At 41.5% G+C, this 62,948-nt stretch overlaps 2 protein-coding genes across 5 annotated transcripts; both read right to left on the bottom strand.

The window, feature by feature from the left end:
- Positions 1 to 6,131: 6,131 nt before the first annotated feature.
- On the bottom strand, positions 6,132 to 34,755 carry cnot3b (CCR4-NOT transcription complex, subunit 3b). 3 transcript variants are annotated; one of them, XM_017718556.2, is made up of 19 exons: positions 34,593 to 34,755; positions 28,171 to 28,231; positions 24,458 to 24,525; positions 24,138 to 24,212; positions 22,996 to 23,085; positions 19,849 to 19,977; positions 19,619 to 19,714; positions 17,849 to 18,068; positions 16,525 to 16,652; positions 16,272 to 16,325; positions 14,770 to 15,694; positions 14,242 to 14,347; positions 14,074 to 14,106; positions 13,824 to 13,965; positions 12,602 to 12,698; positions 11,965 to 12,163; positions 10,836 to 10,968; positions 10,602 to 10,727; positions 6,132 to 6,959 (listed from the first exon to the last, which is right to left on the bottom strand). In XM_017718556.2, the coding sequence occupies exons 2-19, from the start codon at positions 28,193 to 28,195 to the stop codon at positions 6,861 to 6,863; spliced, it is 2,745 nt and encodes a 914-aa protein (XP_017574045.1). In that variant the 5' UTR covers positions 28,196 to 28,231; positions 34,593 to 34,755; the 3' UTR covers positions 6,132 to 6,860. The 3 variants fall into 3 exon arrangements, with proteins under 3 accessions (XP_017574045.1, XP_017574046.1, XP_017574048.1); XM_017718557.2 differs by lacking the exon at positions 34,593 to 34,755 and adding an exon at positions 28,765 to 31,650 and having other exon boundaries at positions 6,823 to 6,959; XM_017718559.2 differs by lacking the exon at positions 14,074 to 14,106 and having other exon boundaries at positions 6,823 to 6,959.
- A 7,958-nt stretch (positions 34,756 to 42,713) lies between these two features.
- On the bottom strand, positions 42,714 to 58,230 carry u2af2b (U2 small nuclear RNA auxiliary factor 2b). 2 transcript variants are annotated; one of them, XM_017718560.2, is made up of 12 exons: positions 57,645 to 58,229; positions 55,189 to 55,209; positions 54,312 to 54,444; positions 52,358 to 52,461; positions 51,784 to 51,935; positions 49,010 to 49,126; positions 48,517 to 48,655; positions 47,091 to 47,170; positions 46,694 to 46,816; positions 46,490 to 46,576; positions 46,018 to 46,269; positions 42,714 to 43,617 (listed from the first exon to the last, which is right to left on the bottom strand). In XM_017718560.2, exons 1-12 carry the CDS (start codon positions 57,691 to 57,693, stop codon positions 43,483 to 43,485), a joined length of 1,392 nt encoding a protein of 463 aa, XP_017574049.1. In that variant the 5' UTR covers positions 57,694 to 58,229; the 3' UTR covers positions 42,714 to 43,482. The 2 variants fall into 2 exon arrangements, with proteins under 2 accessions (XP_017574049.1, XP_017574050.1); XM_017718561.2 differs by lacking the exon at positions 55,189 to 55,209 and having other exon boundaries at positions 43,483 to 43,617; positions 57,645 to 58,230.
- Positions 58,231 to 62,948: the final 4,718 nt, after the last annotated feature.

The raw sequence follows: 62,948 nt of genomic DNA, 5'->3' as shown, positions 1-62,948 counted from the left end.
TCTTCCGAGCTTGTGTGTCTGTGTTTATTTATATGAAATATTTTCTCACTGGGCATACTACGTTTAAGTACTTCTTGCTTAAAAATTCTTACAATCAAATAGCAGAAGTTAAAATGTTCGTGGGTAGTGATGAAACTACTACTTATGCTGGTGCTGAGAAATTAGGTTGATTTTTGTGTGTATGCCCTCTTAAAAGTGCTGTTTGCTTGTCTTCTCTCCTCATGCACTGACTCTCAGCTCTCTCTAACTGCCAACAACATGCTCAGTTTGAGTCTGCTAAAACAGCGCTGACAAGAGCCAGCAGTGAGGGACGCACCGCACAAACTACAGCTGACAGTTGGCCAACGACAATCATAGACACATATGATAACAGTCCGGTGGTTTGGTGAACAAATGTAGTACCTTTCCTGCCTAGACAGGGAATCAAACCCAGGCCGAGTGTGAGGTGCTGTGTTACAAAAAAGGGAAAATAGCCAGTGCTCATGACTAACATGAGCACTTTTATAGTGTGTGCAAGCTAAAAACAGGGCTATAAATTATTGCTTACTATTATTACCTGGAATTCCAATATCGAGCCGACAGTAATAAAAGTTAACAGAGAATTACAGATGCCTTAAAGTGCCATGGACATTTTTTAACACCATTTTTTGTGATAACGGTTATTTACATTTGTTTTCTTTAGATCTTGTCATGTTTATGGCATTGTCAAGGCAAAACAATCACTAAATAAAGAACATTGGGCCTCATTCACCAAATGTTCTTAAGAATTTATTTTCTTATAACCCACTTATGCAGCTTTTAAGATTTAAAAAAAAAATAATTTTATTTGTTCTTGGGTAAGAACAGAATCTACACACACTCAAGAGGTGCAAACAATTCTGCGGTTTAAGAACCCGTCAAGAGTCTGTTGTAGACTTTATTAGGACCACTGTCAAAAACAATTCACAAGATAGCATTTGTTACGTCATGATAACACTTGTGTCGTGATGAGGTAAATAACAAATGAAAATAACTTGTTATTATAGAAAACGGTTAAAAAAAAGAGAATCCATGGCCTTTTAGGGATTCCGCAGAGAACAATTTGTCATCTGCCAAGACTACTCACCACTTATTCAGCCTGTTGTTGATCATGGACCCTGCCAGATCTTTCAGATTCTAGCACAAGTCTGTATTCTGAGCTAAGGTGTCCAAGAATGAGAAATGGGTCAGGCAATGTTTTTTTCTATTTGTTTTCGTATGCACGATACTGGCCCTAGTGAAAAGTCTGGATGTGTCACAGCTCAGAGCGAAAGGATGTCTCCATGACAGAGCTGTAGAGTTGGGGGCAGTGTGGATCTGTCTGTCACTTCTGGGGGAATGAGGAGAAAGGGGGGTAGGAGACAGCATTCTACTCTAATGTCACACTGCTGTTTGAAGACACAGGGCATGAGCAGTACAGTTTGCAGGGATATGTTAGGGAGTGACTGTCAGGGAGATATGGTGGGCTTGTGTGTGTGTGTGTGTGTGTGTGTGAGAGTGTGTGAGAGAGAGAAAGAGAGAGAGAGAGAAATTCTTCAGCATTTCTGGCGGCATTGGTGAGGTCAGTCCTGTCGCTGTGGGAGCTTCTCGATGGTGAACCTGCCAGAAGTCCTCTGAGCTAGCACACATGCTCACATACACACACCAAGCAGATGAGTCAAACAGTCCTGCAGCTGTTGGCCTGGACAAAATGCGTCACAAACACACAGACATGAACACATGGAATTATGGGTATGACACACAAATTAACAGAAAAATGCAAAACAAAGATTCAGGCAAAAAATCGTAGACCCTAATTGTCTCATTTATGAATTTTCCAGTTTTTTTTCTTACAAAAAATAAAAAAGTAGATGTGCTTCATATTGATGATGCTTCTATGTGCATTAGTTTTTCAGTGCATTCTCATCCTAAAGATATCACCTTCTAATCGATGACCTTATTGCCGGTAACTCATGACGTGCTCCTCTCTCATCTCTCCTGTTGGCATTATTAGCCAGGTTGAACTTTTATTATTTTAATTAATATTTTATTATTATTACTAAGCCCGCTACCCTGACGGAGAAGCGGCTTAGAAAATGGATGGATGGATGGATATTATTACTAAGATCAGCTGTTGGTGCTGTTTGCAAGGTGTTCCCCAGGGTTCAATGCTTGGCCCTCTACTTTTTATCATTAACATGTTGCCCCATGGTCAATCACCCACCCATATGGTGCTAATTTTCACTGTTAAACTGATGATACTTATGGAAGACAAACCTATCAACCTTTCCCTACCCTTTAATACACTATATTTCCAAAAGTATTCACTCACCCATCCAAATCATTGAATTCAGGTGTTCCAATCACTTCCATGGCAACAGGTGTATAAAACCTGCAGACTTCTTCTACAAACATTAGTGAAAGAATGGGTCGCTCTCTGGAGCTCAATGAAGTCCAGTGTGGTACCGTGATCGGACGCCACCTGTGCAACAAGTCCAGTCGTGAATTTCCTCACAACTAAATATTCCACAGTCGACTGTCAGTGGTATTGTAACAAAGTGGAAGCGATTGGGAACGACAACAATTCAGCCATGAAGTGGTAGGCCACACACAGGGTTTAGTGGATGCTGAGGCGCATAGTGCAAAGAGGTCGCCAACTTTCTGCAGAGTCTATCGATACAGACCTCCAAACTTCATGTTACCTTCAGATTAGCTCAAGAACAGCGTAGAGAGCTTCATGGAATGGGTTTCCATGGCCAAGCAGCTGCATCCAAGCCTTACATCCCCAAACACAATGCAAAGAGTCAAATGCAGTGGTGTAAAGCGCCACCACTGGACTCTAGAGCAGTGGAGGCATGTTCTCTGGAGTGACAAATCACACTGCTCCATCTGGCAATCCGATGAACGAATCTGTGTTTGGCGGTTACCAGGAGAACGGTACTTGTCTGACTGCATTATGCCAAATGTAAAATTTGGTAGATGGGGGATTATGGTGTGGGGTTGTTTTTCAGGTGTAAGGCTCGGACTCTTAGTTCCAGTGAAAGGAACTCTTAATGCTTCAGCACCAAGAGGTTTTGGACAATTTCATGCTCCCAACTTTGTTGGAACAGTGTGAAGAAAGGAATACTTTTGGCAATATAGCGTATGCAACATTGACATGTTCTGAGGAGCATCCTTTCCTGTTATAATTATGTACTCAAGATTTTGTTCCCTTGTGTCCTATTACCCTAATATGTTTGACTCTAATTCTTCATGTTACCACATAAACACACCCCCTGGCCAAATGGCATATTTTTAATGCTCAATTACTTCACATTTTATTTTTATTTTTTTTAAGAAATAAAACTAATAACATAATAATCATGGCCAAACATGTAGACACCCTACTACTGTAGCCAGCTAGAAATATTTCTGTTCTTGTTTTAATAATTTGCACCAACTCTAATTGGCAGAATACCTTTAGTTGAACGATATTCTTGGGCCGTATTGCATTTTCAATTATGTTCAAGTCAGGGGACTGTGAGAGCCATTCCAAAAGCTTCAGGTTCCTTTCTTGAAGTACTACATGGTGAATGGTCCTGTTGTAGAAGCCAGGATCTTTTCAGCTTCAGCAACAGGACTACAACCTTTTTTAACTGTCACATTTGCTTCTAGAATTTGTTCATATTTAGATGACTTCCTCCATCTATCCATGTAATGTCTCCTGTGTCACTGATATCTATACCATTCCAAAGCTTAATAGACACACCCCATGCTCCATGCTTAAAGAGGAGTTACACCAATCTATCAAAGTTTGCATGAGAAACAAACAAGGTCATTCAGAGTGGTTTGATGTGAAATGCTTCATTGGTGCAGAATCTTACAGACTCAGATTTCGTTACAGTGGTGGCGATAGGAACCAGGGGTTGCCATGTCTAAAACACAAATATAGTTGGTTTATTTACTACGTATTTTCAAAAGCACTGGCATACCTACACGTGTCTGATGAATTTTCTACATGCAATGATGATGATGGTAAAGTAGTAGTCATCCTGAAAAATAAGATCTATCTGAGGACCCTTCAGGTATTCCTTCAGCATGAATTAATTAAAATAAACTGATTAAAATTTGTTTTAATCAAGCTTACGTAGCATACTTCTTATATATTTCAAACATTGAACTTTGTGATGAGCTTCTTTTTTAGGACTCTCATATAGTTATTAGACAGCGGAAATTTCAAGCTGAAAAAGCTTTTATATCTTTCCCTAATCTTCCTGTACACTGCAGACAATAAGCCTCATTTTCAGATCCTCAGCCAGCTGCTTAGAGGAGCCCATGGTTGTTTCGTTTCAGCAAACGGTTTTGAAGAGTTAGTGTTATTACACTCTGGAATTAATTATCATCCGCTGATTATTAAGAAATTATTAAATTTAAATTTTTAACCTTCCTTGGTTTCTGTTATCTACTAGATTTTGTGTCCTTGTATATTTTATGTATTATTGATACTGTCCATCCCTGTAATGACTCACTTCCCCAACCTCTCTCCATTTGATTGTTAGCAAAAGTAACATCACCTGAATGTGAAAGTGCTATAAAAATCCGTTACTACTGAAAATTGAAAGGTAGTGTAAGGAATAAGAAGCAGTAGCATAATAGACACACACACACACACACACACACACAAACACACAAACTGTTAAGCCCAAACTCCAGATTTTACCAAGTGGCCTGGGAACATGAAGGAGGCTTTTGTGTTCTTAAATAGGATGAGGCTCTGTGCTCGTATTCATAAAGCTTCTCAGAATAAATGTACTGATCTAGGATCAGATTCCTCTCCTATTTACAAAGACCTTACTGTTAGGTGCAGATCGTAGTTTAGCACTCCTACACTCAGAGGTTTCAGGAACATGGGCTCAGGTCTCACACTTAAGGGCTGTAATTATATTAATAATTTCATGTTTTTCTGTACTCTAAACAGTCCTAAACATTAAAGTGATTGTACAGCAAAGAATATGCTATCATGGTTATACAGACTCATAGGACACTGTACAACAGTCCTCAAAGCTACCATTACTTGTTAGCTGTATTTGCCTTGCTCTAACACTGCAAAACTAAAGAAACAAACACAGGACAGTTGGCTGACCAACTATATCTGGCCTAAGGGAATAATACTTTTTTTTTTTTTGAAGTATCATTCATGCTTGGAATTTAACCTATAAAAAGAGAATTCAAAACACAGCCATAGTTTGTCCACTTTCTTTATAAAATACCAAAGAAAATAGATTTTTTTTGAAAAGTAATTTCTTTATTAATATTTTACAATCCTTTATTTTCATTGTAACTTTGTGTGTAATGTTTTTTTTTTTTTTTTTTTTTACTCCAGTCCACTTTGCAAGTGTCATTTTCCATGCTGTTGAGTTCAAAATGGGGGGGAGGGAGGTGGAAGAATGTTCTGTACATCACTTTTTCCAGTTAGGAAAAAAAAATATCATTCACATTCAGGTCTCTTCCATACAGTACGCTCGCCAGAAAAGGTAAACGTTAAAAAAAAAAAAAAAAAAAAAAAAAAAAAAAAAAAACACCACACAGGTGCATGGCCACTTGTCATCTCGGTATGAAGACACCACATCTCAGCGGATTTAAATGAAATTCATAATTTCCAGATATCTACGCTGTCCTGATAGTCTGCATGAATAAAAAGATAAAACATTTGAGATGGCACTCCAAACACTGGGAAATGTCATAGTTGATGATGCTTTGTGAAATAAAGTGAACGGCTAACAGATAAGGTGAAAGCAATGGGGCCTTGAAGGAATAGATTCAGTAGCCTGTCTATTTGCTTAATGTCCTGGTGAGAGCACCAATTGTACCCATACTGACCAGAGGATGCCCACTGATGCTCAAAATATGTATTCCCTTTGTAAGCCTAAATAAAGGCTTTACACGGTCCTTACACACTATCATAGAAGTGTAATTCAGAATAATTACAGCTGTACCACCTTTTTCTCTGCCATTCTGATTAATTACATGTCCAATTTGAGTGAGCTGCTCTTTACTGCTTCTGACAAATGTAAACAAACCTATGAGAAAGTTTTTAGTGCTGGTGTGGTTCCTTTCTGTTCCATCTCACTCGTTCTACACTAAGGAGCACAGTACCATCATCTGTCAGGCAGATATTAACAATTACACTGGGACTGTGACTACTCTCAAACATAAGCCTGCGATATGAGATTCTAGTCGACATTTTTTTTTTTAAATCTCATTGTTAGAAATGCTCAAGAGAATGTTACAGTATGGGAGAAAATGGCATTTTTGGCACTGTTGATGGTAATAATTAAATACAGGCCAATCCAGTTCACCCAGCTTCAAAACAGTAGCAGGTACAAGTAAATGGGTTGGATTTGGTCTCCCACAACTCATTATTTTGTTGTGCTAAAACTGATATTTTTCACCGACTTGTACACATCTTATCCCGAATAATGCTATCAGAAATACCGTCTTACTGTTTTGTCTGGTGTTTGCTTCGTTGGACTACATTTTGTAGGCTTATTTCTCTTTGGCTCAAGAATGTACGGTGATATCTTTTTTAATCTATGGGTGCCAAAACGAGGTGACGAGCAGTGAGTGTTCAAATTAAAGGTGAGAGACTGGACATTTCAAAAACAGAAGAGAAGGACTGGGTTTGTATTGGGCAAGTGGAGTTTGTAGGTAGTGGGAAAAGCTCCAAAGGCAATATGCACCAACGAGACAGAAAACAGCCTCGCAAAAGCATCTGAGTCACCCCACCAGCGTGTGTGTGTGTGGGTGTGTGTGTGTGTGCGTGTGTGTGTGCGGATTCAGTCCAGGAATGTCGACAGTAGTCTGCAGTTCGTATTGTCCGTCTGTCACTGGAGGTCCCGGTCCTCGAGGTACCTGTACTCAAACGTGAATCCTTCCTTTTTCCTCTGGCCCCATTTCTCATAGTCAAAGTAAATGTAGGTCCCCTAAGGCACAAGAAAGAAAAAGTATTAATACAGAATTTGCCAACAACTGACTGTTGTAAAGTTATTCTGCACAGTTCTAGATTCATTGCATTTCAAGTTACGTGAAAAAAAAACGTGGCGATACTACCCACCACAGATGAAAACGAAACAAAAACAATAGTGTTGCACCAATAACAATACTGTATTGGTATTGGTACCGATACCGGCACTTAAATGCAGTATTGGCATAGGTCACCATACCACTAAATTTCTGAGGCATCCATGTGCACCAGCAAACAAAACGTAACAACAGGTCAGTAATGTGGGGCTGATATGCAGCAGTAAAACTGCTCATGGCAGTATCTGTAACAAAATCATCTGGTGAGAAAAACACAATCTGAATGGCTGAGCTGCTTCTTTTAGTAATCACTTGTCTGCCACTGTGTGTTCACTTTCAGACTGAGGTAATGTTACTGAGAGAGCCAAAGGAACCGCTAACGATAGCAATTAGCCTCGATTTAACCTTCATCACAGCAGCCCGCTAGCTGGACCTGTGCATGCAGTGAGTCTCCATCGGTCAGCTGTATCATTCATCAGTGGGGTCTTGCAGCCCTGAATTAAGCCAGAAAAAACACTGCAAGTCGCTGATTCTGACATGAATGTCCGTGATGTTTACTGAAGTGACGCTCAGAGATGCATGTATGAGGCCAATGACTTGAGATATTTGGATGTGAAAACATTCAGTTGAGCCAGAGAAGCTGCTGTGTGCTGATGTGGACATGTGGAAGGTTTATCTGTATACAGTTCAGTTCTGTTTTTAACTGTTCACAATAACACTTTACAGAAGTTGTTAAACATGGTTCTTATTCCTAATTATATAATAGTAAATAGATAGTTAATAAACACATTTTCTTGAGCATCTAATAAATATAATCCAACAAGTAAATGCCATCTAGACAAGCTTAGTGTGATGTATTTGTAATGCATAAGAGATTTGACCAAAATAAAATATTTAAAAAATGTAACTGCATAAATATCTGGACTTGCATGCGAGTTTGGTTAGATAGTATCGTATCGATACTCTGTATCGGCCGATACTAAGGGATCAGGCATCAGAAGGGAAAAAGTAGTATCGGTGCACCTCTAGAATTCACTGTACAAGACAAACCTCTACAGACACAATACACAGTTTATACGGAAATCTGAGATGGCTACCTAGTCCTTTGTAAAACCAGTTAGTTTCACTTTACACTATAGGCTCTTGCTATTTGAAGCAGAGATGGTATAATAGATTTTACACAAATTTTACTAAAATTCATAAAGTTTACATGAAGAATTTTGTTATTGTAATAAAATACTTTTCTGAGCATTGTTATTGTGGGCATCATCAGCCCTTAAAGAACAAAAATTACAGGTTTCCTTAGCGAACATATTTATTCCTGTTTAAAGAGATTTAGTGCAAACCTGTATGTGAAATGTTCAATAGAAATCACTGTGCTCCGGGTTTTGATGGCATATTTTTAAATGTGCATTGTCTCTGTCAAACTACTGTGATGTGTAACAGGCATCATAAGTATCCATTAAGTATCTGGTGACATTTTTGCCATATTCCTCATACCTCTAGTTAATTAATCAATAAAAAACATAGAACATCTTAGAGAACAAAAAAAACATCACTAACACAAACCAGGTGCTGCAGTGGAAGGTTTGCATATACTTGGGAATATTAGGCCTGTGTATCATTTCAGGAAAAGGGAAAGTGCATCACATGCTGTTTAGTTAAAAGGTTAAAATTATGGGCTTCAGGGCTTTATTTTCAGGCTTCAGTGGTTGCCCTTGATTTCTATGTCATCGCTCTAGAGCTTTGGCCATGAAACTGTTTTAAGGTAAAGGACATCTCTGAATACAAGACCAACTCCTCTTTGCATTTAACAAATATAAAAATGAATCAGTCACTGACATCACATAACGATGCAACTCCAAGATCAGTGACAGATGGTGTTTTGCTCCAGTGAGTTTGCACCAGATGACCCTCATAGAAATCCCCCCCCCCCATCTTTGGACTTGAACTTTTGAACCTTGATTTGTGCTTGGCCTCAGACAGCTGTAAGCCTTTCACCAATCTGTCTTCTAAAACTCAAACTTTGCTAAAAAGTCCAAAGTTTTGCCAGAAGTGTCCAAAGCCAATGGCCACTTCCTTCAGCAAGAAATATCTCTGTGTACATAGCATAAGTACTTAGCTGTCTGAGAAGGCAGGATCTGTATGCTACATGATTGATAAATGATAGGAAATATACTCCGAGGTGCCTATACATTTGTTCTTTTACAAATACCAGCCATCATATTATTCAGTTTTCAACCACATGATTAATGTAGCTGCTGCAGACAAATTGTCTTCTATGTGTCGTTTTCATTGACAAAACATTGGTTCATTTAATTCTACTCATTTTAGCATCAAAGTGACATTAAATTCATATGAAATTATGCAGTGGCTAGGGATGAGGGCACAATGGGCAACTGGTTCCGAAAACTCTCTCTCTCTCTCTCTCTCTCTCTCTCTCCCTCTCTCTCTCTCTCACACACATATAAATAAATAAAAGCCAATAAATAAATAAGAAATCACTTCTGAAGTGCTACTACAATTTATCACACTGAAAGCTAATGTTCACAAGTGATGAGATCAAGTGTGAGAAAGTGTGAAGCATGCTAGTGTGAAGGAAGCAATCAGAGAAGGATGTGGTGGTTACTGACAGCTTTTGAAAGCTACTAAATTACATTGAGCCAAAGCTGGAGTCCCAGCCATGGTGTTTATGCACGTTTTAATTTTGGCTGGTAATGAGGGTAAACGTAACTTCAGAACTTGGGAATACACAATGAGAAGCTGCTGAACAACTTAAAAAAAACAACAAAAAAAAAACAAAAAAAAAAAACACATCTTTGCAATTTGCTGTGGTGTATTTGTAAATGTCATGCTCTACCAACTGCACAACCCTATCTGGACTAAGTGGTTAAGGACAATGATGATGTATTTGTAAATCTAAAAACATGCCCCATTTCCCAAGAGTTTGGGGAAAGAGTGAAGTGTTAGTCATTTCTCATACCGTAGACACAAGAGGAGATGTGTAAAAATAAACTTTGACTTGTAAGATCTCATTTAAAGTATGGAAGACCACATTACCAAACTAGAATAGAGCATTTCCAAAAGAAGAACTACCATCAGCACAGCTATGGCAAGTGAGTTAGCAGCCAGTTACAGTAGCCAGTCAACGTGTGACGCCTGAATACCAGGGGGTGATTCACACACTGATCGAGACATCAAGTGATTAGAAGAGAAAAGCTGATTAAATGGCAAAAATAGTAAGGGTTTGAATGAACCCTCGAGTGAAATTTACCGTCTAAATGAATTGGCAATGCTTAGTTTTGACACAATGCATTTTGACTTTTACATATATTGTTGGGTCACATTCATTTGTTTCTCCTCACTAGATTAGTTCATTAATTATAAAAACAAATCCATTACTTGATTGATGACCTAATTGATAAATGACAGCCCCACTTCTAGTATATACATGACTATTCTAAATGCCAATGATACATTTTGAGTAACGTCAAAATTTACAGACATTTTATGTACAGTAACCTTTACGGAGCACTGGGTCTCACCTGCTCAAACTCATCAGTGATGGTCTTAGGCTCCTCGTGCCTCTGGAACCACATCATGTACTTTGTATGGAACCTCCATGACTGTTTTTTCAAGGCTTTGGCTGCCAGATACTGGGCCTTTGTGCCCTATGGTCAGGAATGGAGACATAGTAGTTTCCAAACAATGCATAACTTCATCCAATATCTCTACAGAGGTCTGAAGAAGCAACTTCAAAAGGACATGGGCACACATACCTCTAGGTAATAGAAGATGAAAAAGAGGGTCTCTGTGGACAGCCTCTGGTAGAACTCCACAGAGTCTGAGTGCGGTGGCGGCACCTGGTGGTGGAAAGGTAATGTGGGACAGGGGTTCCTCATCAAGTATTGCCTGTGAATGGGAAAGACAAAGGACGTGCGGTAAAAGCATTGTCTCTGAATACAACTTGTCAACTACACATGCTCACACTGGAGCCAAAGGAAACAGGTGTTCATCACAAAGAGTGATGAGGAAACACTAAAGAGCAAATGAAACAAGCAAACAAGCAAGCAAAGTTTATTTATATAATGCTTTTTACAACAGGTGGTGTCACAAAGCAGCTTTACAGAACAATCAGCATTACAGAAAGAAAAGGAAAAAAATCCAGGTCCAAGCCTCCATAAGCAAGCCAGTGGTGACAGTGGCAAGAAAAACTCCCTAAAAGCAGGAGGAAAAAACCTTGAGGGGAACCAAGACTCAGAAGGGGAACCCATCCTCCTCTGGTCAACAGCGGATAGCAAACACTGTTAGTATAAAGTATTACAGTACAAAGTGGAAAAAACAGGTGGGGCAGCGGTTAATTTGATTAGTCTATGATTATGCAGTGGTAGCAACAGCATCTGAGGGTGAGGTTTGCACAGCGTTGCACAGCAAGAAGTTCAATGGCGAGCAGTGGCAACCAATCAAGGCAGAAGAGGCAACAGCATCAGATGCACAAGATAGGCAGCTATTCAACTCAGCAGATAAAGATCATGTCAAAAGGCTGTACCAGTCTTCAAAATACCTTCTGAAGTCTATGTTCACTACATGGCCTAAACTATGTGGACACTTGATGAACATCTCATTCCAAGGCAGATCTAGCGGGGCAAAAAAGTTCACAAAATAATTGCCTAAAGTGGCATCATATGTTTACCAAGAGTCACAAATTTCTTCAGTTTGACCCATTCTACTGCCAGTGCTAGTCTATTTTGATTGTATGGCTGTGTGCTCGATTTAATATACCTGTTAGTAATAAACTCAATAATCAGGAGGAGTGTCATCATACTTTTGGCCATATAGTGTATGTGTGTATGTGAGAAGACCGATACTCTCCTTTTTCTTAAGCAGAGAGGTGATTTGATTGGGTACCTGATCCTCTCTGAGTCGGACGGGTGGGGCATATGCGTCCAGGCTGACTCCTGCATGGCTTGCTGGTAGAGCTGTTCTTTGGAGAGGGGGACAGGACCCAGGGGACAGACCCCCAATGATGGAGGGATGTTCACCTCCGACAGAGAAGGCTGAGGTGCAGCTGGGGGGGCAGAAGGGGCTGTAGAGCTGGGAAAGATATCTAGAGAGAGAGAGAGAGAGAGAGAGAGAGAGAGAGAGAGAGAGAGAGAGAGAGAGAGAGAGAGAGAGAGAGAGAGAGAGAGAGAGAGAGAGAGAGAGAGAGAGAGAGAGAGAGAGAGGAGAGAGAGGAGAGAGAGAGAGGAGAGAGAGAGGAGAGAGAGAGCGAGAGAGGAGAGAGAGAGAGAGAGGAGAGAGAGAGAGAGAGAGAGAGAGGGGGTAGAGAGAAGAGAGAGAGGAGAGATAGAGAGAGAGAGGAGAGAGAGAGAGAGGAGAGAGAAAGCGAGAGAGGAGAGAGAGAGAGAGAGAGAGAGAGAGAGAGAGAGAGAGAGAGAGAGAGAGAGAGAGAGAGAGAGAGAGGAGAAAAAGAGAGAGAATTTTTATTAATTTCTATTAATAACTAGTACAAGGGATCACGCATGTGTTTGCTTTTAATATTCACCTCCAGTGAGATGTAGTGCAGAGAGTTCTCCCTCTAAACTTGAGCCCTGAGCTGCCCTCTCTGCCATTGATTTCAGAGAACTCAGTGACTCCTGGGGCTGATGAAGGAGGAAAGACCCTTAAAACCATTTCAAATATAAATGCTCAGCAGTAACAATTCTTGAGGACTGACAGGATGATAACAAAACAAATGTAAACTATTTAAAGGGGAGCAGTGACACAGTCAAGGTCTTCAACTGCTAGTAGCAATTTAGCAAAACTTGCTATGATATTTATTTAGGATGCGCTGCAACGCACACTGAACAGCGTACAGCCTTGCATTACGGCCTCGGTCATTGGTCTGGGATGGCCCTGACTGTAAACCTATGCTTGTAAGTCTGATGTGGACACAAGGGTCAGGCCTGCTCTGTTCTTTTTACATTCACTTTCGGATATTCAATAAACCTTTATATGAAAAACAAAAGTCTATCTACTAATATAACTACTATAACTAATTGATCACGATTTCTATAACATGCTACAAACACATTAACTTGACTAGACTAGATTGCCAAAGAGTCATATTGAATCAGACATGGCTGTGTGCTACGTAAGAATGGCATTAGAGCAAAATCAATACAAGCAACATCGCACCAAAATTGATTGTGATAGATGCACCTGTTAAACCCGAAACTAAAGGTTTCGTTAACTGTGGCATGTTTTGAGCAAACTTTTTCCCAGATGGAAATTTCACAAGTCTTTTTTGTAGTCCCCAAGTCACAAGTCTATCAAAGGCTGGTCCAAGTCAAGTTGCAAGACAGTGCAAGGCTGGTCCGAGTCGAGTTGTGAGTCTGTCAAAAGTTGGTCCGAGTCACGAGTCAGTCAACATGCGACTCAAGCCTGAGTTAATGACTGCAGTCCCCTCGGTCTTGTGATCAACTGGCCATTTCACTAAACAAACTTTCAGAAAATAATGACATTTTAGGATACAGCTCTTAAGTCTTAAGCTCTTAAAACTATTTCACCTCAGTGCAGCAGCATTTAACTAAAATATCAGCCTCTGATTAATTTTTGACTATAAAATTATTATGATTGATATTAGATTTTTTAAAAATCACTACTGGTAACAAAAGTTTCATAATCAGTCAAACATTACCAGCATGATGTTCAAACCTTGAAACTTAAATCGGTAATTCAAGTGATGCCATCTTTCACTCGTCTTCAGATAATCAGTAACTTCTTACCTTAATGGCATCAGCAGCCTGCGTGTAGGAGTGAGGCCCATTAAGCAGGCTGCCACCACTGGGTTTACTCTCACTGTAGGAGGGCGAGGGTGAACTGGGAGGGAGAGTCATTGCCCCCAGAAGACTGGACCCACCGTCCTTACTGTGAGTGAAAAAATACGCACTGGTTACTGTAGTTGAACACAAGCTGTTCTGTTAAGATATCTAAAAATTCACTGCATATTTTACAATGAAACTGAAAACATCATACCAGTGTGTTGCATGATCTAACCACATTCCCCCTCTAAATCATAAAATCAGAGACAGAAAATGGAGATCTTGCAGTTGCTGTAGCACACAACCTACACCCCGCACCCCACACAGCAGGCAGTGCTGGGCTCTAACAGTGTGCAAAAGACGACAAAGAGGTGATACTTACGGCAGACTGGCTGTGGAATTTAAAGATGAGGCTTGGCTGTTTTGTGATTGGCTGGCACTGTTGAGGGCGGAGTCTGATGTGCTATCTGCTACTACGGCACTGTAAGCTGGATGATGAACACGAGTTGCCTTTAGTAAACATTTAACAGTGATGTTTCAAAATGTTCTATTGTTCTATAGTGCAAGTTCTATTGGTGAGGCCACAGGCTGAATGGGGCTTAAATGAGGTATAATACAGGGCAACCAACCATAACAGAAATCATTTACAGTCTTAAATGCACCGTGTTAATTCTAAGGAACAAAAAAAGTTGGGACGATGGTCACATAAAAATGAGGATGAATAACTTTTATGGCCATAAAATCACACAAACATGGAAAATGGAAAAACATGAGGACCAGTTTGACAACCACTCCCCCCTATATGTAACTCCGTAAATACTTGAGATATGTTTATTGTTTAATTAGCACTTAAGTAGAGATTTTCAGGACTATTTCCACATAACTGTGTAATAACGACATGACGACTCACTTGTGCTGCCATTCTGTTTTTGCCCACTAGGTGGTCGGGGGAGCCCAGCAGTTCCCATACTTGCTGTGCTTCCCGACCCGGAGTTTCCGCCATTGCTCCCGATAATGCCCACGCTGCTCCCCTGCGTCATGCCCCCTCCCACAGGGCTGGGTACCACCAGGGGCGAAGGCTGCACAGCAGTCTGCGTGGACCCAAGACCTAATACCCCACTGCTGACCCCCGTAACACCAGGTGCTGGGCCTAACAGTCCCATGGAAGGGACACTTCCATTGGCTCCCAGAGAGGGTGCCATTCCACTAGAGTTTGTGCTACTGGCATTCGCCCCAACAGACCCTGGTAAGCCGCTGGCCACCGTCCCTGAGGCGGCGGCCTGAGCGTAAGGTGCTGGGGTGGAGCCTCGCAAGAGCCCTGCCATGCTGTTCATGGATGCTGGCATCCCTGAAAGGCCGAGGCTTGGGATTTGACTAGCACCACTTGTTGCCGTGACGGCACTCTTCCCCAAGCCCAAGCCCAGGTTGTGGCCCAGATTGGAGACTGAATTAGGCCCCAGCGGAGGCTGCACCTGGCAGCTTGGTGTGCTGGTGTTGGGTGGGGAGGAAGCAGAAATGGGGGTGGGTAGGAGGACACTGTTAGAGTTGGTGGGGGCAGCACTAGACTGGGAGTTGATGGCGTTTTTAGGCTGGTGCTGCTGCTGGCTCTGCTGACTTTGCTGCTGGATGGCAGAACTGTAGCTGCAAGAGTTCTGAAGGAGGCCACCCATGCTGCCCAAGAGGCTGTTGCCCCCGATTGCTGATCCACCACTGCTAGCAATGGCTGCCATAGACACCACTGAGGTTGAGGAGGCTCCCGAGGATGAAGAGGATGATGAGGATGACGATGAGGACGAGGAGGAGAGAGATGATGGGTTGCCATTCTTCACAGGAGACTGAAGGTGGAAAAAAGAAAAAACACTTATTATGAAACCTCTACTCAAGAATGATTTCACTAGAATATATAATAAAAGGTGTAAAAATAAAAATTATAAATAAATATTAAAATTATAAATTATTTAGAATTCATGCAAATATATTGTAACACTGACATGTTACATAATTATCTTATTTTAAAAGTAGGCATGTCAAAGTGGGGACCTTCTGGGCTAAAGTGTGCTGGAGATTAGCGTTAACCCTCATCTAACACTCATGTTGATGGCTCATGAAGGCCTTGCTAATTAGCTGATGAGCTACAATGATTTAGTGTGTATGAATAATGATTTAGTGTGCTGAAGTCTGCAGTGTTTTGGCCTGCGAGGACCGGATCCTGACATATGTGCTTTAAAGGAATTATTGGTGTGAAGAAAAAAAAAAATCCTCCTCTCTTGGTAGCTACATGTATTTCATGATTGCTCCTTCATCACCTATTATTTTCTTCAGCTTTCTAATCTGTGTGCTTTATCTGAGTAAATCCATCATGTCCCATCTAACATATCCTCATTGAATAGGAGATTTTTTCCATTTAATTACCTGGCTGAATTCACTGTCAGTTGAACGTCCTCTCTTCTTGTCATCCTCCGAATTCTCCAGGATAGAGGAAAATATAAATTAATATATTTAAATAAATAAAGAGGGAAAAAATATTCAAATAACACATGGCAATAAAAAAGAAGGATACTCATACAGCATAATAGCACAGTGTCTGAAAATGCCCCCAAAAAGTTCACTTTTCTGATGGATAAAAGTGCACAGGGCACTGAAGCTGGTATATCAAAGTGCTCACCGTAGTGCAAGTAGCTGGGCATGGGGGGATGGGAGATGATGAGGTTGTGGAGGTCGGTGTGGAACTGGAGTGCTGGAAGGTTTCATCCTCCGTGTGAGCTGGCGGAGACGTGGCAACCAACGATTGGGCTAAAACGTTTTAGGAGGAAATACAGGAAAACATGAGATATACAGCAGAGGAGAACTAGTGATGGGTATTCCAAATTTGTTGTTTCAAAAAATTTATATATAAGGACAGGAGCATGTTAAAACAATGAATCACATGGGAACTAAAGACACCATTTGTTTATTATAGAAGGAGACAGGTATGGATGCAGCCAGGCCAGCCTTGCACCCGCACCCTCTGAGTGTAAAACGTACAGAATGTAGCTCGGTGCGGTCATGTTGAAATGAGTATGGACATACGTATGTGGTGACACTCATCACAGAACCATGCTGGTTTTAAATGCAGTTTCTGTCTGAGAGAGCAAAGTTTCACAGGCATTCATTTGTGGTTTTCTGCCTTGTCTGTTGCACAGAGCCTTCCCCAGATTTCCCCATTTCGGCAATGTCTCACAGGCATCAATTTTGGAATAAGCATATATTTACAAAAACAATTAAGCTGATGGTACAACATTAAATCTTTCCTTTATATTGTGTTTTTTTGTTTTGTTTTGTTTAAATACAAATAAAAGTGGGAGAGATAAAATCACTAATTTCTGTTTTCACTTCATGTATTGTCCTATCTTTGTTGGAATTGAGGTTTGCATGTAAAACACTGTAAACTGGTTGTAACCAGATACAAACAAAACCAAAAATAAAACCTTACAGAGGTATACATTTGAAAACAAGGCATATAGCTTAAAAATGTCCAAGGGAAATCCTTTGGTCACTGTGCTTAACAAACATGCCTTGAACAGGCTAACGCAAGAAGAACTACTAGTGTAGCAGTAGATGGTAACAAAAGAAAGGTTTTTCAGTGTAGGATTATGCCAAAATGGTCAAGGTAACACTGAACAAATACATATCCTGTCATTGTTTTTGGTGCCAGCTAGAGTTTTAGTGTAGTTACAACTATACATACTCAGCCTTCTTATTAATCATGTCCTTAACAATACATCCCTGGAAACATGCTCAAGTTAAGGCACTAAGCCAAGTAGAAATACTTAACTATACTTACTTACAAATACTTACTATACTTAATTTTAAATACGAGCAAATCCTAATAGCTTTTCACTGAACTGTTCACTTACATATCGCCTCCTTTCATATCAGTGAGACTTGTTCACTTGAGAGGTGAAAAAGGTGAGCCCCAGCTCCAGAAGTCAAGTTAGTGCACTACTTACGTATATCCTCCAGATCCAGGTCATCATAGAGGAACTCGTTTTCCTCAAAGTCAGGGTCCTGAGAGGAATCTAGATAGTACTCCACATCGTCTTTGATCTTGCGGACTGCATCCACTTGTACCGAGTCGTTGTCCAGCATTCTCAGAATGGTCTCCAGCATACGGATATGGTAGCGATGCCGCTCTATCAACCTCTTCAGCTCCTCTAGCCGGTCCTGCTTCTAAAGAGTAGCAGTAGAGATCACAATCTGATACCCATCATCAGCATTCAGGGTCAAATATTAGAAGGAAAAATGAATACAAATCTGGCTTGAAATGGCACCGAATTACAGAATGTAAAGTGAAGTAATGAGATGACAGCAGTAACCACATAACATGTCATACACCACTGCAAACTATACAGGTCTATGCACTTTTTTCCTTTGAGAAATATCTTGTTAAAAAATAATCTTCAGTCCGAGAACCACCGTGGTAGCACTGTTACACAAGACGTTTAAAGGGCCCATATCATGGAAAACTGAATTTTCCTCTTTTTTGAAGCAGAACAGTTTGACAGAGTATATAAACATTAAATTTGCAAAAGATATGTTCACTCTCCAGTCCATAGAGGCCATATATATAAACCAAGCTGCAAAAGGAGTCCAGCTTGAGATCAGTGTTTTTTGTGATGTGACGAAAGCCAACAAATGTACATGTATGCTGAACAGACATCTACACCTGTCTGCATAAATTTGTGCCCATTCAGTCAAAAGAACATTTATGAGATCAGGCCTGGCCAACACCTGACAGTTCAATCCATCCCAAAGGTTTCAATGGGGTTTAGGTCATGGCTCTGTGCAGGCCACTGGAGTTCCTTTACACAACCTTGCTGAAACAAGGAAAGGGCTTTCCCCAAATTTCTGCCACAAAGTGAAAAGAACTTAATTGTCAGAAATGTCTTTGCATGCTGCAGCACTAACATTACCCTTGACTGGAATTAAGGGATCTAGCCCAAATCCTCAAAAACGGGCCAGACCATCGCTCCTTATCCTCAATGCTATGCATATACGCATTTGAGTGCAGTTGCTTGGCCACAGAAATTCATTTCATGAATCTTCTGATACATAGCTTATTTTGCCTCCAAAGGCAATTCATTGCTTTGTGGCACAGCACTTACAGTTGAACGGGGCAGATTCAGCCAAACACAAATTTTAATCGTGGCAAAGATGGCATCATATGACAGTGCCACATTAAAAGTCATCCTGAGGTCTTCAGGATGGCCCATTCTACTGCCAGAGTTTGTCTATGGAGACTGCAGTTAGCAATGAATGTGGCTGAAACACCTGACCTTGATGCCTGGGAGAGGTGTCCAAAGAGTTTTGGAGATATAGTGTACATCAATCTTAGAGGCACATTAACAAAAATAAAGAGAGGTTAGAAATTGATCGTTTTAAAACAAATTACATCTGTCTGCTACACAAACCCAAACTAACATCATAAAAACTGTAGGATATTGGCCCTTGAACATATTCAGCCAGCAGAGGAATTTAGATTAAAAAACTCTTTGCTTCTGTGTGTTTTGCGAGACTGCCAGTGTGTCTAGAGATAATGCAGCATATCCTTTTCAGGCACTTGCAGGAAATTATATTCAAAACTATGACCTTCCAGCCACTCAGCCTTTTAAAAGAAACAACAGGAGAGGTACAGTCCTTAACAAGCCAACCCCACCTCCTCCATCTGTGTTGGACTGTTGCCTGCATTAATAAAGTGACGCAAAAAGATGGGAACTGACCTCTTTATCTCCTTTCTTTTTCCTTGCCTGAGCTGACAGTGATTCTACTTCGCTCTCAAACTGGTCCACCTGCATGTTTAACGTGTCTATCGTTGTCTGTATGATAAAGAAACGAACAGAATTAACATGTCAAACAGTGCCCATGCTGTGTCACACCTAGTTAAGATACATAAACGAGTAGCATGTTTTAAGAATAGTCAAGAATAGCTCACACTGATTGATGTTCTTACCGTGAGCCACTGTCCAACCTCCTCTTTTTCTTTTTGTGCAGGGTCTACTTTCTGAGCAAGGCCGAGTCCCTCTTTGGAGTACGCTTTCGTTTTCGTCTCCCGCTCCACGATTTTAAAGCGCTCCATTTGCTACGGACACAAGGATGGAAGCAGTTCAGTTCCGGTATACATGAAGCAAAAGTGGACCTTGTCTTTAAAAGCAGTCCCTGAGTGCCAGTCAATAACTCTCCAAAGATGATCAAGACTTCTAAGATACTGGATTTCACAGCATAGAAGTATGAAATAGTACATCCAGGAGTCGGATATTTGATAATTAGGCAAGTGCCGTATTCGTTAATTCATTACAACACTGTATTAACGTTACACTGTACCCTTGTAAATTCCATCAATGCAATTTATTCACTGACTAAAGTTTCACCTGAGATTTCTTAGACACACAGAGCAGCTCTGCTTTCAGAAACTCCCCTGTGGACTCTATTCACTCTATACTCTATTCACGTGGATGGAGTCTATCCTCTGCGCAGAGCTTATAAACAATCACAATAGCCACAGCAGAAGGAGGAGCAGACACATGCTTTTTATCCTTTTATCTATCATGAAGGTAGAAACCTTTGTGCCAACCAGTTTAAAAAAAAAAAAAAAAAAAAAAAAAAAAAAAAAAATCACAATCTCACAAATAAACTTGTGTTTGCAGGGATAAACTGTGTGCATATGAAGTAAATGGCACCAAATCCTCTCAAACTTCACCTAGGCAGATCGGTGGACTGATACCGAGCTAACAGGTGAATCCAGTAATTCAGCATTCATTTGAAATATTAACTGAACAAGTCATAGTATATGTAGACAACACACAGTAAAAAGGGCTGCCTGGATATCTGTTACAGGCTTTGTTTGTTCATAGTCAATGTGTAGACTCAAATCATGTTAGTAGTGAGCCCAGTGTGGGAAAGAAAAACACCATCATTGGGTCGATGTTAGCACATAATGAAGAATCTAATTTTCCTGCTAGCAGAAATGACCAGTCTTGATGCGAATGTATTTGACGAACATAGGTTGCTAATACAGTAAAGGCTTCCACATTAAGCACTGTTAACATAATGACTGGTATAGAATGTTAATGATGACTACATGATACAGCCGCAATGACATTTATATACAATACAAATACGGTACAGATACAGCAGTCCCATGCTGTAGGTTGACAGCCTTTTATGATAGTGATAAATGTAAATATTACACATATACAGCCCTGTTAAAATATTACAGAAGATTTGAAAAATTAAAGTTTTTTAAATAATGCAAAAGAAACAATCTCACTAGCCTTCACTTTCAGGTGATACAATATAGCCTCAATACACAAAGCACACAGTCGTGGAATCAACCCTCTTTCCTTAGCTGCTCTTCATTTTCTGGCAAATCACAGCAACACTGGGGATGAACAAATACAAGAAGGCATGGACTCGTGCCAGGTTCATGTCCGCTAGTTTCTCGTGATACAACCACAGCGAGGATCATGACTGTGAGATGAAGCTTTCAGCTGTTGGTGTCAAGTGTGCCTTGTTTAGGAATCAGACATCTTACAAAGCATCAAATCTCTCAACAGACTTAGTCTGTTCTTTTAAAATCTCTTTATTACCTACGTATTTACGACAATTACACTCTGGCAGATACTACCACGTCCACTACCAGCACCACAGCTTCTTAATCTGATCCAGGTATATTCCAAAGGACCAGGCACTTCAGAAGTTAGTATAAGAGTTTAGATGCTTGCAGGGTGGAAAAATTCTAATATGTTCAGTGCTGGTGTTTATACTGTGTGCAAGCCTTTCCTCTAGGAATCTAACACATTTCCATTACCAGGAAATACACCTCTGTGACACCCTTCCCTCATAAGTGGTTAAAAACAAATCACCTTGCTTAAATGCACCATTTTACCAGAGGCAGTGCTGCGTGTTTTTTGCTTGTTAAAGCTACACTATGTAAGTTTTTGGGAGCTGGAAACTGAGCAGAAAAAATAAATCCGACCTGACAAATATATATATATTTAAATGTTCAAAACCAAGGGAAAAAAGCCATCAGTTTAGTACAGATATGCACATAAAAAAATTAAGTGATTACGGCAGCATTTAAAAACAAATGGCAGCCAAATCATCACAAAGGTGGATCAAACTGGATCACTCACCAATGTTAAACAGACTTATTTTGGTGTTAAATTAGCAGAGTAGCACATCCTACCTAAGTTAGGAGGCTGCATTTAGTACCTACAAAAATACAAATATTGACTCGGCTTGGGTATTGATGGCTGATCCCAAGCATTAAAATCCACAGACAAAAAAAAAAAAAAAAACACTAAAAAGATCAGGACATGGTTTATTTTTAATTAACTACTAAAGACCTGCCGATTGTTTAGCCTACGTAAGATATAACTACTACGCATGTGGCCCTTGAATCTTTGTAAACAAATGACAATAAGAATAAATCCTAGGGAAACAAAACTGGGGGGAAAAAAAGAGAAAAAAAATAAAAATTTGGTGCCAACACAAAAAAGCAGAAGAAAGAAAAATGTAATAATTGTGGCAGTGATGACATTTTGCACATTTCTTGCAAAAGCAAGAAAGCTAGCTCAAGACCTGCAACTAAAGCAGTGTCAGTAAAGACAATCACTGATACAAGTGTGGCGTTTCAGCCGGGATGCTCATTAAGACAGGACGATATATCTGGGAACAGTGAAGGTGTGTCGCTTCAACCTGCACTTTTTTTGACAGAGAACAAGCTTGTTTTTGAAAAGTGTAACCATAACCATTTTAGGTCTGAGTCCTACCATCTCTACTGACTGTTAGCGTTCATCCGTGTGCTTTCAACATATCACAAGATACATCACAGGCATCACATTCAGCAATAAAACTCAAATCTCAGAGAAAGTTCAGAATTTGGTCTTGGATTAACGCTTTTATTTCTGTACAATCTCGGTGACACACTTTATGATCAAGAACCAACAGATCTCCAGTAAATACTGTTTCTCTGGTAACAGAAAAATAATAGAGAATAATAAATAATTAGCACCAAAATGCAGACATGAGAATTCTACAGTCACGTTCTGGCAGGACAAATAACCAGCAGTGAACAGCAAACTGAATGCTCACTTACCGTCTCTATGAGTTTGCGGTTGTCCACTAGCTGCCTTTTGTCTTTGATCTCGTTGGAGGCCACCCACGTCTTAATCTGGTCTCGAAGGCGCTGCCAACCCAAAGAAATGGCCAAAAGAAAGAAAAAGGAAAGAAAAAGGGAGAGAGAGAAAGACATGGGGTAAGCAAGGAGAAAGTTTGAGTACACCTGAATCCAGCGTGCAGGGACTCGCCCAGTGAGGCCAAGCACAGTGGACCTCACTCACACACATGCATATGCTTGGCTTGGGTAGCGTCCTCATAGCAACCAACACAGATAAACACACCTTGGACAGCAAAATACACCACTGTGAGAAGAATCTGTTGGTAGCAGTTGACCAAGGTGTGTAATTTTAAAGAGGAATCTTAACTGAAATGCCCCTCCCATACACTTCCAGCACATATAGTACCTAAACCACCACTGACTATTTCCCTGGGCTTATTTAAAGAACAGAAAACCTATGGACTCAAAACAGACCTGTAATAGAAGCCAACGGGCAACTGCCTATATTATAAGTGTGTTTTGAGTCAACAGGTTTTCAGTTCCTTTTTAAGTACAGAGAAACAGGTCAAAATTATTGCCCAAGGTAACCAACCATATGATACAGATGCGGCAGGTAGAGATTAGATTGAAAAACACTGGAGTATTACTATAAAAATAACTCTTTATACTGTACAATAGCTGCACTCCATTGTTCAAGAAATTTAAAAGGAAATTTAAGGGTGCCCTGGTCAAGTCCGGCAGACTGGGACCCTCAGACCCCCTTAGCCCAAGGAGCCAATTTAGATTAGCACTTCATAGTTCATTTGCATAATGTTGGGAAAATCTCAACTTCACGCAATGATGTTTTCTCCCTCTCGCCATGTCGCTTGCTGCCAAATCCCAATTACCAAGTCACCCACTATCATGAGAAATGGCCACTAACCCACGACTCTGCAGCCTGATAATGTGAACGCAGGGTAACACTTCCAGAAATTAAGCAAAACAGTTAAACCCCATCATTTAGGAACACGGGATAAAGTGCAAAAATAACAGATCACCGCTGTAAAATTATACTGAATTACTGTTCAGTTGTCTGTGTCCAGAGCATACAGCATATGACCAAATGTGTGCAATTTAATCACCTGTAATTTTTTAATCTCTTTCTTGAGGTCAGCCTCGTATTTCTCTTTTTGGTTGGCGTTGGCTGCATTGTGAAGCTGAGGGGGAAAAAGACACACACATGCACATACACACACAGCTGACCACTACAAAATCATTTGTGCAAAAGGTAGGAGGCAGAAGAAAAATAAAAGCTTGAGTATCTTTCTAAAATACATGGACATGTTCAGAAAGCAGTGCTACTAACAAAATGAAATGTAAAAATGTATTAATAATATAATAATATTAATAACAACAACAACAACAAAACGTATGTGTTTCGGAGTTCAGGGATAACTCTCACCTTTTGCCAGATGTCTTCAAACTGCTCCACTCCTTCTGCTACTTTTTTCAGACATCGATCAATTTCTCCTGAGGACAGAACAGCAGAGAGTTAGAGGGGGAATTTGGAGGCATGTAGGGGAAAGACAGACCAGCATCAGAAGTCAAAGATTTTTGACTTTATAAAAGTTTATTACAAACAAACAAACAAACAAAAAAATCAAAGCGCGTGAATTTGTAAATGAGAAGGCCAAAAAATACGAAACACACTGTTTCATCTACTAAACTAACATTGGTCCATGGAAAATTTTTAAAAAGTACCACTGAGTGGTGCTGAGCAAAATGATGAGTAAAACAGAGAGTGCTTTTTCATCAGAAGACTCATTTATGAATTTGTTGCAACATCAGTCCTAAAAAACAGACAAAGAGAGTCAGCGTTTCCTACCAAAGTCTGTCAATGTGACTTTAGTGTTTCACTGAATAGAAAAGCGAAGTATAAACTGTGATTTTTTTTAAAGTGTCTTTGTAAAACTGGCTGTGGAGATGCCATACTGTCCTACTGTTTACACACATGCCTGGCTTTCAACTTCAGTGCAGAGCGTTAGCAGCGTTGCTCAATTTGTCTTTGCTCAGTACTCACAGTGCAGCATTCATTTTGAGTGAAACAGCTTAATCTGAAGTTGTCTGTAGACAGAACTGTTTATATGGGCTGCGTTTCACGCAGCATGGACTGAAGGGTTTTGTATACACAGAGTAAATAAATCTTAGGCTTTGTCTGTACATGATGGTCTCTTCAAACGTTCAGTGCGACACATAGCGTACGCCTGGACCTGGAGGACATTCAGGTACAGCTCAACCAGCCAATCAGAAGGCTTCAGACATAAAATTCGAAACGTGAGCTCCTCAGATGAGTTAAAGAGATGTGACTCCTGCTGCTGTTGTGCTACAGAGACTGATGCTGAAAGAGACAGACTAGGGCTCAAAACTTTCAAACATACATTACTCACAGCTGTACAGATGTGCTTTTCTGACAAACCCGCTCTCCTCCACTGCTGCGCAACTCGATGGTAACTAATAGACAATAGTTAGCTCATGCACTTCATGTGCAGGGCACAATCTGTAAAATGCCAGACAAGCCCAAATGTGAAATGTGAACCTGACTTGAGCCCAAGACATGCATCCAAACACAACTGAACCAGACCAGAGCTGCCTGGTCTGGACAAGCTCAGGCAAAATCTTTCAAACCTTTCGATGTAAATCAGAACCATCAGTAGGCATCAAAATACAATGTGAAGTCCTAATGCACTGCTCATCTAAAGCGGGGAGTGCACTACATGACTTTTAAAACCCTAATGAATTCTGAACATGGAGAACATCAAAACCTTAACATCCGTCTTTAACAAACACGTTCACTAGATCAAGGGTTCTCAACCTTTTCCACCCCAAGACTCACCATTTGTAACTATAAAGCAGAGCAGCTCAGGAAAATATTAAAAAACAAAAGTTGATTTTAGTTAATTTTCCTCTTAATTGCTGAAACCCTGCGAATTAGGGCCTGAAAAGATCAGATCATCGATTTTACGTCAAATCACAGAAACCAAAATTTGTAACTTTGTTGAAAAACCACGTTTGCAGAGATGTTAAAAAGAAGAAAAAGAAAAAAAAGTGATATGTAGATGTGGACTGTGATTTGGAGCTGAAGTCCGTCGCGTTTTCACTGAAAACATTGTTGTAGTTCCCACAGGAGTAACTGCTTGGTCTGGAGTCTCTTTAATTTTGAGGGTTTTAGCGCCTCATTTGAAATGAACCACACAGTGGGCTTTTGGGTCAGCATCGTTTAATTATTAACAATCATTAACAATAAAAATGATCCTTACATGATACCTGCTTCTTTGTCAGTAGCGTATCAGTTTGAGTCAAAAATCAAATGCAGATCTTCACTATTATTTTAAAGCTCGTCTGTCGTTTTTAACAGCAGCTCAACCTGCAGGAGCGATATGAGAGCAGCGAGTCTGTAAATAGACAGATTCAAACAGGCTTATTATGCTCATAGTACCGCACTGACGTTTCTCTAGAAGAAGAGGAAAGTCGGCTCTACTGATGAATTTCCCTCATTCTATCATAAAACACGTCCCACTAGCAGTGAACTCAGGGTTTGGCAGGAAGTGGACCGAGGCCTGCTCGGTTTCCTGAACCAGTGTCTGATGCAGACCTGAATATGGGTAGTGTTCACACATGTCAAAACGGGGCAAGCTAAAGAAAAAAGCTTGACAGGTAGACTGTACGGCAAAAAGAGGGTACAAGACACAAAGAGTTTCAGCTACGAAGAGAACTCAAAATCCTAGATCTCCCCATCAAGTGATACAAACAAAGCTAAACTGGAGTGGTCCTGTTTGAGCTTTGATGCATGCACAAGAAGTGCAGCAAACTGGGGACAAATCTGGGGCTGGAACACAAACAGCACCGTCAGCGCTGAAATACTTTACCACAAACTGTCTGCTGACCTGAAACTGTAAAGAGAGTAATTATTTGCCTCAACTGAACAGTCTGCTCTCCTGAGTCCAAGCACCACTGCGCCACTCACCTGCCAGAGTGCGTCAACTATCTTCACCTTTTTTCTGTCTCCTTACTCTCTCATTGTCTACTACCCAGCTGAGCTGTTCATTTATACGCTGACCATCTAATACTACGGAACTCGTGAACGCTCAGAGTCGCAAACATCATACATGCTTGAAAATACTGGAGGGCCTCTGATCACTTCAGAGCTCGATCAGGGGGCTAAGATTCATTAGTAGGGAGATCTGCTGAGCAGGTTCACCTCTACAGGCATTTGTATGACATCTATAATATCCTATCACAGAGAAAAGTGCAGCGACAGAAGCGCTACTGTGAACACTACGCATAGGTTCGCACGCCGTATACGAGTCTTGTTGCCCACCCCGTGATGTGCACATGCACAGTGTTAAGTGTCATGATAAGATGCTAAACTACTCTTTGCAAAGGAAACTGATGGACATGTTTGCAAACTGTGGGAATATTACTGACTTTCTATCAATGGCATGAAATAAATCAATAAATGAACGACTTTTAAACGGGCTGAAAATGACTTTTCCATCACTCAGGGCCTTGGCGAGAGAACTGTTCACTGCCCTTCACAAGTAGTAGATTACTCTTCCACTTTCGCATCCACATGCCTATGCTTGAACACACATTTTAATAACTTGTTTCATGAGAGGGGCGGGAACAATACTGAAAGTTGTGGGTGGACTGCACATGACGTTAGACCATGAATGAAACCAAGCACAGTGTGAGCTCAACTAAGACAGGAGCAGCTGCATTCAAAAACATTCCCATCACAAATGTGGTCAGATTTGTCTAAAACATCCAGATATGACGGGAAATTCAGGCTTTTAAATATACATGCTCAAAGATCATCTAAACCATGCAAATTCAAAATTCCTAATAGCTGACGACGACTCTTAGTTCTAAGCTAGGTCCTATCTACACGATAGCTAAGTCCTATCCACACCATTACTCTTCCCTGGTTCTACATCAGTCATAAATAAGTTCACCAAAAAATCAGCCTTTAGATTGAGGTGGACCGGCAACAAAATTTATTGCATGTGTGGTACATAAACTTATGAGCCAACAAGCAACCACTTCCAAAATGTTTAACACAGATGGCAGGACAAACCACTGCTTCAAACAGACTACTTTTTTCCTGAAGGCACTCACCTTGTAGTTTTCTTTTATCAGCCATGACTTCACTATGATGCTGTCTTCATGCCGTCTTTCACTGTGGGGAAGAGGCAGAAAATCAAGGTCAGTGTCTCTTCATTACCACATGGAGATCTGCTAGGCAAACTGAAATAAAGCAAAGACATCAAGAAGAAAACTATATTCATAACGTCTCTTCACAGCTCAGTAAAAGTGACAGATTCACAGACTCTATCTGACCAAACACTGAAAGGCAATGTTACCATCACACTGACTTCTATACTTACATACATGTGCTGAGCTTTCTGGGTGTCTCAACAGCAATTACAACCTGTCACGCTAGCACATCCTTCAGTTACTCAAACCCCAGAGTGAGCCTAAGCTTCAAAACAATCTCCCAGGGTGATTCATCACTGCTGCTGCAATTTAGACTAGGCTTGATCCAAGCTGGAGATGCAAGTTGCAAATGTTTCAGAGACTTTATTTACTTTTTGTTCTTTTTATCCAGTGTCAGTGTACAAAGAAATTATAAATAAAACATGTATTGGGATTAATTTCAAAGTAAAATTGACGATCTAGAAAAAGGCGTGAGCTGCAGACTGTGGGTAACACCTGTTTGGTTAGGTGATATCCTCCAACAGTGAACAGCTGCTGTCAGTGGGGTGATGCAGTGAGTCACCCACAAAGTGAGGCTTCCCAGAACTTGAGCAGAAACGATCTGAAACTGTACTGGTGTGAGCAATATGACAATATGATAATGCAATCACAATGAAATGTGTCACAGCGAGCTTTTCTGGTCATACTGTGGACTTTGTTAGTATTTAAAAAACATCAATCAACTACACAGCAGAAAAATAGCATTTTTTAATAATAAAAACTTTTACAGGTTTTGCCCTACCAGCGGGACATCATATGTCTGAATCTTGACACAAGCGGTAAGTCTAAGAGACCATTATTAGGTCTGTTTACTTGGATGCGGTGATATACAGAATAAAACCAACTATAGTTTTCAATAGAGATGCACCAATATGGAAACTGAGGACTGATGTCAATGGCCAGTCTTTTCCATGTATATAACTGCTCATACATAAACCTTATATACATTCGTAGCATTATGTAACATGTATTCGTGAATGCAGAGACTTTAGCACAGTAGACCACATCACCTAAACATTCTGCACTTCTGGAACACAGTAAACAGATCATCGAATGCTGGCTCTGAATATTCGTCCAATCTAAACATCTCTCTGATGCTCATCATTTTTTTAAGACTAAGGCTTTGGCTGATATTCATACAACAGTGATTCTTACTTATGATACACAAGCAGTTTAAACTGTCAAACTAATACAAAATTAGCAGCATGAAAGGAAATTGGCAGCAAGCACAGGCACATCGGAAAACTTGTTACTGATTTAGTTTTAGTTGTTGTGGAAAAAGTAGTTTTTATACATCGGATGAAGACTGAGTTACAGAGGGTGCCCCTTCAGATGAGCTAAGGCTAACACTAGAGCTGAGGGATACAGTGGTAGAAGGTGATGTCTCGAGGTTTGCTCTTAACCTCAGTGCACGATGTAGCCTGTTAGTTTGTCAAGGTAACATTTAGAGCAGCGAAACACCTTTTCATTGGTTTTGGTTCTATCTACCGCCACCTAGTTAGTCAAGCTACAACCACACTACCTCTGCCTTCTCAATCACTTCCTAGAGAACCTCTAGTATTCTCTACAGATGTTTAAGTGATGCTTATGGATTATGGATTTATGGATGGTAATCATTGTGGTATTTTCTAGAATTTTAAATGTACATAAACCCGACTGTGCTCATTAAAAAGCTCCACATGTGAGGGACTTTGCCATTTTTTTTGTTTTCTTGCTGTATTTTCTTCTTTGCTTCCATTGGCTGTTGCAGGAGTCAGTTCAGATCGAGTCACTGGCCAGTTTACACCACTAGATTACGCTCAGAGTCGGGCCAAGAAAAAAAACAAACCTTTGATAAACTCCAACTGGTCTGAACCATGATCGGGGGCCAAACATCCGAGTCTGCGAAATGGAAAAATTTATATTTTTACGATCACATGTGACCGACAGTTAATTTGGCCAGACTCTGACGACGAGACTACAGTAAATTCTCAAATGGTCAGCTGGTCTGTGTGGAGCTGGAGAACGAACTGCCAGCTGTGCAGCGAGTGGCGGAGCTCGTTACTCTGACATAACGAGCTGCTGGTTAGGGAAATATAATTTGGCGGAACTGCGAACATTAAACTATATTAAACGCCGCATTCACAGCCCAATGTGTTTGCTTCTTACTTTGTTTATTTAACTGCTGTAGAAAAAGCAGCAGAACACACAAGGTTGTGCATTATCGCTAATAACATCACGGCTGTGATGATCTACAGCAACGACGATCAAACCACAGGCATGTCATTTCATGATAACACACAACCTGGAGTGTTCAACTGCTTAGACAAGCCTTATTTAAACAGGTCCTTTGCTCTGCAGGAAACAGGCAAACTGTGACATCGTGCAGGATGCTTTTCACTTTGGAAAAGCAAAAGAAGAACCGAAAGTTTCTCAACCACATTTCACGAGTGCTTCATCTCACAGCTGGGAGCTCAGCTCCATTTGAGCTGATTTTATAGATGCAGCTCCACACCAAGCAAAGCACAAAACAGACAGGTTGAATGTCTAAGCGTGAATAAGATCTGATTCTTTGCTCCCAGCAGAACGGACAAACGGTGACATCGAGCTACTGCACATTTAAGAAAAGCGAAAGCAACGTGAAGAGCTAAACTTCATGGAGAAGCTGAAATGCTGCGCTCTTCCACACTTAACATGATGTTTATAACCCGGTTTGAGTGCTTTTTGAGCTGCTTTTGGAGATTCTGATCCTTTCAGCATTTGTAAAAAAGTTATATTTGCTGGAAAACAGCTGCTCCTTCAAATTGGTTGTCGTCATGCCAACAGCAGAAGCAACTGTGAATGGCCAGCGAGATTTTGTCAAGGGCAAAAGTTTGCAAAAATCAAAGAGAGTGAATAAGATGATGTTGAAAAAATGCATCTGGTATGCGAGATACCACCAGTTACATGTTTGATACGTGTTCATTTACTGCCATCCAAATAAACAACACAAATAAGTCCAGTCTGCTGTACAATGGCCTTAGCCAATAAATGAATAATGATTTCAGCATACAAATACTAGCAGTAACAGAGCACCCCAGCAGTAGTGCTATATTTTAACAACACTGCAATAACATTGAAAACGGTCACAATTGAGGCCTGACATCACAACAGGAAACTTACGTCCCACCTGTCCCCAACACAAGCAGGGACAGATTCTCTGCTGAGAATTCAAATGACCGGTGCATCTTCTCAAACTGGCCAAGTCAGCACTTTTTTTTTTTATCTAAAACAAGACAGGGGTGACTGGCGATAGCGGGGTTGGGATAGTGTAGTGGTTAACACCTCTGCCTTCTACACTGTAGACTGGGGTTCAATCCCCACCTGGGCAAGCACCCTACACTATACCAATAAGAGTCCTTGGGCAAGAGTCCTAACACCACCTTGGCCTTCCTATGCAAAATGATCAAATTGTAAGTCGCTCTGGATAAGAGTGTCAGCCAAATGCCATAAATGTAAATGGTGAACACTAAGAGATCTCTAACTCCACAGATCCTCACACAAACAGATTCACCCCACTGTCCTTTATCTCAAGCAACAATCTGCCTAATAACTCTGAACATTAGGTGTTAATGTGGCATTCCAGCCTAAAACCCAGCACTTGTCAAGTTGTGTAACTTTCTGTAGCACAGCACTGTATCAATCAGCCTCAGAGCCATCAGAAATACCCGCCACTGCGATAAAGAAAGCCTGACTTCCAGCACAGCCGCTGGTACAGAGAATAATAAATACAAACTTCATATAATCCAGACAGCAGAACATGTGAAACAGCTCGGACTCAAGTGTCCACTAAAGCACACTTGATGCGTTCGCAAAATCAGAGTCACCTTCAACATACATCATCAAAAGAGGGTTCCCTAGTTTTCATACCAGATTATTTCCGTCTAGATTACAAACTCATTTTGGCTGGAATGCTCCTTTAAAGTACAGCTGAAAAAGATTAAAGCAACAACCTGGGGAAGGAACCTGAGCGTCAACAACTTCTCCCACGTGCTGCTGTTTGGACCAGTGAGGGAGGCTCTCGGTTAGTTATCCTTTTGTCTGGTAAATTGAAACTGAAGTCTTTTTTTAAAATCTCAGAGAACAGTCAACATTCACTTATCACATAACACCCAAACCTCCCCCACCCCGAGCTGCCGACCGCTGTCACTGACCGTCTGAAAGCAAAATCCTAACACAGGACTCCTCAACACAAAAAGGCAACGCCAGATATGGCCCACCAATAAACTCCATCCAGTCCGAATCTTTTTCATAATAAACTGATCTGACAATCAAAAATATACACAGAATATGCAAAAGATACAGTATATAAAACACACAGCTGAAATACAGAGACTCTCTCTGTGAGATGGTCTTTCATGAATCCAGGACCTTAATCAGTGATCCAGTTCTGTCAGGCTTTAGACCAGCGTAAGCCCTGCATAACCTTATATTAACACTGAGGTTAGCTTTATCCATGTATTATGGTTGAAGGGGATCGCCACAGATTTTTCTAAATTTCTGTGTAATTAAATGATTAAGACGTAAACAAAGCTGTTCAGAGCGGTTTGGTGTGAAACGCGTCTTTCTAGAGAAACTTACAGTCGTAAATGTTCATAGTGGTGGTGATGGGAACCAGACATCCAGCTTTAAAAGCTCCCTCACAGAAAACTACGACACAAAGTGGTTATGAATACTCAGCCCGATGCCCAGGACACCTTTTCGTGGTAGTTTTGTAAAGAAGTCTAAACCTAAGAAGTATTTTTATCAATCCACATTAATCTATTCATGGTGGAGGGAAACAGGAACGTCGTTCTGAATCAAAGCAGTCCGCAGGCTCAGGCTTCCCATTACTTTACCATCATCAGCATTACATAGAAGAACTCGAGACACGTGTAGGTTCACAGGTGGTTTGGGACAGGGAATAAAAAGGCCATATTTGAGGTGCAGACATCATAATCCTTGGTTCTCATCCCCACCACTGTAAAGAAACCAGAACCGTTTCTCTACAAATGAAGCATTTCGTATGAGCCCGCTCTGAATGACCCGTCTACATCTCAAACACTGAATTACACAGAGAATTTTAAAAGTCGGTGGAACTCTCCTTTAAGCTCTGCTTTAGACACCAAGCATAAGGCCACTGAGACTGATGAGCAGTGTGGCCATGACCACACAGAGAGAGATGGTCAGGAGACTTGATGGAGAAATACTATCTTGGTTCATCCACACCACACTGCCCTGCATCAAAGGTCCAGCAGCTTGTGAGAACTTTCAGCAGTCCACTTCACCAAACCACCAGCTGGGACTCAGAAACCGCTTTCCTAAAAACACGAAACACGTGTTTGACCAGATTTAAGGCGACTCGCTTTTCTTCAGCATTTAACACTCCGCACTTCCCCCGAGACTAAAGGCAGGACATCGTGAGGAGATCAGACTCTCGGTCCTCTAAACCCCACCAGCACGAAGTTTGAAGAGGAAAGGACGAAGCGCCACATTACAGCACATCGACCGCGTCCATGCATTTGGCTCGGACGAGGCTGAAACTCCGTCCTGCGGTGTGTGGGGGGCTTCAGCGGGGTTTCGGGCAACACTTGGTCAAGCCTCCCTCTGCTGAGCAGCCCAGCAGCTCCACACACACACAGCACAAGCTGAACCGAGCCAGCCCTCCGCCAGCCTGAGCGACTCGGAGAAAGCGCCGGCAGCGGCTCTGATACTCCACCAAACAGACGGCCCGTGTTAAAGTGCACCGGTCCAGTCTCGATGCGCGGTTCCGGCACCGGGCAGGCGGTCCTCCGGTCCTCCAGCCCAGCCTCTCACGCATGTGCTCCCTCACGAGGCTGAAGTTGGCTTCGCCAGCTTCTCCCTCGGAATCCCCGTTCCACCTTAAACGGTGCAGCCGTTACACTGTGGCGCCTGAGGCGGTATGATAACAACCGCTGCCCCGTTTAAGGTGGAACGGGGAATCCGAGGGAGAAGCTGGCGAGTAAGCAGCTCCTCCGGGTTCCTGGGATGCGCTGACAGACCGACAGACCGACCGGAGAGCTCGGAGTTCAAACTTGAGCCGAGCGCAGACCGCAGACCGCTCCCGGCTGACTAAACGTCGAAGTACGACTTCGGGGAGTTGGCGCGGTCGCTGCAGTTCCCACCAGCCCACCAGCCCCAGTGAGCTGGTGGTCTCCGCGACCGGCGAAGCTTTTTTTTGGCTGGGTTACAAATTGGAAAGGAAAAGCGGAAAAAAGAAGCACGTAAAACTGAGCGCTGCTCCCCGCCGAGCGAGGGCCGTTTACCTGGTTTTCCTGAGTTTCACTTTCCCTCCTTTTATTTCACCTTTTGTTCCAACCACCACTGCCCAACTTTTCAGGCTTTATTTTTATTTCCTATTATTTCTATTCGCCAAACAATCACTTCGCGCATCAAAGATGGCCACCAGGAACACCTCCTCCGCCGAAGCGCCGACGGCCCCGGTCCCCGCCCCCCTGCGCTCCTATTGGGCGGCGGCCCTCATCGGTCGCCTCTCATTGGCTAAGACGTCCTGTCGATCTAGAGGCGCAAGTTGACAGCTTCCGCGCACTCCGCACGCTGGTTGGTGTGCGCGGCGAGGTTAAAGGTGGACCGGGCAGCTGAAATTCTCACTGAGCTGAGGAGACCGCGCCGTTAGGGCAACAACCCAGACCCCCAGGCTTCAAACCCAGCCTTAAAGCCCCCCAGGCTGAGGAGACCGCGCTATTAGGACAACAACCCGAGACCCCCATGCTTTTAAACCAGCCTTAAAGCCCCTCAGGCTGAGGAGACCGCACTATTAGGACAATAACCCGAGACCCCATGCTTTTAAACCACCCTTTAAGCTCCCCAGGCTGAGGCGACCACGCCGTTAGGTCAACAACCCAGACCCCCAGGCTTCAAACCCAGCCTTAAAGCCCCACAGGCTGAGGAGACTGCGTCGTTAGGGCAACAACCCACACCCCCAGGCTTCAAACCCAGCCTTAAAGCCCCCCAGGCTGAGGAGACTGCGCCGTTAGGGCAACAACCCAGACCTCCAGGCTTTAAAACCAGCCTTAAAGCCCCCCAGGCTGAGGAGACCACACCATCAGGACAACAACCCGGGACCCTCATGCTTTTAAACCACCCTTAAAGCCCCCCAGGCTGAGGCAACCGCGCCGTTAGGACAACAACCTGAGACCCCCAGGCTTTAAAACCAGCCTTAAAGCCCCCCAGGCTGAGGACACCGCGCTATTAGGACAACAACCCGAGACCCCCATGCTTTTAAAGCAGCCTTAAAGCCCCCCAGGCTGAGGAGACCACGTTGTTAGGACAACAACCCGAGACCCCCATGCTTTTAAACCACCCTTAAAGCCCCCCCATGCTGAGGCGACCGCGCCGTTAGGACAACAACCCGAGACCCCCATGCTTTTAAACCACCCTTAAAGCCCCCTAGGCTGAGGCGACTGCACCATTAGGACAACAACCCGAGACCCCCAGGCTTTAAAACCAGCCTTAAAGCCCCCCAGACTGAGGCGACCGCGCCATTAGGACAACAACCTGAGACCCCCATGCTTTTAAACCACCCTTAAAGCCCCATAGGCTGAGGCGACCGCACCATTAGGACAACAACCGGAGACCCCCAGGCATTAAAACCACCCTTAAAGCCCCCCAGGCTGAGGCGACCGCACCGTTAGGACAAGGACCCGAGACCCCCAGGCTTTAAAACCAGCCTTAAAGCTCCCTAGGCTGAGGAGACCGCGCCGTTAGGACAACGACCCGAGACCCCCAGGCTTTAGTACCAGCCTTAAAGCCCCCCAGGCTGAGGAGACTGTGCCGTTAGGACAAGGACCCGAGACCCCCAGGCTTTAGTACCAGCCTTAAAGCCCCCAAGGCTGAAACAAGGGGTATGAGGAGCGCAGGAAAGGGCAATATCCACAGGTTTTTTGTTTGATTCCGTATCTGAGGTGAAAAGGTCACTCAGAGTGGTTCAAAATGACATTTCACTGTAGAGGCTCAGATTTCCTCACAGTGGTGGTGACAGGAACAAGGAGTCCATGTCTACAGCACACACAGCCCTTTAATTACTGTCCAAATCCACCGGAAAAATGGAAAAAAGGCACAATTTTTGCCTTAAACCTCCTGCATGTATCCCTCCGCCATGACTGGATAAAAATACCTGGACTGACGAGGCGTTTTAGGTCAAAACTTGAACATAGCATGGCCGTGAAACAGGGTCTCCGACATCAAGCAGTGCGTTCATAACCGCTTCTTGTAGGGAGTTTTTAGAGGTGGATGTCTGGTTCCTATCACCACCATTGTTAACGATTTTGACGTGGTAACTTTTCTAGAACAAAGTGTTTCACACCAAACCAGTCTGAATGACCCAGTTATGTTAGTTTCTCAACCATTTAATTATATAGTAATTAAAAAGATTGGGTGGTCTTTCATTTTGGGAATGGAAAGTGTCGTAACTCTGCCATGGTGTTCAGCTGAGGGAGTTTTTCAAAGGCTTAACTGACTAAATCAGCATTTCTCTCATACTTCGCTCACTGACTGCCTAGATTTGTCTCGTACTTCGCTCCCTGACTGCCTAGATTTGTCTCGTACTTTGCTCACTGACTGCCTAGATTTCTCTCGTACTTCGCTCACTGACTGCCTAGATTTGTCTCGTACTTCGCTCCCTGACTGCCTAGATTTGTCTCGTACTTCGCTCCCTGACTGCCTAGATTTGTCTCGTACCTCGCTCCCTGACTGCCTGGATTTGTCTCGTACTTCGCTCCCTGACTGCCTAGATTTCTCTCGTACTTCGCTCCCTGACTGCCTAGATTTCTCTCGTACTTCGCTCCCTGACTGCCTAGATTTCTCTCGTACTTCGCTCCGACTGCCTAGATTTCTCTCGTACCTCGCTCCCTGACTGCCTAGATTTGTCTTGTACCTCGCTCCCTGACTGCCTAGATTTGTCTCGTACCTCGCTCCCTGACTGCCTAGATTTGTCTTGTACCTCGCTCCCTGACTGCCTAGATTTCTCTCGTACTTCGCTCCCTGACTGCCTAGATTTCTCTCGTACTTCGCTCACTGACTACCTAGATTTCTCTCGTACTTCGCTCACTGACTGCCTAGATTTGTCTCGTACTTAGCTGCCTGACTGCCTAGATTTGTCTCGTACTTCGCTCCCAGACTGCCTAGATTTCTCTCGTACTTCGCTCCCTGACTTCCTAGATTTCTCTCGTACTTTGCTCCGACTGCCTAGATTTCTCTCGTACCTCGCTCCCTGACTGCCTAGATTTGTCTTGTACCTCGCTCCCTGACTGCCTAGATTTCTCTCGTACTTCGCTCACTGACTGCCTAGATTTGTCTCGTACTTCGCTCACTGACTGCCTAGATTTGTCTCGTACCTCGCTCCCTGACTGCCTAGATTTGTCTCGTACTTCGCTCACTGACTGCCTAGATTTGTCTCGTACTTAGCTGCCTGACTGCCTAGATTTCTCTCGTACTTCGCTCCGACTGGCTAGATTTCTCTCGTACTTCGCTCCCTGACTGCCTAGATTTGTCTCGTACTTAGCTGCCTGACTGCCTAGATTTCTCTCGTACTTCGCTCCGACTGGCTAGATTTCTCTCGTACTTCGCTCCCTGACTGCCTAGATTTCTCTCGTACTTTGCTCCCTGACTGCCTAGATTTATCTCGTACTTCGCTCCCTGACTGCCTAGATTTGTCTCGTACTTCGCTCCCTGACTGCCTAGATTTGTCTCGTACTTCGCTCCCTGACTTCCTAGATTTGTCTCGTACCTCGCTCACTGACTGCCTAGATTTGTCTCGTACTTCGCTCCCTGACTGCCTAGATTTGTCTCGTACTTCGCTCCCTGACTGCCTAGATTTGTCTCGTACCTCGCTCCCTGACTGCCTGGATTTGTCTCGTACTTCGCTCACTGACTGCCTAGATTTCTCTCGTACTTTGGTCCCTGACTGCCTAGATTTCTCTCGAAATCTCTCGTTATGATGTAAATTATTCAGAGTGGTGTGGAAAAAGGGACTGTAATGTCCACAATGCAAATCCAACCTTATTATTTACTATCCAGTGAAATCAGTAGACATACTTGTACCATTAGTAAATGTAAAATGGTAGTAAATCTGGATTTTTAAAAAAGAAGTTTTTCTTGGGTGCTATTTTGCCTCACAACACCTTGAATATATCTCCACCACCCCTTTCTTGTCTGAAATATACATTTTAGACCAAAACCTGCAAACCAATGCCTCAGACATCAGGCTGAGAGTTCATAGCCATTTTTTGTGATGGCTTTCTGTGAGGAGCTTTTAGAGGCATTGCACTCTTCAGACATCTGGTTCCAATCAGAACCACTGAGCTTTTCACACTAAACCACTCTGAATGACTTTGTTTGCATCTAAATTATGTGTAAATATTATAGCTTCCTGCTAATAGTTGACGCTGCTGTAGAGGCTCGTGGAAGGTGCGCACCATTAGGAAAAGGGGTCTGCTGTTTATGTTGTTTGCTGGTTTAAAGATGTTATTTGTCTGTGTGTCGGTCAGCGGGCTAGAGCGTCCACCATAATGCAAAGATGTATGGCTGGTGACCTCCTCCTTTTCGTTCTGTGCTGTTATGTGTCTTTATATTTGGTGTTCAATAAAAGAGCATTTCTCGTGGTAAAACCATGGCCTCCCCTACAGCGATGCCACAGTATTAAAAATCGGTGGAATTTCCCTTTAACGTTAATAAATTTTCTCACAACTCAAGAGTTAAAGGCTACCAGAGAGGAAATGCATCCTTCAGTGCTTTGTCTTTAGATTAAGGGATGATTCTTTGGCAGATGAAGGTGTCTATCACCAGAGAAGTCTGAGAGAAATGTGGGTTTTAGGTTGCTTTAGAGTGAGTTTCTGTTACATGCTTCAGCGGGAAGACCAGTGGAATCTGGTGGGTATATATAGTTTTAAACGACTTGATACTATTTTGCCTTTCAAATACAGTCCGTGTGTGTTTAAATGAAGAAATGCTTGATATTCCAACCATTAGCTACAAGGATCTATAATACAGGGAGGTCCATTCCTGCCAAATGCAGCACCTAATTATTTTTTAGTTACTAAGTGAACTGCTATGACCTCATTTGGGCCACTGTGTCATTCTTTTGGGATATTAAGGCATTATGAGATCTCGTTATTCTGAGATGCCAAGTCGTGAGGTAGTATTTCAAAATAATGAGACAGGATCTTAAAATAATGCCTTAGTATTGCAAAATGAGACAGTATTTTAAAATGACTTAGTATTTCAAAAAATGACATCAAAATTCTGATGGTATTGCAAAAAATGATTTAGTATCCCGGGGGGGCGGCACGGTGGCGTGGTGGGTGGCGCTGTCGCCTCACAGCGAGGGCCTGGGTTCGATTCCCCGGCCGGGCAGCCAGGGTCCTCTCTGTGTGGAGTTTGCATGTTCTCCCCATGTCTGCGTGGGTTTCCTCCGGGTTCTCTGGTTTCCTCCCACAGTCAAAAGACATGCAGTCAGGCCGATTGGACATGCTAAATTGCCCCTAGATGTAAGTGTGTGAGTGACTGTCTGTGTCTGTCTGCCCTGCGATGGACTGGCGACCTGTCCAAGGTGTATCCTGCCTTCCGCCCGAAGACTGCTGGGATAGGCTCCAGCATCCCCCCGCGACCCTGACGGAGAAGCGGCTAAGAAAATGGATGGATGGATGGATTTAGTATCCCAAAATAATGAAAGGATTAAAAAAAAAATGAGATGGTATCTGAAAATAAGGAGTTAGTATGGCATAACAATGGCATTTAGTGTTATCAGGATATGGCTGGACCTCCACTAGAAAGGCATATTTTAACAGCTCATAGAATGGAATAGTACGAAACATCCCGATAAGAAAGGTCTCAAAATAATGAGATAATAGCTCAACATAATGAGGTAGTATTTTAAAAAATGACTATTTCAAAATTGAGACAGCATCATAAAAATGAGAGCACCTCAGAATGATGTCTCCAAATAATGATTTAGCATCTCAAAATGGGAGAGTATCATAATTCTATCATACTAAGTCATTATTCTATCATACTATCTCATTTGTTTTTATTTTATGTGGTGGGAAAAGGCTTACTAATATCCTGCATTGTATCCTTGCTGAAAAGAAGAAAAAAACCCCCAAAAAAACAGCAGACTGCTGATCTGTTACGCTTTGGTGCTGGTTTAGCTGGCCACTCAGCCTGGTCATCCTGCCGACCAGCATACCTGCATCCAAAACACAACACATGCTGGCTTGGTGGTGATCAGCTGCTGTGCGCTGGTTTTTCTAGCAGAAGTTATCTTGTAACATCTCACTCCTCTTCAACATTGGAGGTACACCTACCTTGTATCTACACTTATTGCTCAGTACATCAGCTCCATGCTCAGTACATCAGCACTTTATAGTTGTACAATTGCAGACCGTAATGCATCTGTTTCTCTGCATAGGTAGCCCCCTTTTAATCAGTGGTCAGGTATTGTTTGGATGGTGGATCATTGTCAAAGATTTATAAAACCAAATGCAACTGGCACTGTTAGCTGTTCTTGTCTAAGAGGTTATTCAAGCAGGTATAATGAACAGACAAAACATCTCCTTCACTGCTGTAAATGCTTAGTCATAACATCACTAGCACGGTTAGGCTCAAGTATACTTAAATCAGATTTGTATTGAGTGTGCTCTGAGTGCAGAAGGGCACAGCGCCTATCCTCTGTTGTATGTAAATATTAAATATTGGACGCACACCAATCAGGCATAACTTGTTTCTGCGCTTATTGTCCATTTTTATCAGCTCCACTTACTACATAGGTGCACTTTGTAGTTCTACAACTACAGACTGTAGTCCATCTGTTTCTCTGCAGTTACTTAGCCCCCTTCTTCAGTGGTCAGGACCCCCATAGACCCTCACAGAGCAGGTACTATTTGGGTGGTGGATTATTCTCAGCACTGCAGTAACGCTGACATGGTGGTGGTGGTGTTCTAGTGCGTGTTGCACTGGTTTGAATGGATCAGACACAGCAGTGCTGCTGAATAGTAAGCAGAGCTGATAAAACAGACAATGAGCATAGAAACAAGTTATAATCTTATGCCTGATCGGCATATCTGCATAATATATGGATCATATATGTTTCTGATTGGTGAGTGAACATATGCATATTTAGATCATACATATTCATACTGTCTTGTAGATGTGAAAAGGTGCATCAAGTATGGATCAGACATGTCTGATACATTGTTGAATGCATCCTAGTACACGCAATGTTGTCTTCCATTTAACGATAATTGAATTTAAAAAATGAAATTATTTAAATGCATCCAGGAACATTCATTTATTTTGTTGTAATGATTTTATTGCAAAGATTACAATGTTTGAGTTTACTTATGTAGCTATCATACCAATTGTGACTATAATGCCAACATTTCTGAATAATGTATGCCACCTGTGTTTTCTATGGTATATTTCTATGTTTATATATGTTGATAAATACCACAATTGAAAGGCCCATATGCCCATAAATTGGATATATAAGGGAAATCCATCGTGTTAATTTGTTACATAAATGAATACATATATTGGCATATTTCAGAATGAGTTACAACACATCCATCTTTCTGAAAGAGAGTAACACACTACCAGAGATGACTGGATTGGTTGTCTGCATCAAGTACACTACATGTCAACAAGTTTCCAGACAGCCCTTCTGATCAGTGAATTCTTAGTTTAAGGTGCATCAGTTGCTGAAACGGGTGCTCAGATACACACAGCGCTTGTATAACCTCCTTAAAAAGGCACTGTCAACAGAATGGGATGCTCTGGAGCAGCCACACATGAGCCCAAGGTCACCATGCTCAATGCCAACGTCAGCTAAAGGGGTATAAACCCCCCCCCCAACAATGGGCTACGAAGCAGTGTAACTGCATTCTTTGGAGCCACAGAGCTCCGTCTGAGTTGGAATTGGGCGTTTGTGATCCAGAACTAACCGTTCAACATCAGCAGCTGACCTTACTAATGGTTTTGTGGCTAAATACAATCAAATCCTCACAGCAAAATCTAGAGCAAAACCTTCCAAGAAGGGTAAAGGCTTTTACTGCAGCAGAGAGGAAAAAAAAAAAAAAAGTTAAATTATTAGAAGAGCAAAAATGAGGTTCTGATACAGCTTTATTACAGATGTTAACCTGTCAAAGTGAATGTTATAAGTAGCATAATTGTATTACTAATTGTGCTTAATAGCCTCAATAGTTGCTCATGTTTTAATACAATTTAATAAGATTGTATTTAAATGCTAAAGAGCTAAATGCTAAAAATATTTATACTGTGCCTTTGGCCAATACAAAGTACTGAAAATGGGCTACCACTGAATATTTTCTTTTAAAATGAATGTTCGGCAGTAAATAGGACATACTCCAAAAAAGGTTTCACTGTGGACGTTATATTTGCAGGCCAAATCATCTGGTTCAACAGGCAAACCACAGCAAATCTGTCACAAAACACCAGCGTAATACAGCCACCAAATGAAGATATTTTTCAAAAGTTTTATTATCAAACGAGGGCTATTATATTCAAATTCACACATACAGAGACACAAAGGTGCCACACTAGACTCGATGTAACACTGCCATTGTACAAGGCGGTGATGCGTACAGGAAACAGACAAAGTTGGGCATAAACTAACCCTTGGTTCAACTAAACCAAATCTGGAGATAGAAACAGCTGAAAAAAGTGAGAGAGAAGCAGAAACAATGCTGTCGGCTCCCCAGCAGAGAAAATGAGCAATTGAAGAGAGAGATCAAAGATCAAAAACAGCTTCCTTTTTCTCTTTGGTGGTTGTGTGAAGTGTGAAGAATTAAACGTTCAGTACTACCCACTCCTGCCACTGTTACTATTCTCTGATTTAGGGAGCTAAGTCATTACTTCCCGCTTCTAACAATTAAAATAAAAAAAAATAATAATCAAATAATTAACTGAATGAATCCTCATTGCTTTTTTTTAAAACACAAAATTACATTACAGCAATGTTCTGCTTTTAATAACCCCCTTTAAAAAAAGCAAATGCCATCTTCCACAAAAAAGAAAAAAAAAAAAATTACAAAAAGTCCCCTCTTCTGCCATCCCTCCATTCACTCCTCCATCTCCATACCGACTGTTCTCCTCCACTCCTCCTCTTCCTTCTATTTCTGTCTAGCCAAAGTCTCGGCGGTGGTAGGCATCAGGGTCGCAGTATTTGGTCACCACCACTCGGTTAGCAAACTTCCTCCCTGTTAAGGCCTGCATGGCTTTCTGGGAGTCATACACTGATGTGAACTCCACAAAGATCTGGAAAAAGGTAGAGATGTACAGTGAATGTTAATCTTTACAGCACACATGATCAATGTTTTGCGCCTTAAGCAATCCACTGAGGCACTTAAGGCTGTGTTACAAATATCAATGCAGATAAGCTTGAGGCAATACACATACTAATACAGTGATGGCGGTCTCTACACCTATTCATTTGCTCTTGAGTGAAACAGTGTATTCAAGTCTAAGAGCACAGCATTTTACCAAAATTGAGCCTTTGATAAACATGTGATCTACTAGTAAGCCACGAGAAGCCATGGGTTACTGCAATTTTATGGGTGTTTTGGCACAACACAAAGCAGTCTAAAACACCCTGCCCCGTGATAAAATCGCAGTAACACACTGCCTTTATAAAACGGCGACCAACATAAAATAAAATAAGTACTTTTTGGTCACCAAATTACCACCGCATGTCTTCTGCCAGGCTGATAACACCACTCCTCTCACGCTGGGGCTGAATTTCAAACAGCTCCCTGCTCCATACATAGTGCACTACATAGGAAGATAATAGTGCACTAATTGTCAGAAGAAGCTAGAGTTTCTAAACTTAAATGTCACACTATGCAGCTAAGGAGTATGGAGCCGTTTGGGATTCAGCTACTTCTGAAAGACATTTCAAGCACGTAAGCCATTCAGAGAACATTCTTCCAACTTTTATACTGCCGTTTTTCAGTGAATCACAGCGCGAGTTCTTTAATTCAAGCCCATGACGTTAATATTGGAGTCGTTTAGCATGTTTGCTTTTTTTTTGCCTTTTGGCTAGCTGACCAGCCTAGTTCTAGTAAAGAAAAATTTTCAGCCCCATGTTTCAGCCCCTTGGTGCCCTGTCCAAGCAGAATTAGAGTCAAAGATTAATCCATTAACAGCAGAAGGGTTGTTTTTCGCAACGTGGTGCAATAATACCCATTTCGGTTGCTGAGAGGCAGTCATAGCCTGGTATCTCTCACATTTTACAACTACTTCGAATGTGGCTCAGCCAATCAGATTTTAGGACTGCAACAATACAGAACTATGCAAGGGAGATCCAGTTTCACTCTGGAGGTCCCTTCTGCATGTCACACGCTCAAGAGAAAACAGAGCACTGAGTGAAGTTCACTTATTAGTTGTCTGCTGCTGGCGTGAATGAAGTATCCCTGCTGTTAAGGCATGTATGTACTGTGTGTGTGCCTTGTTAGTTGTGTATCTGAGTTTCACCTTCACAGACACTGTTTAGTTCACGATTCTAGTGAGCTATTAGTTTGTAGACTGTTTTGATTAGTGCTTAGCTGTTACTGTTTTGGTACAGTTGTGTATCTCATTAGTGTAAAAAAAAAAAAAAAAATAGTTTTTGTTGTTCACTAAAAATGTACAGCCTTAGACTCTCACATCAATATGTGCCAGAAAACTGACTACTGCCTCACAGGCTGCTGCTGCTGCTAATCTGACATTTTCAAAAAACCTTGCCTTTAAATTAAAAAAAAAAATGTCAGCTCTCCCCAAGCTACCCATTTATCTACCCATTCCTCTTTTGGTTTTAAGAACAAAATTTTGGGTAAAAGAGAAAAAACAAAAACAAACAAAAAAAAATTGTTTCCTTGTGTGTGGGGAGGAAGGATCATTTAATGTGTGCACACCTAAAGCAAACTGTTCAATGCCAAAAATACTCAATTTTTAAAAATACAATCAGATAGGAATGATTTGACGTTAGAAGCTCATAGGCACCATTAGTCACTCAGGTTGTTTTATAGTAAATCCTTAAATAACTATTTTAACTTAAAGCATAACACTATTATTGGAATAGAGCGTTGGCCATATACTGCGGTGGTTTTGTTTGTGTTTTTTAAATCATCTTTAAAAAGGAGCTTTAAATCATCTACATACTATTTGTTACTACAAACATACATGTCTGCTGTTCTGTGTTACAGCTCAGCCAAAAACTGATCCCTGCTAGAAAGACAGAAGGACTCCTATGATATGTTCATGTAGGCTAGTGTTCCCCAACCCTGCTCCTAAAGGTCCTCTGCCCTCTACTTTTAGTGCCTTCCTTGCTTTAGACAACCCACTTCAACTCTGTAATAAGCAGAGAACATTAAAGATGTGCAGACCTGCATGTCTCCAAGATCAGGGTTGAGAAGCACTTGTTATACACACATAAGAGCAACATTATTAAGGCATACATCTGAGGTGCATCCATGCCCATGCATCTTTTGAGAGTTTCATATCAGTGTCCTTATTTAACCTAGTCACATTTGTGTGGTCATTTTTTTTTCTTAACCATATGAAATAAACTGAATTATGGTGAAATCAGAATTTTGAAGCGGGGTATATATTCCTCTAGAAGTCCAGCATTATACTACACGAGACATGCAGTTATATAAAGATGTGTAACAACTTCTCTACCTTGCCAGTTCCAGGGATCTCCAGGCCGTCAACAGGTCTGGGAATTTCTATGCTCTTGACCTGGCCATATTTGGAGCACTCGTCCCTTACATCCTCCACAATCTCCTCGTACTCCTCGTCATCCAGCAGCTCCTCTGGGGCCACCATGTTCATCAAACACAGCACCTCAGTGGGGATTCCACCCATTTGATTCATGGAGCTGTTCATCAGGCCTGGCACCTGCAGTGTCACTGGGGTCTCATTTATGCTCGTCTGTTGGGAGAGGCAAAGAGACATACAGTGAGACAGAGGCGGCTGATCATTTAAACAAATCTAGCATAAAGGAAAGAGGGGATGGGCAGGGATGAAAAGAAAAATCAAGTGATAAATCACAATTCTGGGGCTGAACCAAATAGAAGCACAAAGGTTTGAAGGCTTGGCAGAAGGTGGTCTTTTACATGCTGAACTCTTTAAACAAAGTCTGCCTCCTTACCAGAGTGGCATTCTTGGCTCCCACACTCGCTCTCTGGACCAAGAGCTTCTTATCTCCCAACTGCATCCCATTCAGTCCTGCAATAGCCTGAAGTTCATGCAAGCACACAAACATGTTAAAGTGGGATGCATCACAGTAATAGGCAGTCATGTTTTAATGGCTTGCTTTTTGAGCGTTATCCAACACGAGAGCCCTTCAACACACCTGGTCGTTGACGTTGACGTCAACATATTCGCAGAAAGCATAGCCCTTAGAGAGGCCTGTAGCACTGTCCTTCACCAGATTGAATGCTTTTAGGGGGCCAAAGGAAGTCAACAATTCTTTCACCTACAACACAGAAAAAGGACAATGTGGTGTTTAGAAACTTTTTGCCTTGTTCCAAGTTGTTCATATTTCATACCAACATTGAAGGTCTCAGAAGGCTGTTTATTCTACGAACTAACAAACAAAATAGCCAAGTTAATCACCGATTTGAATCACCAGTTAAACATTTCACTTTCTTTTCTTGTCTGACAAACGTTTTCCAGTATAGTCATGTTACTGTATTTACTTCCTTTAACCAGATAATTAGTGACAGTGTATGCAGACAGCACAAACACACCTGGTCATCATTGAGATAGTTGGGCAGACCTCCAATGAAAAGCTTGTGAATAGAGTCAGGAACCACAGTGGACACCACTCCTGAGGAAAAAAAGATACAAAGTTTTGGGAAGAAAGTAGCAGAACGTAGAACATTATGCTAACACAAACTTAACGAATGGTTCCTCTAAAGCAGCGGCCATTACAAATCCAAAAGACTGTTAATAATACTGTTAATAAAAATATTTATAGACAGCAGTGATTTATAAGTCTACTTTGACCTGTACTTGAATAAAACAGCATAACAGCAGAATAAATTTATCAGCTTCACTATTTTTTTGTTGGTAAATACATGCTATTTCAGCATATAATAAATGCTTCCAAGACACTCCAAAAAATTTGGGACAGAGGCAATTTAAGATTATATAATGTTCACAAATGCAATCCTGCAATCATAAAGGAAAATACACAAGAAAGTTCTAGTCCAAGGGTGCACAACAACCAGTTTGCAATCACTCATTGAGAAAATGCAGTGAGTAAAGCCCAACGCCAAAAACCACACCTGAATGACTGACCATCGACCCCTGAGAGTGCACTGCATTAAAAACCGGCATGCCTCTGTGATGGACATCACTACATTAGCTCAGCAATACTCTGACAAGCCACTGTCAATAAACACAGTTTGCCATGGCATCCACAAAATCGAGTTAAGACTGTACTATGCAAATTGGAGGTCAACAACCACCAGACATGCTGCTGACTTCTGGGCTCGAGCTCAACAGGACCGACATGTGGTGTAAACACCTAAACTGTTTAAGGAAATAACAGACATTGTTTTCTCTGGACTAACGAAGAACATTCAAGTGTTTAAATTTTATGGCTACGTAATCAGAGTGTGGGTGCTCCACTAATCTGCCAGAAGTCCAGAACCTTCTCCTACTGAAAATGTGTCGCACAGTATTAAGTTCAAAGTAGGTCAACAAAAGTCAAAAAAAGCAGAAGACTTGTATAACAGAAGACAAAAAAAAAAGAAAAAAAAAAAAAAAAAAAGTCAATTTTCAAAACTGAAGCAGTTTTTGTCTTTAGTGCCCAAATGATTAAGTGCTGTTTTCCCCCCATTTTTGCTTGTCCCAACCTTTTTGAAAACATGTTGCAGACACCAAATCTGAATTGAGCACATTCACAATTAACAACGAAGTTCATAACATTAAACAATTTGGTTTTTGTACCGTTTTCAGTTGAACACAAATCAAAAAAAGAATTTACTAAATCACTGCTTTGTTTTTATTAGCATTTTACATACTGCCACCACTGTTTTGGAATATGGTTTGTATTAAGACAGATCATATAATTGTGGCCCAAATATCTAATCAAAAACAAGTTTGTTCAAATCCATCTAACAGAAGAGCAGGGATAAGGCAAGGGTATGTGGTTTGCAGTACACCTACCTGGCACATACACACTGGGGTTCTCGCTCACACCTGGTAGGGGCTGGTAATCATGTGGTCGGCGGATCTTCAGACTCTGACCTTGGAATATGATGCCATCAAATGCCATGGCCTGTGTGGTCTCATCCACCGAGCGGAACTGAAGGAGGGAGACGACAGTGGAGAGATAAATCCACCGGTCCTCTTTAAAGTCACCTACTGTAACAATCCTACCTTTCATCTATAAAATATCAAAGGCTTGACTTGGCTGCCAGCAAATAGAGGCTGTATTAAAGATTCATGACACACTGATGAAGCAGGTGCATTACATTCAGTTCGTACAAGTCGTACGAAAGAAACATACATCAAGGAAGTTAAAACAGAATTTTTTGAATGAACAGAAGTTTCAACAGATCTTTCTAAAGGCAACTGTTTCTGCACCTCCACACACAATTTTGGAGACAAACAAAGGACCAAGAGAAAGTCTATATTCAGAAGCACAAGAACAACTCACCTCTAGGAAGGCAAAGTTTTTGTCCTGGTTAATCTGGACAGCAAGGACAGGATTTCCTGGAGCCTGAGTAAGACCTCCAAGTCTCATCTGAGCATTGAAAAAGTCCATCATGGATTCCTAAAAGACAAACAGCACATTGAAGGAGGAGATACAGCAGAGAATGAACTTAGTGAGTTATGTTCTACTTAAACCATATACATCCAAAAAACAATACAATTAAAAGTTAGATGTATTGTAGCACAACAGACATCTCCACAGCAAATTAAACAATGACATATAACTTAGTAATTCAATTACCACCACGTTTTTCAGTGGAATTGAGTCCAGTACTGTAATTTTGCCATTTAACAACAGTTTACATTTGACTTACTCATGTATCTTGGATCACTTTCATTTTGCTTGTCTCATAACCCTTTGAAAATACAAACAGTGCCAACAATTCCTGATACAACTTGGTCCCTCAAACTGTCTAGGCCCTGCCAAGCTTCATAGTTGGGATGAGGGTTTGGTATAGCATCGAAGTCTTTTGTTCCTTAACCATCTCAGGAAGTACAGCTAATGGACATCTCAGATTCTCTGTGAAAGCCACTGAACCCATCACTGCTGACAGCTTGACCGGAGCGCTGTGATTAGAGATGGGCGTGTTATACTCCATGTCCCCGGAAGTCCACCAAAAAAAAAAAAAAAGTATTTATTTATGTTTATGAAAGTTTAGTGGTGGTGGTTGTGGCACTGCTCCACAAGCACGCCTATTGTTGAACCTAGCAACACGGTCAACACAGTCAACAGAAACTTCAGCCATGGATGCAGGAATCAGCTTTGAGGAAGTGTGTGAGCAATAAAAGGGATAATATTTTGTTTTCAGGTTTTCACAACTTTGGTGACCTTGTTAGAGCCTGAAATGAATTTAATTTCTAAATATATCCAGGCATTCCATGTAATTAGTGAATCCAACTAGTTTTATGTGCACCCACGGCTCATACAGGTGTTCAGATGCACACAGCTTGTATGAGCTCCTTAAACACTGCTAATAGAACAGGCCACACATGTGCCTAAGGTCACCATGAACAACTTCAAGCACTAGGCTGTGGAGTGGTGGAGCTGCAATCTTTGGAGTGAGCTACATCCAATATCTTTGGCACGAGTTAGGCTACGTTTGCACAGCAGGTAAGTGGCCCAAATCTGATTCACTGTTCTGTTCACAGTATCTTTAAAATGTGACCTGCATGCAACATCAGTCTGAACAGATCAGCTCCTAAACCAACCCACATGCGCAAAATAAAGCTTCATGTGGCTCATCCAGAGGTAAACAATCACAACTATGAACAAATGCCAGTTTCACCTTCCCCACCACCACACAACTTCATGATCGGCCACATAAAAAGGGCATGGTCACTTTAGCTCGGGTCCTCGGACACTCTTGCTTTGAGACTTAACTGTTCTTTGATGCTCGTAGCCTCGCTCTCCTACCACCGCAGTCAGTCATATCTTTCAAAATCTCTCAAACACAGATCGGTTGCAATTTGTGCCTTCCAACTGTGTTTGTTTCAGAAACATCAGCCTAAGTGCTTGAGGTCTCAGCAGCTCTCAATTATGAAGAAATGTCGAGTTGAATTGATGTAAAAGCCACATGAATTCTGGTGTCGCATTGCCACATATCAGCTATGCCACACATGAAAACATCAAATTGGAATTTAAAATGTCAGATTCAATGAGCGTTTTTTTTTTTTTTTATATAAACTGTTCAAACATCTGCCACACATGAAGAAAAAGATCAGATTTGGGCCACTTTTACCTGCTGTGTGAACAAAGCCTTAGTGAACCAAAACTAATCATTTAACGTCAGTAATACTCTTGAGGCTAAATGCAAGCAAATTCTCACAGCAATGTTCCAACATCTAGTGTAAAGGTTCACCAGAAAGCTATTACTGCAGTACAGAGAGGCATACGCCCTATTAATGCGCTTGATTTCAGAAGAAACGACAGCACAGTAGGCATCTACAAAGATTCGGACAGGAGTGCTCATTTAATGTTTGGATATCATTTCTCAAATGTCCACGGAACTCAGGATGGGCATAAAAAAATTCTCCCAACTTTAACAGACTGTGTGTTGTAGCCATTAAGTTCAAAATGAGAATAAATCAATAAATTGAATTGCTTGATAAAGTATTTGATCAAATATTTATCAATAAAAAATATTTTAAAAACCTTTTTATTATTGTTAAGACTTTATCTGTTGTGATAACTGCTGAAGATCAGACACATTTTTTGAGGAATTAATGCAGAAATCCAGATCAGTTTAGAAAGGGTGCACAAACATACGCCCAACAACTGCTCTACCTGACAGAGCTGAATGATTATGGTTATGGCTGTTATATCGAAATCACAATTTGAAAAAGTAAAATTTTTATTAGAATCTTGCAAGTAGGGTAATTTAATCTAATAACATAGAGTTTGTGAACTGCCTTTAGATGAATTCCACAAAGGCAACCAAACATCCATGTGTTGTGACATCACAACCACAAATAACTGGCTGGCTGGCACACTGTGTTAAGCACTCAAGCCAGAAAAGGTATACGCTGGTCTTCTTGGCCAAAAGAAAGACATATACCATAATTTATAGAAAGCAATCACAGTTTAAATCATAAATGCAATTAGATACTTTGCAAAACTCATTCAGCCCCACCTCCTGATCCACCTATTACATTTTTTTAAGCACAAAAATGCACAAAAAGCATTAGACAGACAGTGCTATAGACCGGAGGGGTTCTCACCTCTGTGATTCCAAATGGGATGTTGCCTACGTAGAGCCTTCTTGCTTGGCGGGTCATCTGACTGCCCACAACAGGTACTGGGGTAGGTGTGACGGTCAGTCCCTCAGGTGTCATAGTGGGCAAGAGGGCAGTGGCAGGAATTTGACCAGCAGCTGAGACAGACACAAGAGTGAGAAAAGTTTAAATAAGAAAAATGTAAAACAAGCTAAAGTTTAAATGAAGACAATTTAATTTTCTGTTCAAAATTATGGCACAATGCAAGAAAGAGGCAAAAAGGAAGAGTAAACAAATAAAGGCATTTCTAAACTACTTGAAAAGCACATTGAGGGGAAAAAAAATCAGGATGAAAAAGAGTACTCCAGCATTCCATCTGCTGCATCACTGGCACGCTGTTGATCAACATAGACGACAATTTTAGACGCGTTACCCTGTAACTTGGCAACAGAAAAAGTTTGAGTCGAGTTGCATATCGGAGAATCACCAGAAGAAGAAGAAAGGTAAGCACTGCAGGGTTAACAGATCTTTGAGAGCAGCTGTTTTGGACAGAGGCTTGTTTGTTTAGTGTTTCACTCACCCTGCATGGCCTTGTACTGCATGGGTGTAATGTGCTCAAAACCTGGAGGAGGGACATCCCAGTACTTTTTTACTTTCTTCTTCTTCTCCCTGTGCGAGGAATCACTGAAGAAAGAGAAGGCAAAGAGGTGTAAGACACAATGACACTGAAAAAGAAGCTAAACTTTGCTCTAAATCTGCACAGCTATTATAACTGTATGTGTATAAATAAAACTATAAAAGAAGCAAATAGGCCTGGGTGATAAAACGATGCAATCAAATATTGGCAAAAGCTGAAAACGGTCATGTTGGGAAAGAGGGCGGACAGAACTAAAGTCGGATGAAGAAAACTATTAAAATATAACACTACATGTTTTTCCTAAAGGACCTATAGCCGAACTCCAGGCTGATTCTGCTCTGATGAGGGAAAACATTTTTTTAATGTGTAAAGCACACAGACATGCCTCTGGCAGCTCATATAGAACATGTGATGCAGTCTCTCCAACAAAGGATGCTATTAGCACAAGTTCTCAAACCTACACCAGAAGGAGCACATGAATGCATGTTAAAAGATTAACTTAAATAATAATGTTTAAATCAAACAAAGAGTACAAAAACTAAGTTTAAGCTGCAGTGGACCGTGTGTATGGGTCTGGGTTGTGATGACTAAAAGGGAGGGATGCTGATATCCGAGTCAGTAAAGAAAGAAATTGTGCACTGAAATTTGATGAAAAATGCCACGTTTAAGTGTCCCCCTGCAGAGAATGTATTGACTTACCGTATTTTCACTTAGAATAAATAAATAAATAAAAATCAAAACACCTAGGTAAACGACCACACAACACAGATGTGGCAGTTAAAGCCTATATCGAAAAGTACTGTAGTATTCATTTAATGCACTGGCTGAGTACATTTAGGCCTATTTGTACAAAACTAACTGAATGCGTTTATCACATTTACAGGCACGTCAGTAATCTGATGAGAAAACTCCGTCTAAATGAGTGACTCAAATCACATTACATTCTAAACAATGTGCCCCTCTACTGTTGCTTAGAAACTCATTAAGAAACGCAAAAAAGCTCAGCACAAAACAAGATTCCAATCACTTGCTGTGGCTTTCTTTTTAACATGGAAATATCTGGGAGCTTATATAGCAATTATATAGTCTTTTGTTTCAGGGATGAAATTTCCAGTTCCTTGAGAGAAATCAGTGTATATGTGGTGAAAAACAATTACCAAGCTAAAACCCAGGTCTCCATCAGATTTATTACAAGCATTTCAATAACTTCATTATTGGAGTATGCTGCTTAGATGACCATTGGTGAAAACCAGATAGTGATTACACACACAGGTCACTTTATTAGGTACACCTTGCTAGTGAAAGGTTGGACCCCCTTTTGCCTTCAGAACTGCCTTAATTCTTTGTAGCAGACTTTCAACAAGGTGTTGGAAACATTCCTCAGAGATGTTGGTTGGTTATTTGAGCTATTGTTGCTTTTCTATCATCTCAAACCAGTCTGCCCATTCTCCTCTGACCTCTCACATCAGGCATTTCATCCACACAACTGACCGCTCACTGGATATTTTCTCTTTTTCGGACCGTTCTCTGTAAACCCTAGAGATGGATGTGCGTGAAAATCCCAGTAGATCAGCAGTTTCTGAAACACTCAGACCAGCCTGTCTGGCACCAACAACGATGCCACATTCAAAGTCCCTTAAATCCCCTTTCTTCCCCCATTCTGATGCTTGGTCTGCACTTCAGCAAGTTGTCGTGACCACCTCTACATGCCTAAATGCATTGAGTTGCGGCCGTGTGATTGGCTGATTAGCTATATACATTATATATATATATATATATACACATACACACACACACACACACACACATACAAACAAAGGTATTATTATATAACATAACTGTTGTATATGCAAATATTCACTACAGCAGAAGCCTTCTATAGATAACTCTCTCTCACCCGCGTCTATGCCGGCGGTCCTTGCTGCTGCTGCGTCGCTCCCGGCTCCTCCTCTCCCTGCTCCTCCTCTTCCTCTCCCGGCTGCGGCTGCGTGAGCTGCTGCGCCGCCTGTGTCTGTTCTCTTTGTCGCGCTCTAAATAGAAGCGAGAATAAATGGGATTGAGACAGCGAGACCAATATCCATCACAAAACTCACAGACAGGAGAGAAATACATGGACATAGCCAAATGAGCTGAAAGACAGGAGGAGGAAGGAAGTAAAACGCTGTGAAGACAGGCAACAGCAGTAGCAGAGTCAGCAGAAGAACAGGAAAACCAACCTGGGCCCTAAAATTAAATAAGATTAAATTCCATATCTGTAAATCTAAAAACTAATCAGATCTGGTTATATTTTGAGCATTTTAAAATAACTTTTTAAAAGTGTTGGTTCAGCTAAAAACAAAAAAAAATAAAAGGCAGATCATTTTCCCTCACCCCAAATTTAGTTAATTAGTTTCTTGTTTCCTGGAGCTACACGGCAAATGGAACTAATAATTAATAAAAGCATTTTCCACTGCTACAGATAACAATGCATGATAGTATCATAACGTAGAAGGCAAGAGGGAAGTGTGTGATGATTTATGCACTGAGGCAGCATCCACAGAGCTAAGAACCTTGCAGCTCCAGTGCAAAATAAAAAAGAAGCAAACTTTGGACAATAAGCCTGACTTGGCTGTATTACAATTGGTGTAAAGTGAAAAGAAAAAAAAAAAAAGCTAAATTAATTTCTAGCCAAACCATCACTTTAAGATAAAGAAAGAAAAAGAGGAAAAAGAGATCAGGAAGGTTGTGTGTATTTCTGAGCAAAGCATAAAGGAGCGTTCCACACTGATACCCACCATGGCCATTAAGACTGTCACCTGTATTGAAAGAGAACGACACAATGAGTGGTTAAAATCAGGCAGTGCCTTAATTATATCTTGCTGTACTACACACACAAACATGCTAATGTTTCAAATCACAGGTGAACAGCGATGTAATCTGGGAGTGACATGAAAGATTTGCTCAAAACAGTCCACACCGTACAATCCTGGAGATTGCAACATATGAATGCAATGCATGCAGAATAAGTCCAATCCTGAAATAATGTGTTCTCTCAAGGATGATATTCTCCTGAGCCCCTGAAGTGCCCCATTAGGAGGATAAGGGGGGGGTGGGGGGTGGGAGGACACAATGCCTTTCCTTGCATTCACTTACAGAGAGGATGCAAAATCATTGCGAGAAAAAGCAAAACATTTGCATAAACCATGGCCCATACGGCCATGTATGATTCTCCAAAAATAACTCATCCAAACAGAAAACAGCTTCACTAAAGGCTTCTACAGCTCCAGAGTTACAACTAAAAGTGGGAAATTATATGTTATTGTTATCATTACAAGTTTTATTATAGTAACACATACAACATAATTAGTTGTGCTTATTTGGTTTTAGGGTAGCGCAGAATGTGAAATGTTGAAGAAACATCACTGCACCCAGAGGTTTTTTTTTTTTTTTTTTTTTTTTAAATGTGATACCAAAATATTAGCAAAAAGTTAAAACAGATCGATATCACAGCATACTGCACTGTGGTATTCATTTATGTGGCCATAAGTCTTGCCCTACTGTCCACCCCAAGATATGACTGGCTCTTATTCTGTCTTTTTCCTAATCGCCGTGTTCCCTGCAACTTCAATAAAGGCCCGAAGATGCTCTTTAACTGGGAGCAAACCATTAGGGCTGCAAAACATATACAGGCTGGTTTTTGTTACTGCATCTTAAGACTGGTATATTTAAATGAGCTCCGTTCTGATTGGCTGCTTTGAATTGCGCCTTGATCAAAAAGCAGTCAGAGCTCAAACACTCCTTTTAACCTCAATGCGAATGGGCAGAGTTAGAGCGCAGCAGGCTGAATGGGTGGATATATATGGAAAAGCACAGGTTTTGATGATGCCACAAAAATAATGAATTAAAATGAGGCTTTTTTTTTGCATTTTAGTTTCTGTACATACACTGTATGTACCGGGGAAAGAGTGGAACATTTTAAACGACGTACGTACATACTACATCAACCTCATTTCAAAAAAGCAAACAAACTGATGGTTTGCATGATTTGTTGCTTTTTAATGAATAACATTCACAAAATTTAACCAATATAAAGAATTTGGTAAAATGGTATCATCGGACAGATGACGATTTTTACGCTGATATTTGATCAATAATTGTTTAGGCAAAGCTATATATTTCAACATATTCACACTAGCACATACGCTTTCTCCCTCACTCGAGACAGACAGACAGACAGACAGACACTCTCTCGAAGGGGGATTCCATGCATTTTTGCAAATCCGCACACCTAAATTGTTAAGATGTAAACAAAGTCTTTCAGCGTGGTTTGATGTGAATGGCTTTTAAACGCCTTTGAAAGCTAATTCACAGAATGCTATTCCATGAAATTATTAAGAATACACTGCCTGATGTTTAAGATTTTGCTTTATGACCGTTTTTTTAGATAAGCTTTTGGTCTAAATTATATACTCACAATGCTGCAAACAGCAGAAGTACATGCAGGGAGGTGTACGACCCAACAGTTCCCAAAGAAAAGCTCATTTTTCGAATTTACCTACATTTTACCATCAACATCACATGTAAAACCTCTCAAGACCCATGTAAGTCACAGGGTATTTGGACGGTAAACGGAATGGCTTCAGCTGCATTGTAAACATTGTGAGCCCTGGTTCCTATCAGCACCACTGTAAAGAAATCTCAGGCTTCACGTCAAACCACTGACTTCGTTCACACCACAACGACAGAAAAACGCAAGTTTTCAGAAAACGGTGGAATATTCCCTTCTTTAAAGGACAGCTTTTAACTGAAATCGTCTTTCATAAAGCGTCTTTGGTCGATCACCTGCACATATGATTACTGGCATTAGCAGATTGCCTGGAAATTCAAGCAGCATAACCGCTCGCCCGCTAAAGGCTTAGAGACATGGTAACGAGATCGGCCGCTAGAGCGACAAGACACAACTGATGTTCACTGGTATCTCATCCAAAACAGCTTAGCAGATTCCAGATGCTGTTAAAATCTGCGCATAAATGCAACTGCACTTGAAATAAAACACAAAATGCAGACAAAAAAAATCTGAGTGCAACGCTTTGAGCGAAGCTCCACACAGGCCGGAGCGTCAGGCGGTTAGGTTAGCAGGCCTCGTCTCTCGCAGAGGATCACCCACGTCTGCACATCAGCGCGCATTACTTCGCCGATTTATTCAAACACACCCGATGCTATTGCATTAATCGTGTAACACGGTACACACCTTGCTTGTTTTCAGTCAGCTGTCTCTCAAATTCATCGAAGTCCGACATGCTGGATCCGTGGCTGGATGAACTGGCTCGGCCGAGTGAGCACAACCCTCAACGCTAGCGGAGCTAAGCTAACTCGATATCTTACTTCAAAATGTGAAGTCTGCGCGCCACATACACGACAGGGCTTTGAACACTCGGTCGATTGAGTCAGACAGATTTCAGCTATTCGAGCTACAGACGAAGTATCCGCACAAACGTTGATAAATGCGCTCTCGGTTTGCCGCTGTGCGCCGTTGCGCTTAGCTAAGTTCGCTAACGTTAGCTAGCCGGAATCCCGCGAGGAAGCGCTTCCCCGCAGAGAGGCGGCGATGAACGCGACGACCGCGCTGAAAGCGCCGAGACCAAGCCGCGGCTGTGTGTGCTGGAGTACGAGAGACAGACGGTGTCTTATCTGGGCGCTCTCCCGACTTTAGACAGCACGCAGACTAGGCCACAGGCTCCGCGTCGTTTGTCTCGGCTGGGAAGTTTGTAGCGGGTTCTCCTCTCCGCGCTGGAGGAAGTGATCTCTCCTCTCCGAGGCTTCGCTGACGTCCGCCATCTAGCGGAGCTCCAGCGCCAGCCCTTTCTCCTTTTCTTTTGGGTACCTATTGGTTTGAGGCGGAGCCCTTAAGCGTGTGTGTGTGTGTGTGTGTGGGCAGTCGTGGGCTTCAGGTTAGGGAACCAGCCTCGTGACCAGAAGGTCGCCGGTTTCATCCCCAGAGCTCACAGCACATCACTGAGGTGTCCTTGAGCAAGACACCTAACCCCCAACTGCTCCCCGGGTGCTGCGGATTGGGCTGCCCACTGCTCCAGGCAAGTGTGCTCACTGCCCGTGTGTGTGTGTTCACTAGAGTGTATGTGGTGTTTCACTTCACTATGGGTTAAACGCGGAGGTGGAATTTCCCCGTTGTGGGATGAATAAGGGTCACTTAATCTTAATGTGTGTACGTAGTGTTCATAGCGTTTAAACACATATCACATGTGAGATACATGTCAGGGTTACAATTGGCTTGTATTTTCAAAACAAAGAAATAATTAAAACAACACGTTATTTTAACAATCTTCCCCCACAGGTCACAGCTTGTCATCACAGTCATGTGTAAAGGCTGAGTGCTTTATTTTGAAGTAAAAAAAACAGGTTTTCTTGCCATTTTAACTGCAAAAATCTATACATGACTGCAAAACATATGCTATAAATGATATAAAGAAAACAAACGCCAAATAAATATTGTAAAATGTACAATGAAAGTTGTTGTCCCCAGGAGTCGCTTCACTGGTGCTACTGTGTGACAAAAAATCTCTTATTTTGAAGTAATGATCACACTAATGACATCACTTGACTTCCTTTTACGTGTTTTTTGAGGATCTACACTATGCCTTCACACGCATATGAAATTGAGTGAGATCCCATTTTTAATCCATAGGGTTTAATATGATGTCGGCCCACCCTTTGCAGCTATAACAGCTTCAAATCTTCTGGGAAGGCTTTCCACAAGGTTTAGGAGTGTGTTTATGGGAATTTTTGACTATTCTTCCAGAAGCACATTTGTGAGGTCAGACACTGATGTTGGAAGAGAAGGTCTGGCTCACAGTCTCCGCTCTAATTCATCCCAAAAGTGTTCTATTGAGTTGAGGTCAGGACTCTGTGCAGGCCAGTCAAGTTCTTCCACACCAAACTCATTCATCCGTGTCTTTATGGACCTGCATTGTGCACTGGTGCGCAGTCATGTTGGAACAGGAATGGGACGTCCACAAACTGTTCCCACAAAGTTGGGAGCACGAAATTGTCCAAAATCTCTTGGTGCTGAAGCATTAAGAGTTCCTTTCACTGGAACTAAGGGTCTGAGCCTTACTCCTGAAAAACAACCCCACACCATAATCCCCCCTCTACCAAACTTTACACTTGGCACAATGCAGTCAGAAAAGTACCGTTCTCCTGGCAACCGCCAAAGCAAGACTTATTCATTGGATTGCCAGATGGAGAATTGTGATTCATCACTCCAGAGAACATGCCTCCACTGTTCTAGAGTCCAGTGGCGGTGCCTTACACCACTGTATTCAACGCCTTGCATTGCGCTTGGTGATGTAAGGCTTGGATGCAGCTGCTTGGCCATGGAAACTCATTCCATGAAGCTCTCTATGCTGTTCTTGAGCTGATCTGAAGGCCACATGAAGTTTAGAGGTCTGTAGTGATTGACTCTGCAGAAAGTTGGCGACCTCTTTGCACTATGCGCCTCAGCATCCACTGACACTGTGTGTGGCCTACCACTTCATGACTGAGTTGCTGTCATTCCCAATCACATCCACTTTGTTATAATACCACTGACAGTCGACTGTGGAATATTTAGTAGTGAGGAAATTTCACGACTGGACTTGTTGCACAGGTGGCGTCCGATCACGGTACCACGCTGGAATTCACTGAGCTCCTGAGAGCAACCCATTCTTTCACTAATGTCTGTAGAAGCAGTCTGCAGGCCTAGGGGCTTGGTTTTATACACCTGTTGCCATGAAAGTGATTGGAACACCTGAATTCAATGATTTGGATTGGTGAGTGAATACTTTTGGAAATATAGGGTATGAAGAAAAGTATGTGGTAAGTCCACTGTGTCTTTTTTTTTTTCCTCCAATTTTCTCATTCAGTTCATGATTTAATTTAGCTGAAGTCACTGGTCCAACCTACTTTATTCTGAGATAATTGTGAAAAAACAGAATACAAATGGTTGGAATTACATATTTTAGTGGATATTCTATGATTGACAACATGTGGTTTGATGCTCTCCAGCTGCCATTATGTAAAATGCATTTTTCATTATAAGTGTCACTCGTGTTACTGTCAACCTCTATTTCATAGACGTTGGGATGCTGTGTAAAATGCAGAATGCAGATTTGCAAATCTCACAGACCCATATTTTATTCACAATAAAACATATAACACACATCAGATGTTAAAAGTGAGACATTTTATGATTTCATGAAAAACGTTAACTAATTTAGAATTCAATGGCAGCAATGCATCTCAAAGAGTTTTGACAGGGGCAGCAAAAGGCTGGAATAGTAAGGGTTACTAATCAAAAACAGCTGAAGGAGCAATATGCAACTAACTCACATGACTGGGATAAAAAGAGCATTTTAGAGAGTCTCTCAGAGGCAAAAATGGGCAGAGGTTCATCAATCTGCGAAAAATATGCATATAAAAACTTTGGAACAATTTCAGAAAAAAATGTTCCTCAGCGTAAAATTGCAAAGACTTAGGACATCTCACCATCTACAATACATAATATCATCAAAAGATTCAGAGAATCTGGAGAACTCCCTGTACACAATGGACAAGGCTGACAGTCAATATTGGATGCTCGTGATCTTCAGGACCCCCCTGCGACCCTGAGGGAGAAGCGGCTTAGAAAATGTGTGTGTGTGTGTGATCTTCAGGTAGCACTGCATTGAAAACTAGCATGATTCTGAACTGGAAATCATTGCGTGGGCTCAGGAACACTTCCAGAAATCATTCTCTGTGAACACAGTTCACCATGCAACCCACAAATGCAAGTTAAAGCTGTATCATGCAAAGCCGAATGTCGATGTGATCCAGAAACTCTGCTGTCTTCTCTGGGCCCAAGCTCGTTTAAAATGGGCTGAGGCAAAATGGAAAACTGTTCTGCGGTCAGATGAATCAAAACCTGAAATTCTTTTTGGAACCCACAGACACCCTGTCCTGCAGACTCAAGAGGAGAGGGACCGTCCAGCTTGTCATCAGCACAGCTCAAAAGCCTGCATCTCTGATGATATGGGGGTGTACTAGTGCCTTTGGCGTGGGCAGCTTACACTTCTGGAAAGGCACTATCAATGCTGAACAGTATGTAGAGGTTTTAGAACAACATACGCTCCCATCCAGACAGCGTCTCTTTCACCAATAGAAAACATTTGCCGCATCATGAAACAAAAATCCAGCAAAGAAGACCCAGGACTGTTGACCAGCTAAAATCCTACATCAGACAAGAATGGGACAACGTTCCTCTCCTAAAACTCCAGCAATCGGTCAGCAATTTACAGACTGTTGATAAGAGGGGATGCTACACAATGGCAGACATGGCCAACTTATTTGAGATGCGTTGCTGCCATCAAGTTTTAAACAAGTTAATGTTTTTCACAAAATTGTCAAATGTCCCACTTTCAGCATCTGATATGTGTTTGATGTTCCACTGTGAATAAAATGAGTCTATGAGATTTGCAAACATTGTTCTTATTTAAACTTTACATTTTACACAGCGTCCCAATTTAAAAAAAATTGGGGTTGTAAATGTGTGTGTGTACGTGTGTATGTATGTATATATATATATATATATATATATATGTGTGTGTGTGTGTGTGTGTGTGTGTGTGTGTGTGTGTGTATATAACAAAGATATTACATCTTGCAAAAATACATTTCATATTATTAATAAAATCACAGATTTGTCAATATGTTTATCAGTTCTTAGAATGGATATAGTTGGAGAATGTATGTTCAATCATCATATATTTACCATCATCATATATCTTCCACCTGTGGCTTATATTTTGAGACAGTACTGCTGCAGGAGTAACATTTTTGAATGATTTTGTATGTGTCTTCTTTGACCTTGTTACTTAGTACATATTGGTTATTTAGGGTTAGCCCCCTGGCAGCATTAACCTTGTGTAACAATCAGGGGTAAAAATGCAGGAAAACTACACATAAGTTAATCAAATTACATGTTTTGTTGTTTTTCTAATTCTAAATAAGTAAACACATAGTTTCCAGAGAACACACATCTGCACATTTTAATATACAATGACCTTTTTTTTTCTTTGTTGCATGAAATGTTACCTGGGCAAAAGTAACACACACACACATTTTCTAAGCCGCTTCATCCCAGCGGTCATCGAGCAGTAGGCAGGATACACCCTGTACAGGTTGCCAGTCCATCGCAGGGCAAAAGTAATAGTACATTTTAATTTTATTGTTGTCCAAGCTATTCAACTCGATGAATAAACATAAACTGTGCATTAAAATTTGCAGAATATTCAGGTTTGGCCTCTCTAGGGGATGTTAACTTTTTCACCAACATTTGAGCAGTAGTGTTCAAACTTGTGTCTGCCTGTAAGTGCAAGTATGGGTATTGTTATGGTGGACATGGCAAAATAAAATAAATGAACAATTAAAGGCAAAATGTAAATACTTATTCAAGTATTCACTCATTACCAGCACATAATAATTGTGACTTTAGCAAAGATGACGACGTGGGAAACATAGCGCT

This window comes from Pygocentrus nattereri, chromosome 1 (genome assembly GCF_015220715.1).
Source record: "Pygocentrus nattereri isolate fPygNat1 chromosome 1, fPygNat1.pri, whole genome shotgun sequence".
In the NCBI taxonomy this organism is placed as follows: Eukaryota; Metazoa; Chordata; class Actinopteri; order Characiformes; family Serrasalmidae; genus Pygocentrus; species Pygocentrus nattereri.
Note: the sequence above shows the minus strand (reverse complement) of the source record. Positions and strands in the feature narration are given on the sequence as shown.

Bases quoted from the DNA above. Each gene is read 5' to 3' on its own strand.
- cnot3b (XM_017718556.2), bottom strand. From the start codon at position 28,195: ATGGCTGATAAAAGAAAACTACAAG. The intron at 16,653-17,848 runs GTAAGTAGTGCA...AAAACGTTTTAG, and splicing joins CCTGGATCTGGAGGATATAC to CCCAATCGTTGGTTGCCACG. The intron at 14,107-14,241 runs GTAAGTATCACC...TTTATGATTTAG, and splicing joins AATTCCACAGCCAGTCTGCC to AGGGGGAATGTGGTTAGATC.
- u2af2b (XM_017718560.2), bottom strand. From the start codon at position 57,693: ATGTCGGACTTCGATGAATTTGAGAGACAGCTGACTGAAAACAAGCAA. The intron at 48,656-49,009 runs GTGAGTTGTTCT...TCCCTCCTTCAG, and splicing joins AAAACTTTGCCTTCCTAGAG to TTCCGCTCGGTGGATGAGAC. The intron at 43,618-46,017 runs GTAGAGAAGTTG...ACCTTTTTCCAG, and splicing joins AGATCCCTGGAACTGGCAAG to ATCTTTGTGGAGTTCACATC.